The sequence below is a fragment of the Protomyctophum parallelum genome, assembly GCF_964188405.1.
Source record: "Protomyctophum parallelum genome assembly, chromosome: 18".
Lineage (NCBI taxonomy): Eukaryota > Metazoa > Chordata > Actinopteri > Myctophiformes > Myctophidae > Protomyctophum > Protomyctophum parallelum.
In genome coordinates, this window is record NC_139716.1 from 16,255,207 (window position 1) to 16,317,382 (window position 62,176).

Sequence of the window (62,176 nt, forward strand, 5' to 3'; positions counted from 1 at the left end):
TGTGTGTGTGTGTGTGTGTGTGTGCGTGTGCGTGCGCGCGTGTGCGTGTTTCAGGAGCTTCTGGAGAGTTCTAGTGAGCCGTTGTCGTTCATCGTGTTCGTTCCCGACTGGCGTGACCCCATGACCTCTGCCCTCAGCCGTATGGAGGCCAGTCGCTTCCTGAGACACAGTCTGACGGTGCCCGCCTTCCAGCACCAGTACCGCTCTGGGAGTCAGCACATCTGTAAAAGGTACTTTATTACTACCTCTGGGAGTCAGCACATCTGTAAAAGGTATTGTATTCTACCAGCACCAGTTGCTTCCGTCATACAGTCTGGAGCAACGGAGGCTCCGATCATGAGTAAAATATAAATGCTTCCGTCATACAGTCTGGAGCAACGGAGGCTCTGATCATGAGTAAAGTATAAATGCTTCTGTCATACAGTCTGGAGCAACGGAAGCTCGGATCATGAGTAAAATATATATGCTTCCGTCATACAGTCTGGAGCAACGGAAGCTCTGATCATGAGTCAAATATAAATGCTTCCGTCACACAGTCTGGAGCAACGGAAGCTCTGATCATGAGTCAAATATAAATGCTTTCGTCATACAGTCTGGAGCAACGGAGGCTCTGATCATGAGTCAAATATAAATGCTTCCGTCATACAGTCTGGAGCAACGGAAGCTCTGATCATGAGTCAAATATAAATGCTTTCGTCATACAGTCTGGAGCAACGGAGGCTCTGATCATGAGTAAAATATAATGCGGAAGTGGAGCCTCCTCCCCACTTCCGTTTCGTCTTAACAGTCACGCAAATTCATCCTAAAATAAATATAAATCATCTAAGCATATATAGGCTCGCTGCTTAGCAGAAATGGAAATGAAAACATAATCTCTAAAGATATTTAAAAATATATTTTCGTGAACGGAAATGGCAGCTTCCTTACTCTGATTTTCGAGAGGTGTAGATTCGGTGGAATAATTAGCCTGTCGCTAAGTCCCACCCAAGCCTGTTGTTGGCCAATACCACGTTAGCAACGGTTACTAGGTTAGGATCCTGGTCAAGCTCTCAATGCTGGTCAAAATGGTTAAGCAGTGTCAATAAATATATTTGCTGTACAGCATGTGTGGACCTCAGAAAGAGGGTTTGTTTTCTTACCTTGTTATGAGCAAACTAGTCCATTCCATGAATTATTTCGCTCTGTTGTGCCGTTTAATAGTATCTATAAAAATAGGCTCTCATCGACTTCCATTGTAACGGGGAAACAGCTCTCAAAATCAGTCAGTTAGCACATAAGCGAACACAACAAAAGCTGATTATTCTGACAGTTTATGACATCAGGAAAACTCATGCCGTTTTATTTCTCGTCTTTTGATAGATTCATAAAGTAACTTATATTGGTTGGAGATATACAGTGAAGTGGTTCTGGTGTTCCTCGTTTGTAAACAAGTCGCCATGCTGTTTGAGATGCACCCAGCTGCAGTCCCAGACATTTCTCCTAAAGCATCAACCCTCAAACACGTCCAAAATTGTGTATGGTGTTTGCGACAAGTGGACGAGATGAAGTCCATTTGTTTACATCCAACGGTCTGGATGGTAAGCCTGGGACCGAGGCTACTTCAGGAGTGTGTGTACAGATTTGGACCAATCAGATCGTTTTGTAGGCAAACCGGAACTTCTTTCCACACAAACTTGTCAGTGTTGCCAAGTCTGCTTATTTCCCGCTACTTTTGGCTTAAGGCTAATAATTAGTACTGTAATACATTACCAAAACATTAATTATCATAGACATAGGCCTACATAGTATTTATAATGATAAATGCATACAATACTTTTTATTAGGATTATATAATTGGTCATAATATTGTGTTTGTTTTGGCTTGTTTTCCTTGATTTGGCTTTAAGAGTTGTTTTTGGAGGTGGTTTGGCTTATATCTCTCACACAATGTGGCAACACTGAAGTCAAAACAAAAACAAGACAACGTTGACATTTTCTATGAAAAATCAAAACGCATGAGCTTTCCCTGATGTCCTAAACGGTCAGAATCAGCTTAGTGTTCTAAAAGAGTGACTTTGAGAGCTGTTTCCCCGTTACAATGGAAGTCAATGAGAGCCTATTTTTATAGATACTATTAAACGGCACAACGGAGCGAAATAATTCATGGAATGGACTAGTTTGCTTATAACAAGGTAAGAAAACAGACCCTCTTTCTGAGGTCCACACATGCTGTACAGCAAATATATGTATTGACACTGCTTAACCATTTTGACCAGGATCCTAACCTAGTAACCGACGCTAACGTGGTATTGGCCAACAACAGGCTTGGGGGTGGGACTTAGCGACAGGCTAATTGTCTTGCTTACGTGAGACGATAGAGGTCTGGAAATTGGGTTAAATATTCCGGAAACTGTTATTATCGCGTGGACCTGAATGAATTGTTTAAATGTGTGCGTCTGTGTGTGTGTGTGTGTCTGTCTCCGTGTGTGTGTGTGTGTGTCTGTCCGTGTGCGTGCGTGTGTGTCTGTCTCCGTGTGTGTGTGTGTGTGTGTGTGTGTCTCCGTGTGTGTGTGTCTGTCTCTGCGTGTGCGTGCCCACAGAGAGGACATGCACTACCAGGCGGTGCACGGCACCGTGGTCCTGTTCCTCCAGAACTCCGGCGGGTTCTCCCGCTGGGAGCCGAGCGCCGAGCGCATCGCCGAGCTGCTGGCGTCCTACCGGACCGCCGCGGCCGCCGCCGCCGCAGCCAATCCCACCGCTGCTGCTCCTCCTCCGGGCTCCGCCCCCACGCCCGGCTCCGCCCCTCCCCCTAGCCCCTCCTCGCTAACGTCTCCTCCTCCTCCTGCCGCCGCCGCCGGCTCCACCAATCCGCTCGCTTCGTCGTCGTCGTCGCCGTCATTGGACAGAGACTCTGGCGGCGCCGCCCCTCCCTCCTCCAGGACGCCGGGCGTTGTGGACCCGCCCCCCTCCTCCGGTAACCATGACAACAACAACAATGCAGACAGCAGTCTGACCACGCCCACCACGCAGGAGAAAGAAGTGGTCGCCGCCGTTTAGACACTTCTATGAATATTCATGAGACTGAGACCGCCGTTTAGACACTTCTATGAATATTCATGAGACTGAGACCGCCGTTTAGACACTTCTATGAATATTCATGAGACTGTTTAGACACTTCTATGAATATTCATGAGACTGTTTAGACACTTCTATGAATATTCATGAGACTGAGACTGTTTGTTCATTTCTGTAGGACACACACACACAGGTAGGTGTCTGTCTGACTGACTGACTGACTGACAGGTAGGTGTCTGTCTGTCTGACAGGTAGGTGTCTGTCTCTCTGTCGCACAGACAGACAGGTAGGTGTCTGTCTCTCTGTCTGAGTGACTGACAGGTAGGTGTCTGTCTCTCTGTAGCACAGACAGACAAACAGACAGGTAGGTGTCTGTCTCTCTGTAGCACAGACAGACAGGTGTCTGTCTCTCTGTAGCACAGACAGACAGGTAGGTGTCTGTCTCTCTGTAGCACAGACAGACAGGTGTCTGTCTCTGTAGCACAGACAGACAGGTACTGTAGGTGTCTGTCTCTCTGTAGCACAGACAGACAGCTAGGTGTCTGTCTCTGTAGGTGTCTGTCTCTCTGTAGCACAGACAGACAGACTGTCTGTCTCAAACAACGCAGAGAAGTGACTCCCAACCTGGTGGCCGTAGCGGGTATTCCATAGTGGGGCTCAAAAATTGACACGTAAAATATTTTATTGACAACATTAACATTAATGAAACAAAAAGTCAAGGTATATAACGGCTATCGTTGTATGAAGAAATGGGGCATTAAATTGTGGGGAAAAAAAGAGGAGGTGGGTACATGGTTTCTGCCCTAAAGTCACGATATACTCTAAGATGATTGTGGGGCAAAAAGTCAAAGACAGTGTCTTCATTCTATTTTAAAGACTAAATGTTATTAGATAAAAATAAAAAAAAAGAACGTGATTTGACATTTTAGTGTTATTATTACAACCACCGGAGTCAGTTGTGATTGGCTCTCGCATCAGAGGGGTACAGTCGTGATTGGCTGATCGACGAATCGATGGCAGCTATAATTGTTTGCGAAGCGACGTGGAGGAGGACCAATCGGTGTCCCTGAACATGATTACTATCACAATACACGACTTTACCCTTTTAACGAAAAGACCTTTTAACTCGGAAATATCCTCTTTACCCCATTTTGGACTGGGGTCGATATTTCAGAAAAAAACCATGTTTCTATGTCAGTGGTGCTCAACCTTTTTCATGTCAAGGACCCCCAGAATTATCTCTATTGGGCCACGGGACACCCATCTCAAAATACGTAGTTCCAGGGACCCCCCCCCCCCCCCCCCCCCAGAAGCCAATATTTTAGTTAAAAATGTTTGCTCGGAAATATATATTCAAAGATTTGCACCACCAAGAGGGGTCCCCGCCCAAAATGTGTTAAGAGCATATATGAGACAACAGGACAGTAATTGTAGTTACTACGGATTGCCACACGAGGGCAGAACCACCGTACAGTGGGGTTCTGGAGGAAAAAGTATAGACTTCTTCAAACAGCAACAGAGTTCAGTCAAACATTCGGTCCAAAAGAGATGGCACCAAAAACAAAGTTTTTGTGTTCTTGTTTCCATAAGTTCCTAGAAATGAAGTGTCTTTGATATGTAACCCTGGAGCCAGGGCCATCCATACCCTGATTGGTGGGTAGATAGGAGGGGTCATACACCGATTGGTTGATCCGAATGACAGGTGGCGGGGATAGGATCATATTCTGATTGGTTGGATCAGACGGGGGGGCGGGGTGGGGGCCGGGGGTCATATTCTGATTGGTGGATCAGTCTCGTCACCAGCATCCTCTGTACATAAAGCTATCAATTGTATTTACGCTCTAAAAGAAAAACAAAACAAATTAATTGTTTTAACTGTTCCCTCTTGTGTTTTTATTTAATTTAACGTAATTTTTTTTTCCTTAAAAAAAAAAAAAGATAACATGTATTATACAACATAGAATTGATTTACAACTAAACCAAAGGTTCAGTTAGCCGCGATTTGCAACATTTGATTTAGATTTATGTTTTTATAATGTGATAAAGCTACAGTTACAATACCCTCCATTGACATCTGATCTCATTGATCCACTTTGCGATCTGCTTGTCTTAAACGACGTTAAACTCACCAACATTGCAGCTGTAGGGCAAGCTTGAATTATCCTCTTTCGAACTGCAAAGTGTTTGTTTCATGAAAAATGTTATGAGCTACTTTCTGTCAATAAATTCTGTGCAGGTGATTCTTTTTGTGTTGGTAGTTTGGTAGCGCTCGTCAAAGTCACTGAACGGCCCTGCGTACCACCTGCTTTGAATGTCCACATAATAGGCAGCAGCGTGACCCGTTAGTAAAAACAAGTGCTTCCAAACTCCAACACTTAGAGAAAGAATATTACGGTACAGAATGTCTTGACAGAAAGTAGCTCATAACATCTCTGTCTACGGTGGATTTTTATGAAACAAACGTGTTGCAGTCTGAAAGAGGATAATTCAAGCTTGGCCTAGAGCTGCAATGTTGGTGAGTTGAACGTCGTTTAAAACAAGCAGATCGCAAACGCAATTTGGATGAGTGGGGAGTCAATGGAGGGTATTGCAACTCTAGATTCATGCCATTATTAAAAAAATATCTAGTGTTGCAAATGTGCGGCTAAGGTCCAGTAAGACCTTCTGTCTTCTATGTAAGTAGACGTGTCTGCATCGGGTAACCAGCAAAATACTCTGACTTTATTTTTATAATTCTTTTGGTTTCAGTTTTATTTTGTCATTGGTTTGTTTTTTGTTTTCTTTTGTAAATGAGCTGTTTTTCCATGTTTTATTTTTGATTTGTATTGTTTTTGCATGATCTGAAGATATAAAAAAAGAAAAAAAACCTGTATTTAAATTTAAAAAAAAGAGCTGTTTCTGAGCGTTCATCGGTAGCGGAGCTGCAACCCAAACATCACAACACAAGGTTTCATTGTTCAGTTCATTGTTCAGTTACAGGACATTAACGCATGTTTTCATTTCGTTGGACATGATTTATTTTTTATTTTCTTCCTGCAGAGTTCAAATAAAAACTGTTATGATCCGAGATGTCATTGAAAATAAATAGCTGTGAAATGACCCTTTAAAAAAAAACTCATGTTGATTTTTGTTGATCTCCCCCCCCCCCCCCCCCTAATGATGATGTCACTGTTAAATGGATCCCTGGGCTAATTAATCTGAACATCAAAGCAAAATGTATTTACTTTTTATTAACATTTTTATTTGCACAATCCATAAGACTGGACCACACAATTCAATTCAATTTCAATTCAAAGGGCTTTATTGGCATGAGAAAACATACGTTTACATTGCCAAAGCAGAAAGAACAGTACAACAATACAGCAATACAATCAAAACAAAAACAAAAATTATGTACTTTGTCAGATTCTTCAATAGATCAACTTCTATGTACCAAGATCACTCGATGCAGGTATAGTGCAGGCATATACACAATGATTAGTCTTTACGGTGGTTGTGTTCCGTTTGATATCCTTCTCCTATCACAGCAACTCACAAATCTTGCTGCTGTGTTTGCACATTGTTGTACTTCGCCCAGCAGATATGGGAGTTTTTTGTCATTGGTCATGTTTTCAAAATCTCCGTGTGTGGTTGTAATCTGTGGGAAGTATGTGTCTCTGATGTCTTGGTACAATGGACAGATGGTTAGGAAGTGTAGCTCGGTTTCCACTTCATTTAGTGTGCAGTGGGTGCATAGTCTGTCTTCCCTCGGGATACAGGTCTGCCTATGACGGCCTTTCTCGATCGCGAGACTGTGCTCACTGAGTCTGTACCTAGTTAAGATTTTTCTTTGTTTTGGGTCGGTCACAGTGCTCAGGTATTCTGCCACTGTGTATTCTCTGTTTAGGGCCAGATGGCATTCTAGTTTACTCTGCTTTTGTGTTGCCACTTTCCAGTGTGTCAGATAGTTTTCCTTTTGCTGTTTTATAATTTGGTTTAGTCCAATGGGTTTTCTATCTCGTGGCTCTGTTTGTGTTTGTGCCCGGAGTTCCAGGGCACACACACATGATATCAACTTGTGACAGGAGTTTTCCCTATTGAGTGAAAGATACACTTTTTCTAAGAAACCTTCAGAAAATATTGAAGTTTTTTTTTTTTTTTTGGTTATAGTTGTAGAGTGCAACTATAATGGCAGTGGTTTTCAAAGAAAAAAACGGGACTAACTTTTTCGAACAGAGCTGGGAGTCGATGGGTATGATGCTCATTCCACAGACAAACAGTTAGATTAGTGTAAAACTGAACAGTTCCGAGAGAGAACAGTAGGAGCAAGAGGAGAGGAAGTGAGGGATGAGAGATACGGCGCAGACGCGATGAGGTGGGTTTGGTCAGTGTTTGTTTGTCTCACACACACACAAACGCACACAAACATGTTTAAACTAGAAAATTCGCAATTTAAAAAAATTGCAGAGTGTGGTTGCCGCAGTGGCTTACATATGCCCCTCCCACTAGTATTGCCAGCCAATTACAATTTCAAGTCACGCCTTAGATCATGCGTAAGTAATTCGGAGGGGATTTAACCCCCGAAATTCATGTTTTTGCGACAAACGGTTTTTAGAACTTTTAGAACTTGGTTGATTGAACCACCCCGGACATGTGATTGAAATGTGGGATGGATTGGACATTCCGTTCGTGATTTATGGCATTTTTTGTGATATAGGCCCCTCCTACTAACTTCGGAAGAGGATTACGGCCGAACGATACGCACTTTCAAAATTCTGCAGTTTAGTTTTAATTGGTTGGGTCCAGAGATCACGTGTGCCGATTTCTGTGAGATTTGGACAAAATCTGTAGGAGGAAAAGCAAAAAGTGTGTTTTGGACAAAATTCAAAATGGCGGAAAATCTATCATGGCGGAAATGGGCGTGGCCTATATGGGGAGATGCGTCATGACCCAAGGAATCCAGGGAAAGAATAATTTTGATTTTACGACCTACGGTTCAAGAGTTATAAGCCAAAAGGTAAAGTGGGCTGTTATAGCGCCACCATGAGGCCGACCGATAAAATTTTAGGGTTAAATAATTTTAAGGATAATGTTGAAATATCCCTAAAAGTTTTGTAACTATAGTGATTACAGTCTCCGAGGAACAAATACTTGAATGTGAATTTTTGCCTTTTCCCATTCATGTCAATGGGGAAATTTAATTCACTAATAAATTCATATCAATTAAACTATACAACATTTCTCTTAACAAAATACAAGCACACGATTCCCGATTTTTCCGGTCAATTTGACATATGGCTCAAGTGCATACAGCGTACAGTGTGGGAGGTATAAAGCGTCAAAATAAAGACTACTCCAGTGAAAAAATAACTAGAAAGAGGCAATTCTGGGAAATTGCAAAGTGTGGTTGCCCACATCGCACCCGTCGAAAATGGAATTGCTTTTGTCTCTGCGTTGATGAAACCACCCTCGACCTGTGATTCAAATTTGGGATGGATCGGACATTCCGTGCGTGAATTGTGGCGTTTTTTGTAAAATAGGCCCCTCCCACTAACTTTGGAAGACGTTTACGGCCGAACGATACAGAAGATCTAAATTCTGTCTGTGCTGTTTTAATGGGATAGGTCCCGAGATCATGTGTACCGATTTTTGTGAGATTTGGTCAAAATCTGTAGGAGGAGTAGCAAAAAGTGTGTTTTGAACAAAATTCAAAATGGCGGGAAATCTATCTAGACGCAAATGGGCGTGGCCTATATGGGGAGATGTGTCATGACCCAAGGAATCCAAGGAAAAAATATTTTTTATTTTACGAGCTACGGTTCAAGAGTTATACCCCAAAAGGTAAAGTTGGCTGTTATAGCGCCACCATGAGGCCGACCGATATACTTCTAAGGTAATTAATTTTAGTAATTATTATGAATCTCTCCTCCAAGTCTTGTATGTATAGCCCTTACGGTCTCAGAGGAAAAAATACTTGAAAGTGAGTTTTTGCATTTTCCCATTCATGTCTATGGGGAAATTTAATGCACTAATTAATTCATATCAATTAAACTATTCAACAAATGTCTTAGCAAAATACACGCACACGATTCCCGATGTAGCCCGTCGTTTTGACATATGGCTCGAGTGCGTGCGACAAAAACTGTGGGAGGTATAACGCGACAAAATAAAGTTTATCTATAATAAAAACAATAAAAATAATAAAAGGTCACAAAAACAATAGTATGGTTGCCTTCAGGCAACCACACTAACTAGAAAGAGGCAATTCTGGGAAATTGCAAAGTGTGGTTGCCCACATCGCACCCGTCGAAAATGGAATCGCTTTTGTCTCTGTGTTGATGAAACCACCCTCGACATGTGATTCAAATTTGGGATGGATCGGACATTCCGTGCGTGAATTGTGGCGTTTTTTGTAAAATAGGCCCCTCCCACTAACTTGGGAAGACGATTACGACCGGACTATACAGAAGATCGCTGTTTTAATCGGATAGGTTGGCTGATATAGGCCCCTCCCAGTAATTATACCAGCCAATTACAATGTCAAGTCATCCTTTGTGATCATGCATAAGTCATTCAAAGAGGATTTCCCCCCCCAAAAATCATGTTTTTGCAACAAACGGGTATAGGCCCCTCCCAGTAATTTTGCCAGCCAATTACAATGTCAAGTCACCCTTTGTGATCATGCGTAAGTCATTCAAAGGGGATTTCCCCCCCAAAATCGTGTTTTTGCAACAAACGGGTAATTGTTTTTGCAATTGTAGCGCCCCCTATGGATGGAAATGGAATTGCTTTTGGCTCTGTGTTGATTAGGCCATCCTCAACATGTGATTCAAATTTGGGGAGGATTGGACTTTCCGTTCGTGATTTGTGCAATCTTTTGTAAAATAGGCCCCTCCCACTAACTTTGGAAGCTGATTACGGACGAATGATATGGAATATGGAATTTCTGACTGTGCTGTTTTCATCGGATAGGTCCCGAGATCATGTGTACCGATTTCTGTGAGATTTGGACAAAATCTGTAGGAGGAGGAGCAAAAAGTGTGTTTTGAAGAAAATGCTAATTTGCTGCAAATTCGTTCTAGACGGAAATGGGCGTGGCCTATATGGGGAGATGCGTCATGACCCAAGGAATCCATGGAAAAAAACATTTTGATTTTACGACCTACGGTTCAAGAGTTATACCCAAAAATGTAAAGTTGGCTGTTATAGCGCCACCATGAGGCCGACCGATATACTTCTAAGGTAATTAATTTTAGTAATTATTATGAATCTCTCCTCCAATTCTTGTAAGTATAGCCCTTACGGTCTCAGAGGAAAAAGTATTTGAAAGTGAGTTTTTGCATTTCCCCATTCATGTCTATGGGGAAATTTAATGCACTAATGAATTCATATCAATTAAACTATCCAACAAATGTCTTAGCAAAATACGAGCACACGATTCCCGATGTAGCCCGTCGTTTTGACATATGGCTCGAGTGCGTGCGACAAAAATTGTGGGAGGTATAACGCGACAAAATAAAGTTTATCTATAATAAAAACAAAAAGAATAATAAAAGGTCACAAAAACAATAGTATGGTTGCCTTCAGGCAACCACACTAAAAAGTATAAAGTGTCACAGTTACAAGAGTCTGGTTGCCCATTCGGGCAACCACACTAACTAGAAAATTCGCAATTTAAAAAAATTGCAGAGTGTGGTTGCCGCAGTGGCTTACATATGCCCCTCCCACTAGTATTGCCAGCCAATTATTTCACATGTTTCAAGTGATTAAAGGATGGATGGCTTTGCTGGCATTTAATGTGAATCACCACCAGCCCAGGTGAAATGTATGCATAGTTCTTGTGAGGCTGGAATCTATTTTACAGTATGGCTCTAGATGCGGAACATAGAAATGTTATGTCAGATTTTCACATTCAGAACCGTGTTAATCAGACCAGTGTGTGTCCATGTGGAAACCTCGTATGAATCTGATCTCAGGTCAGAATGGGTTAATCAGACCAGTGTGTGTCCATGTGGAAACCTCGTATGAATCTGATCTCAGGTCAGAATGGGTTAAATACTACTGAAGTTTCACTAGTAAGTTTGGGTAAGAAACTGTTTTTTTTTTGTTTTTTTTTATCAGCTTGCAGAGACTTTTTGTCTAATCACGTGGTCTGGTTCTTTATTTTCTTTACTTTATACGATAAAGCGTCCAGTACAGGAGTTATGTACAATTTGTCAATTTGCAGGTATTTAGAACAAAATTATAGACTCAAAATCTATACATGCTGCAAGTGCTCCGTCTTCCAATAAATAAGGTTTATCAAGTAGAAATACATGTTTGGTTATGGTGACATACATTTTGTGCATTGTACATTTACATGACATTGGCAGTTATAAATAAAATTGATATAAATTAACATGTTTTGAGTACTGAGTTATTTCACCGAGCTGGTCAGTTCAGGTGAAGAAGTTTAAATGGTTTAATGTTTGAAATTATGTTAATTAATTTATTATTAGCCAAATTTGTTTGATACATATCAAGTAGTGTCTAATGGGGGTCTAATGGGGGCTCAACAAATGTGGATTTGGGAACAACTGCAGACTGCAGTACAGTATTAAGTTATTAACAGATCCCTGATTGATCTAAAACGAATCCACAAATCACCAACAACACAGCAATAAGGCATTAAAACGTTTCCTTTGGAAAGTCAGAAAGTGACGTGCAAAATAAAAAATAAAATCTGCCAATTTATACACACTATGTTACACGTATACCGACGGTAGGATACCGTGTCTTTTAGGGGCGTTTCTGTGGTCAAGATAGGGCTTTTTTTGGTACTGTAGCCTACCTGTGGCTCCGTCTTTTGAGCTAATTTAGAACTTCCTGTCTGAGAGCTAGCTAATTTAAGACATCCGGTTGCTTTCAGAATAAAATAAGGTTATTTAATTAATAATTATTACATTACATTATTAGTATTATTATTACATTACAGTTATTGTAAAGACACACATTATGTTTCTGTGTAAAAATAAGTAATTAAATAACATCAAAAAGTTATCTAAATGGATAAATGCTATTCACTGGAGTGAATATTCTATTATATTCTAAAAACGACTTATAAATCCTAAAGCCTTGTCTATACTTCACTGTGCAACGGTCCTATGCTGGACAATAGCAGATATGCAAACTCACAGCACATCTCATTCAAGACACTGAACTTGCAGATCTGCCATTTTTGAACACACTATAAAGTTAACCATTTATCATGCTGCTCTACGTGGCACTGCATTCTGTGACATTAAACCAAATGGCATTTTCCACTCTATGACACTACTGTTCTACATTTTTGTCTAATAAAATAGGCTATTAATTGAATCAATCAAACTGCATTAACTAACAGAGATACTACTAACCAAGCTATCCATGTCAACATGCTCTATAGGAGTCTCAATAACAGGTATAAGTAACGTTTAATGTTTAGTAATTTTAATGTAGCAGAAGAGGCCATTCATTGAACAGAGTTTTGCACAATTTTAACATCCCAGATCGATTGAAATATGAATCTACTGTGCTGTGCTACACCATGATATATTAAGAGTACAATAACATTCCATTGTGAATAAAAACGTATTAACCACAGTGTAATGCTAAAGGTTTCATCACAGGGCTGTCTGCTTCATGTAATATCATTAAAAGTGTTGTTGGTGACAGTTATATGAGTTGGAAGCATTAAGACCCATTTTAACCCTCAATGGCTTCCTTTCTGACAAATAACGTTATTGTAAAAAAAAAAAAGATTCACGCGTTCATATGTAGCTATTTTGCATTAGAAGCGGATGGGACCAAGGGACCCGGATGTAACGTAGGGGCAATATGACTACAATATGACTACAATAGATTCGCGGTTAAATCTCGCGGGCGTGGCCTCACACCGGAAGGAAGTGCCGCCGCCCTCAAATACGGAAGAGACGCGTGGAGGTAGGTTTGGTCAGTGTTTGTTTGGAAGTGCCACGTCACCATCGGTCTTCGGAGCAAGTAAGTGATAAATGTTATTTAATACTTAACGCTGTTGTTGTTTGTGTGTTCAAACGTCTATCACTTGAAGTTACTTGTTATGATGTTTATATATGATGTTTGTACGAAACTGTAAAACAGTGTTTCAGTAGCCGAATGGTTAGTGTCGAAGGTTTATAAACAACTATGCCCGGCCTCAATGTTTACTAACCGTCGACAGTACCCACTCGACTACCGAAACACGGCTTTAAAGAGTAGTATTTACATATCTAAACACAACAAGTAACTTCAAAAGTGATAACATGTTTGAGCCACGGACCACCATTTCACATTAATAGACTCTCACAATGGTGGTCAGTGGCTCAAATGGGTCTGAGAGACTAGATGGCCTCAAATGTTGGTCCGTGGCTCAAACGCTGAATAAATAATCGACTAGAGGTGAGAAGAGTATTGTCTGGTAGGTAAAAGGACAAACATTCTGTGAAAATTGGCACGAAGCAACAAACATTCTTTGAAATTGGTGGGAAACGATCCCGGGCACTCATGTTAACAAAGCTCAGTCACTAACCACTATCGCTATGCTACAATCAGCATTATAAAATCCAAGGATCAAAAGTAGCAATCTTCTACATTCTCTAATTGTGTAGTTTTTTGGAAATTAAGCAGATGCTTAACAACAATTGAACTATTGAGAGTGTAAAGATCTACTATTGGGGTCAATTTGGTTACCTAAATTAAATTGCTCTGTATTGTGACAGTAATCATTGCTATAGAGTGTGTGTTCAGTAACAGTGTTAAATAGCTCTATAGTGTGACAGTAATCATTGCTATAGTGTGTGTTCAGTAACAGTGTTAAATAGCTCTATAGTGTGACAGTAATCATTGCTATAGTGTGTGTTCAGTAACAGTGTTAAATAGCTCTATAGTGTGACAGTAATCATTGCTATAGTGTGTGTTCAGTAACAGTGTTAAATAGCTCTATAGTGTGACAGTAATCATTGCTATAGTGTGTGTTCAGTAACAGTGTTAAATAGCTCTATAGTGTGACAGTAATCATTGCTATAGTGTGTGTTCAGTAACAGTGTTAAATAGCTCTATATTGTGACAAAATCATTGCTATAGTGTTTGTTCAGTAACAGAGGTCTCCCGGTCTCTCCAGTTTTTTGTTAAACACAGTCCCATAGTAACGGTACCTCTCATTCAGTCCCATTCACTCCCATTCACTTTTATTCACTCCCATTCAGTCACATAGTAACAGTACACCCCATTCAGTCCCATTCACTCTCATCGTATCAGTCCCATAGTAACAGTACCTCCCATTCACTCCCATTCACTCAAATAGTATCAGTCCCATAGTAACAATACCTCCCATTCACTCCCATCCACTCCCATGCACTCCCATAGTATCAGTCCCATAGTAACAGTACCTCCCTTTCACTCCCATTCACTCCCATAGTATCAGTAACTCCCATTATCTTGCAACACAGCAGCCAAGTATATGCAGAACACATATACACGCATTTGACACAAACAACAAGACAATTTACATACATAAAGACATGAAGACAAGAGCAATATCCACCGCTTAGATTATCCTGTGGCTACTACAACTCCTGATTAAACCCTTTTCTATTTATTAAAGAGCTGGAGAGACAGGAATATTCCTGTTACTGAACACACACTATAGCAATTATTACTGTCACAATAACTTTGTACTTTTGCTACTGATGTTTGTGTGCAACATTTGAGCTGGTGTCAAGTCACCTTAATTCAAGTGATAGATTATATACAGGGGCATGCCATATGGTCTACCTGCACAGCCTTTGTGATTACTGGTAGATCACGATGTACCTTTTGGGCACCCCTGCAATACAGGATTCCTGTCCAGAATAGTTTTTTATTAAATATAGAGGGTTTAAGTGTAGGGTTTGTCATGTTGGTGTTCTCTATAACTTTTCGTCCTGGGCATGACGTTAAACTGTCCAGTGTAACTCCAAGTTACATGGGGTGGGTATGGTTTGAGAGTTTGTGATGCTCAGTTCTTTTTTTGCGTCTCGGTTCCTCAGGTGGAAGCTGCATAGTTGGGTTTTTGATGGGTTGGGTTTCAAGTGGCTGGTCGTTTGTTTAGATATTGAAAAGGAGGGGGGCGAGCGCGCTACCTTGTGGGAGGCCGTTCTTTTCGGCTTTCCATTTACTCCTCTGGTCATTTAACTGAACATAGAAGCGCCTGTTGTTGAGGAGGCTTTTCCTGACCATTGTGCGGTGTTGGACAGTGTCGTAGGCAGCAGAGAGATCTCTGAATGCTGCTCCAGTTATTTGTTTCCCCTCAAACCCATCCTCAATGTGTTGGGTGAGGTTGAGCTCTGTCCAGCACAGGAGCGGCTGGGACGGAAACCAGCTTGGTCTTTAGTCAGCTTGGTATCTATGAGTGGCAACAAGGCGTTGGAGTAGCAGCTTCTCATATAGCCTTGTAGGTGATGCAGAGGGAAATGGGTCGGTAGCTCTTTGTGGATAATGGGTCTATGCCAGGTTTAGGGATTGCAACCACGTTGGCCTTTTCCCAGACAGAAGGGATGGTTTTCTGTGCTATGCATGTGTTCAGCATCCCCACAAGCCAGGTCCTTGCGATAGGTCCCAGGTGCTGTATCATTTCTGCCAGTATGCCATCAATCCCTGCTGCTTTTCCGGGTTTCAACTTTCCCATTGCAGTTTCACGTTCTTCTAAGTCGAAGGGTTTGGTTTGAGGGCTGGCTGATTGTGGTTGGTCTGATACCACTGTGCGATGGTATTCTATGTGGGTCGGTGGCGGTGTTGGTTACAACTGGCCACCAGTTGTGACCAAGACCGCCACCGACCCACAGGAGAATACCATCGCACAGTGGTATCAGACCAACCACAATCAGCCAGCCCTCAAACCAAACCCTTCGACCTAGAAGAACTTGAAACTGCAATGGGAAAGTTGAAACCCGGAAAAGCAGCATATCCTATTAATAATAATATCCGTTTAGAAGTCGTCCATGCGGAGCTACGACGATGACGAGGAGGAAGACGAAGATTCGGACATATTTGGAGAGTCGGACAAAGAGGATGATGATGATGAAGAGGACGACCAGAAGGTGATATGGACCATAGAGAAGCGTCTACTTAGATATCTGTGTGTTTACGCTATAGCCACGATAGTTCAGAGACTGCTAGAATATTATGCACTGTTGATTTTGGCAGCAAATTCAGATTTTAGTTTAGTCATAGTCTTTGGAATAAAGCTTCATTTCGTTTTTGTCATATTTTTGTCATCTGAAATGCTTTAGTGTTATGTCTAGTTTTAGTCGACTAAATATATTGTTGATTTAGTCGACGAAAATGTATTTTAGCGGGCCTTGATCTCGTCGTAATGACTGAAAATAGCCGATCTACAAGCTCACAACGCGCCACGCTGCGAGTCGCGTTGTGAGCTTGTAGATCTGCTATTTTCAGCATGCAACCAAGTGTAAAATTACTTGTCTTTTACTTACACTGGATCTCTTGTCCACTAGTCCCTTCCTAACATTTTAGTCTAGTTTTTATTTGTTGAAGAAAATGTAAATATATTTAGTCTCAGTTTCAGTCATTATAGCTTAGTTTTCATTTTGTTTGTACATTTAGTTTTCGTCAGTGGAGAAAGGATAGTCGAGGAAAATAATTTGTCATAGTATTAGTCGACGAAATCAACACTGTGCGATAGTTCATATATATATATATATATATATATATATTATGATTAAGTAACACAAATATTAACGTGTCGTGTGGTGTTGTGTGTCGTTGCGTCCAGTCTCTGTGTCACATCCAGAACACAGCAGCACATCAGGCCACGTTCGCGGACGAGCTGGCGGCTCGGATCAAAGGAGATCCTCCCGTCTGCAAGGCGGAGGCCGATCGCACATGTACGTACTCACATGTACTCACGACTGCTTACTCTTTCAGCTTATTATTTACCAACTGCCACTCAAATGTATTATTATTATTTACTTTTTAGTTCCTCACTCATTTCATCTTAGGTGCACTTCACCCATTTCCAAACTCAATCTTAATTATCATGCTCATTGGTGGTCTTTGGAGCACAGTCCAGAAACCTGTCTACCAGTGATATCATGATGGGGATTCCATTACTCTCTGAATCTCATTGGTGGGCTCTGGACAGTCCAGAAACCTGTCTACCAGTGACGTCATCGTTTGGGATTCCAACCCTATAGAAAGTGCAGTCTTTCTCTTCCTGGAAAGTTAGCATGCTGAAATATAAGCCATTCTTCTAATATTAAAAATATCTAAAAAATAATGAGTTTGATACCTTGTTTGTCACTGGTAGGCAGGTTTCTTCAACCCACCAATGACTGAGACAGAACACAGTGAGTAGACCGAAAAGCTGGCAGCTTATAATGAGCATTAGTGAGGAGCAATTAAATGAAGATGGTTTGAAAATGGAATGAAGTGGAGCTATGGTTGGTCTCATGTGTAATTGTGTATGTGTGTGCGGCGTGTGCGCTGTGCATGCGTTGTGTGCATGCTCATGCCTTCTGTTCGTGTCATGTCTCCAAAGCGTTGACGGCAAAGAAGAAAAGTAAAAGCAAGAAAGATCAAAAGCCATCGAGAGCAGCGGGTAGGATCACGTTATTCACATTCATGTTTTGTCACATGCATTTTTCTTTCTGTTGTGTTTCTGTTTCAACAATGCAAACTGGTTGTGTAGTAAATCTCATTCTGTCAGTCATGCATTGTGTGATTAAAAGAAAACTTTGTTTGTGTTACACAGTTAAAGATCTATAATCTGACAGTAATCATTTCTCACAGAGTGTTTGTTCCTTGTCTCTCCAGCTCTTTAATAAACAGAAAAAAAAAAAGAAAAAAAAAATGTTCAGGCTGAGACACCAATTTCATCCAATCAGGACATGCCACCTATTCATCAGCTTCATTTATATACCGGTAATATTGTTCCAATAATTCCAATTCGGCTGCTCATTTTTGGTTTTGTTTCATCACTTCCAATTCCATTTATCCTGTATGGGTTCTCTCTGCCTATTGAATGAGATTGATATCCCATACCTGAAAAGGAATGTTCTGTTTACTGAAGAGCTGAAGATTCAAAATACGTGAGGGGAGGACATTTTGGGAATAATGACTAAACTGGGGAGAAAAAAGTGGTAAAAAGCAACAACAAAAAAGGAAAATAGAGCTATGTAACACTTATTTTAATGACTTACACCCTATTTGTTTTATACATGGTAGCAGCAGCAGAGGATGCCAACGATGACATGTTCAAGCCACCCAAGATGGAGGACGAGGACTTTTCTCCCTTTGGAGGAAGAGGAGGCCTCTTCAGTGGAGGGAGAGGCCTGTTCGATGACGACGATGAGGTGCGCTGACTTACTTACAGTAGATAATAACAATGTATTCCCCAGTTACATCATGGATTATGGATTGTATGACTGCTGCTTTGCTGTTTTCACTGTCTAGGGCGATCTCTTCTCTGACGCACCGAAACCTGCCCGGCCTGAAGAAAAGAACCAAAGCAGCATGCCCACCACAGGTAGGACACTCCAGTCTACAGTGTGTGAGGGAGAGTCTCATAGTTAAGACTCTAGTCTACAGTGTGTGAGGGAGAGTCTCATAGTTAAGACTCTAGTCTACAGTGTGTGAGGGAGAGTCTCATAGTTAAGACTCTAGTCTACAGTGTGTGAGGGAGAGTCTCATAGTTAAGACTCTAGTCTACAGTGTGTGAGGGAGAGTCTCATAGTTAAGACTCTAGTCTACAGTGTGTGAGGGAGAGTCTCATAGTTAAGACTCTAGTCTACAGTGTGTGAGGGAGAGTCTCATAGTTAAGACTCTAGTCTACAGTGTGTGAGGGAGAGTCTCATAGTTAAGACTCTAGTCTACAGTGTGTGAGGGAGAGTCCAGGACACTCTAGTCTACAGTGTGTGAGGGAGAGTCCAGGACAAGTTTCATAGTTAAGCGATATTACACGAGAGGGTGTTCTCTAGTTTATCGTCATAAATGCACGCCTGCGATGCTGCAGAAAAGGCAGCACAGAAGTGCATTAATGATGATAAAGAACACCCTTGAGTGTAAATATTGCAATTTTACAAGAAACTTGCTAGCCTAGCAACCCAGCCTATCCAATAATTAAGCCAGATTTTAGCCTTATTGCCTTATTGACTTATTCGTATTTATTTAAGCCTATAGTAATAACATTTCTGACTTTCTTTTCAGAAAAAAGTGCCATATATATATATATATATATATATATATATATATATATATATATTATAGGAGGGGGCGGAATCTAACCTGAGTATTGAGTTCACGAGTCCCCCCCCCTCCTGCATCTGGTCTCTCTCAAGCAGAAACGATGAACAGGAAGCAGCGGGACAAACATCTGATATGTCCATAATAATAATAATTCGAGTTGTAGTCTTGTACGGTTGTATTTACATTTGCGCTGTGGCACAGCTTCAATACGTCATCAGTCTCGCGTTGATAAAGAGTCAAGGGATTTGCATGTCTTAATGACTGTTGGTAGGGCGTTCCACATTATGGTGGCATAGGAGCGAAATTAATTTAGTCCCTTGTTTGTGCCGAATCTGGATTGCACATGGTTTGTTAAACTCCCTCTGGTGTTGTGGGTGTGGACTTCGTTGACATTAAGGAAGTATTTAGACAGGTACATGGGTATCTTGGTGGTGTATCGAATCTTGTGGACCAGACCCATTGCAAGATGCTGTACTCTGTCGTCAACCCACACTAAAGTGTGGCTACACTCTAGGCTGCGGTAGACCGGCGATGAGATGTTTCCGTCCGCGGATGTAAGAAAAGGGAAAAATAACCTTCTAAACACTGGCTTTTGGCTCATTTTGAGCATACAAAGGAGTAATAAGCGGATCCGTATGTACAGTTACAGTAGGCTGTCTAACATGTGAGTAAAAGCAAAAATATATATATTATTATTTTTAATTACCGGATTAAATTACATTAAATAAAGACAGGTTTTTACATTCTGGCACAGGCGGGGGGTGGGGTGGGGGGGTGGAGAATAAAACGGAATCCCACGTTCCTGGCATTAATACGGTTAACCACGTGAACCCAGCATTCATATTCTGAGGGAAACATTAGACAAAAAGTAACGCGTTGTGAGCTTTGTGAACTTATTCACAAATTATTATTTTGGTGGGGAAAAAGCGGTCCAAGTGCAGAGACCAGCTCGGGTTCAGTTTACTCAATACACCAACAAAGAAAACAATGTCTTCCTTGTAGAAAACCGCCTCTTCGCTTCCAAGGAGGAGGAGGAGTCGGCGGAGAGCCAAGAGAATGGAACTCCAGGCAAACCCAGGACGCCCTCGGCCCCCAGACCCGTCTCAGGTGGAGGTGGGGGAGGGCTGTTTGACGACGACGAAGGGGAGGATGACTTTTTCAGTGGGAAGAAAAGCACGAAAACGCCCAACACTGGTAAGTGTGATGATGGCCGTTGCTTCAGTTTGCCTCGATTCTTGTCAGCGGTGGACAGTACCTACGTGCATTTAATTGAGAACTATACTCCTTTTTTCATTATCTTTTTCTTTACTTTCACTGCACTACAGCATGTTTCAAAGACACATATGGTACTTTTGACTCCACTAGATTTGTAGGAAGGGACACCCGGGACCCAAACGTACAAAAATACATCATAAATTAACCCCCTGCGCTAACACCCCTGAAGTACAAATTTGAAAGAGCAACTCTGACTTGTTGAGTTGTATTTGACCCGAGTACTGGGGTTGAACAGGCATGTGAACAACTGCATCACAACATGCAACATTTATTATGGTGAAAGAAATCATAAATAGCCCCGTTTCCATCACTGTACTCAAAGGCAGCATTCAAGAGAACTGTCTTTTCCCAACGGCATTAACGTTGCATGCGTCTCCAGTAAAGACATTGATTACCAGACACGGAGTTGAGACTGAGAGCGGCGTCACGCACCAAACTGATCTACAAGCTCACAACACAGAGAGAAATGTTAAATAGAAGTCCCTGTGTTGAGTGTGTGTGTGTGGCTTTGTTCAGCTGGCCAGGACAGACCAAAAGCCAAGAAGACCGTGGACCTTTTCGGCGGAGATGAAGACGAGGATGAGGAGGACGAAGGTGACATATTCAGTGAGAAGTCGAGCGCCCCGCCCCCTCAGAGCACCGTGGCCCTGCCCCCTCCGGCCCAGAGCACCGTGGTGGGGGAGGAGCAGCCCAAAGCTCCCGAGAAGAAGGTGCATGCACTCACTCACTCACTCACTCACTCTCACTCACTCACTCTCACTCACTCACTCGTTCACTCACTCACTCACATACATACGTACACACGACTTTGACTTTGACTTACATGCGGGAGACCCAAGTTCGAATCCCGGGCGTGTGTGTATATATATTTATATACACACAGTGCTGTAGTCTAGGTTTTTTCAGACGGCATACCATAATTATTCCCTACGCGGCATGCGCACTCCGCATGTATAGAACCGTACGCTCGCGCATGGTCAATGGATGGAATGATTTGCAGACCAGATTGCACACCTCTGCTTGTGAGGACATTTTGCCAGCCGGTCCGTGGTAACAGTGTTGTTTTTGGCAGCACATTTTTATTTTAGTTGTAGTCTCTTGAATGGTTTTGACACATTTTAGTCACATGGAATGTATTAGTGTTAGTCTAGTTTTAGTCGACTAAATGTGATGAGATTTTAGTTGACTAAATCTACAAGTGATTTAGTCGACTAAAATGTGTTTTGGCGGGCCTTGATGCCGTCGTAATGACTGATTTTACACTCGTAATGCTGCGACGCGTTGCTTGTAGATGAGCTTGTAGATTTGCTATTTTCAGCATGCAACTAATTGTAAAATGACTTATACTGGATCTCTTGTTCACTAGTCCCTTCCTAACATTTTAGTCTAGTTGACGAAATTGTCAGTATATTTAGTCTTAGTTTTCACCATAGCTTAGTTTTAATTTAGTTTCCATTTAGTTTTCGTCAGTGGAAAAAGGTAGTCGACGAACATTTTTAACGACCCCAAGCACACAGCTAAGATAACGAAGGATTGGTTTTAGGACAACTCTGTGAAAGTCCTTGAGTGGCCCAGCCAGAGCCCAGACATCAACCCCATTGAGCATCTCTGGAAGGACCTGAAAATAGCTGTGTAGCGATGCTCCCCGTCTAACCTGACAGAGCTTGAGAGGATCTGCAGAGAAAGGGGGAAAATACCCCAAATTCAAGTGTGCCAAGCTTGTAGCATCATTCCCAAAAAGGCTGTAATTGCTTCCAAAGGTGCCTCAACTTAGTATAAGTCAAGAGTGTGAATACTTATGTACATGTGTTTTTCCAGCTTCTTATTTTTAATAAATTAACAAAATATGTGAGAAAACTTTACACTTCATCATTGTGTGTAGATTGATGAGGAAAAAAACGAATTGAATTCATTTTGAAATGAGGCTGTAACAAAACAAAATGTGGTAAAAGTGAAGGGGTGTGAATACTTTCCGAAGGCACTGTATATATACATTTTGGCCATTGATTTGACAATAGCCTATCTAATAAATAAATCTGCCATTTTCATTATGATTCTTATAAATTTAAAAACTTGTGAAACAGGACATTGTGTTTAGAGTACAGCCACCTGTTCCACACCTCCATGGTTGTAGTTCTAAATGGATCTAAGCTCTATGGTTGGATCCATTTAGAACTAATCTTTTTCACAAAGATGCCACTAAATCCGTTACACCTCTGCAGTTCCAATGAAGCAGCAAGACGATGGATGAATGAACAGAATTTGCGTTAGAAAAATCTTTATTATGCAAAACAACATCCATTAAAATTGTATAATATGTTCACACTAAAAAAGTTCCAAAGCTAAAGGCAGCCCATCCAGGTACAAAGATTCAGTGCGAGGTGGAAGGGGGTCCAGGTAATATTACATAATGGCACAGCTCGCCTCTGCAGATGAATCCTAGAAAAATACAACACATTAGACACATGGACGTATCGATTTAAAACTACGACTGGTATGTTACTCAAAAATACTGACTAAAACTAAATAAACACCAACATGGACTGATTGACAAGCAATGACCATTAAAATAGCAGAGAAGAGCAGATACGATCCGGATTTGTTTTTAACATAGATTAGGTTAGATAGACTACAAATGATTCCCGAGCGTGTCGCGGCTGCGGCTCACTGCGCCAAGAGAGATGGTTTTCTGAGCTCAAGTGCACCCTAAAAACATGAACTTAACATTTAGTAGATTTTCTGTAGTTTTCTGGCTCAAACAAGTGCTCTGATTTGCCTGTGGCGTCTGGTAAAACTCCACAAATCCCATATATATATATGACATAGGGATTTGCCAGCTGATGTCACTGTTGAGGCATGTTTGCCTCTTCATTGCAGCTCAAAAGGGTTCAGAAAACTACAGAAATCCATTGAGACCCCCTTTCCACTGGTTGGTTCCCGATGGGAACCGGTTCAGTTCTTTTTGGTTCTTAGTCCATGAGCCAGAGCTCCAAAATTGGTGGGAAAAACTAGTCTTATATTAAATTGTTTATACTAGGATCAATACAAGTAAATTAATACATGATAACACTTCCACAATAGTAGCTTTTTCATATTTTCTATTATTTTGCATATTTTCCTACATAATGCCTCATTTGCATATTTAAAAACATTTAATTTGTAATAAGTACTCAATTGGGGAAGTTCCATGGTGATAATCTAGGTATGGTTTTACCCACTCAATTCTTAATTAATGTTCCAATTTTGGAGAGCAGGCTCTCGTAGTCTTCCAGCTGTCGGAGCATCTTGGCCTGCATGCCCTGCATGCCCTGCATGTCCTGTTCCTTCTGGGCCAGCCTCTGGCTCCACAGCTCCCTCTCTCTGTCCAGGATCCGCTCCAAGTCCTGGACCCGGGCCCTCCAGGGCCGCTTTTTGCACATAGAAGAATGGATGAGTTGCATTTCAAACGTCAAAATAAATAATAAATCCATGTCCAAAAAGGAGTAGGATGAAGTATTAAACTCCTACCCCCCTTTTGCCAATGCAAGTGAGTTTAATGTTGTTGAAGGTCATTTAAATGCAGTCAGATAGGACTTTTCTGTTTGAATGTATTGGCTGTCAAGGCCAGAAAGTAGTTTTGCCAATCGGTAGGCGTTCCCACATAACGTCCGGGTACGATGATGTCACGTGCATACCTTCTGTCATCACACATTTTAAAATGCCCACACTTTGACCTGAGAGCTACTTTCAAAATGACTGTCTCAACAAGATCCTACCTTTACCTACTGAAAAAAGATTATACCATTGCTGAAAATAGTTTAAATATGGAATATTATATTCCATATTTAAACTACTGTATATATACTGGTGTTACATATAAGTCAAATGCACTTGGAATAGGTAGTTTTGTATTTATCTGTAATGCTACTGGCGTTTGTGCACAGCAACACTCGAAAAAAAAACATTGCTTTGTGGGTTTGAGCTGACAGGCCCTTTTTGATCAATGAATCAAGTCACCTTAATTCAAGTGTCAGATACTTTTTTAGGGGCATGTCATGTGATCTACCTGCATAGCCCTTGTGATCTACAGTTTCTAAATTATTGTGCAGTTTTGAAAAATTGAAATACTTTGGCTGAGCTTCTAAGTCTAATGTAGCATGCACTAGTACGATGTTTTGAACTTTTGCATACAAATGTCCCAGATTTACAACTATTCCCGTCTATCCTGGTTTAGGCTACCAACCTCTTTCTGGTAGAGCTGCAGCTGTGCACTGAGGGTCTCCATGCAGACCATGGTTGTGGTCAACTCATCCTGGGTGGCGTTGACGGCATCGCCCTTCCTCAACGCAGTCTGCTGGGCGTTCTCCAGCTGCGGTACGCAGAGGGTTGGAAGCAAACATACAGCATATATACACATCAATGATTGCTTCTGAAACACTCAAAACTAAAATACATTTGTGTGCGTGACAAGATGGGATTCATATCATTGAGCATTTTAGCTGGGAAACAGACATGATACAGTCAGTCTTCCTTTACACAGACTCTCTGGCCTAGGTTTCACTTCTTAATGCGGCGTTCACAATAGTGGCGACAACACAACAACCAACGCCTTTTCAGCTACATTGTCTCCAAGTTTAACCCCGTTTAAGGCCCCATTTACACTGGCAGCCTGAATCAGAACTGTGCCACCTCCAGACTGGAATCCGTTTAAATAAGTCCACTCTAAACACAAGTCACATGGAATCAGATTTTTACAAATGCGACTCGAGCCACATTCAGAGGTGGTTTCAAATCAGATTAAAAAACTAATATCAGGAGATCCATCTCAGTCTGAACGCAGTAACCTGATCTAAATCGGATTCCATGTGACTCATTTGTGTTTAGACTTATTTAAATAAATGGGATTCCAATCTAGATGTGACACAGATCTGATTCAGGCTGCAACACAAAGTTCTGTGATCCGATCTAGTCACTTGCAAATGCAGTGTGAACGGTCGGGCCAAAAGATCAGCGTTGCACAAGCCACAATGTGTAAATGAAAAACTGGAGTACTGAACAAAGTCAAAGCCAGCTGAACTTATTTGTAGCCACTAGTCTTAAGTCAAAATATAAAGTGCCGGGCATCAGTTTGAAGCTTCTCGTCACCGACTTCCATTGAAAACAGCTCGTAGCGCGGTGCTTTGTCGCCACTAGTGTGAACACGGCGTCACGTTGACTACCTCTTTTACTGCCGTCACCGCCATCTTGCCTCGGCTGACTGCACTGCCTTGTGCTCTAATGTTTTCCTGCACAAAATGCCTGCTGCATGTGGCTCCTTGACACGAGAGCTTAGAAAGATAATTGTTAAAGTAACAAACTGAAAACATTCGAAAGAGAGTTGGTTAAAAGAATCTGGAAGAAAAGTGTGATGCGTGTTTGTATGCAAGGCCAAGGCCATGTCATCTCGCGTCGTTCCAACAAGTAAGCACAGCCATGTATGTGTACACCTCGTGGAAATCTGCAGTAGCCTTCACATCCTGAGCCGACAGGCACTTAACTCTAACAATGTGTGGGGGGCGGGCAAACACTGTCGTCTTAAAGTGAGCGTGTATGCTGGCCCCTGGAGCTGGGGTTTATGCTAACAGCTAGCGGTAGAGATAGAGTTAAAGGACAACTTTTTTTTTGTTCCACCAAGGTTCATGTTCTAGGTTGTATAGAGAAAGTATTTAGAGTGTTTTTATTCATTTGCTGCTTTCGTTTTAGCAATATTTGACAAAATGTTGGCGTTTTCTTTATCATTTACTTTAGTCCTACTAGACCCCAGGAAATTACATGTGGCCACAAAACATGGGATCTACTGAATGTGAAGGGGGATACTAGCGAGATACCATACTGTGTTGTAGGCTCAATATGTCAGTTTGTCACCTCCAACCTAAAACATGAACCAGTTTGAAAAACAAACAAAGTTGTCCTTTAACGTTGCTGTGTGTACCTTGGCATTGGCAGTTACAGTATTGTGTATGTGCCTGTGCGTGTGCGTTTCTGTGCACGTGTGTGCGTGCGTGCCTCTCGTACCTTGGCATTGAAGTTGCGTTCCAGCTCCTCTTTGTACTGACCGATCTGTACATCGTGCTCCTGGCGGAGCTGCTGCATGGCCTCGGCTAGCTTGGTGTCAAACTCTGCACGCCTTCCTGAATCCACCTCCACCAGGCGGCTTTCATGCTTACGCCGGATCTCGTGAATCTCCTGCACGCGCACAATAGAAATAATCAGATGATGCTGCAATGGCCCGTCCTACCACAAGTGGCCTGGCTCACTCCTCATGCATTGAAGGAGGAAGCATGAGCCCAGTTCAGGGCTCTCCCCAGGTTGGCAGAGGGAGAGTAGCTCCCAGGATTACAGCACTACAATTGGCACCGGGTGAAAAACAAAAATGGGTTACAAACATCGTGGGACAGAAATTTAAATAGGAACGGCCCTACCAACTGCTGCTTGACAATACAACCATCCCATCTGTAATATGGAGATAACTTGCAGAACGCATGCGTGCGTCACAGCTCCAACTCCCAGGTCCGACATAGCGGCCATGCCCGGCGAAACTGCCCTCTCGCACGGCAGGAAACTAATTACACACTGGATAGAATCTCTGACAGCTAGTTTGTAAACGATACATACAGTTTGAGGTAAATATGTCATGATGTTGCGGAATCTGTATTGTTTTTATACCTGCAACAGCTAGTTTTACATTGACGCATTTTCGAGTCTATGCAGACGTCAGAATGATGTCAGAACAGTCCAGAGAGGACAACAGTCGACCGACTCGACCATGATCAATGATCAATGTAATACAGGTGAAAGACAGGCGTACCTCCTTGCCGATGTTTCTCTCGAAGTCGAGCGACTCCTTCATGGTCTGCATCTGGTTCTCAATGTCCACCCGCCTCAGCATCTCAGAGTTCATCTGGGTCTTGGTGTCCGCCAACACTGCAGCCAACTAACACACGTAACACAATACAATTAGTCATTTATTTATTACCAAGCATCTTTAAAAATGTTAGCAATGGGTTCAGGTTTTATTTAGGTCCATTTTTATTAGGAAGAAAACCTGGACTGGATCCGTGAAACAGTGGATCCAGATCTTAAATTGTAATATAAACAGGAAATTAACATTTAAAAAGAAAAACTAAAATAAAACATGAGTTTTGGTGATGCTCTATATTGTCTGAATCATCTTAGTTTGGGTTTTTTTTTTTTATGTACTAAAAGAGTGTGGGGGGTTAAGAGCTAATGAAAGTTGCAGGTATGGTATGTGCGATATAAAGTGAGATTATCATAATGACAGTAATCCTTAATCATATGCAAGGGCTTTTGGAGAGAAACGAGACAGACACCAGTCACTTTAGACTAGAGTACTGCTGGTGTGTGTGTGTGTGTGTGTGTGTGTGTGTGTGTGTGTGTGTGTGTGTGTGCTCGTCAGTTAATGTCAAGGCAATTATGTGCACTGTCAAATAGGTCTACATCTATTTAAAGGTAGCACATACTTGTAGACATATCACCCTGTGCTCATACTGTGCACAAATTACATAAATCTTTGCGTTTGAACACAAAATGCATTTTGAGAACGCACAAATTTTGCAGCCCCCCACACACAATCATTCTACAGTTGTGGCCCCCGGCCAAATCTAAGTTGAATACCCCTGATGTAAGTCAATGAGGAGCATATTTTGAATTATCAATTTCTAATCAATGGAGCAATTTTTTTTTAAACTTTCTTCCACATTTGGAGTTGCATCATGGCAAGGCATGTACACAACTCAACCTCTGCTAAAGTGCTCTTACCCTTTAACAGCACTGGGGAAAGTTGGTAAAAAGACATGCATTACATACATGTTTCTGCTGAGCTTGGAGTTCATCAACGTCAGTGGTCAACCTCTTGGTCTTCGCTAGCTGGGTGCTGTAGTCTGCGTCCTTCTGGATGAACGCTTCCTCCAGATTCCTCCACTGAGTCAGAGCATGAGCCAGGTCGCTCTCCTTTTTCTGGTTCCTGAGAAAAAAGAAAATCTTGTAAAATCGGCTATTTTTGGCGAAGAGACTTTGGCCTCTGACCGGAGTTGAAGTGGTTAGCACCATTTGTATAAATCACACCAATGTGCTTTTTTTGTTGCAAACCGTTATTTAATTTTAAACAGTTTTTTTTTCCTCCACATTAATGATACGTAACGTTGTTCACCATGTTTAGTTCATGGAACATTGAAAGTTACTAATGTTGTGTGGAGAGGAAGTCTGGAGCTGTTGCCCCCGCAAGCAGACTTTGGATAAGCAGTAAGATGGATTCAATGGATGGATTGATGGAACGTGCCATTCGCAAACGGTTAATACATTCGTAGAATCGGTCACCTGGCTCTGAGCTTGGTGAGCTCCTCTGACAGGTTTCCGACCTCCATCTGCATCCGGGCCCGGTCGTTTGCCGTCTCGTCCAGGGACTTGCGAACGTCGGCCAGCTCCGTCTCATAGAGCCGCCGCACGGTGCTCAGCTCCCGGGTCTTCGACTCCTCGTTCTCGTCGAGGAGCAGCGCCATGGACGACCTGACATGCAAAAACAAACTAGTCACTCCAGGCTACTGTACAAGGTTCAAGGTTATCTTTATTGTCCCTTGCGGGAAATTGGTTTGCAGCCAGATTATAGTAAAAAATACACAAAACAACAACATTCAATACAATCTAAGAACAGGGCACTAGAGACAGAGAATTCATGACAGTCATGACATACTGCTTGGACTCACCCCTACAACACACTTACTAGCACATTTTGATAGGTTGAGATGGATTTAAGGGCCTATACTGTACTGTACATACTCCAGTTTTAGGTGATAAGGTGACCACTGAAACGGTAGTTTTAGTAAAAACAGAGCGATGTGTATAGAATCCCTACTCTCCTTCAAAACGGCTCTCAAAGAGCCCTTATGGGTGGTTGCAATTCAAAACTAGCCCCTGTAGAAATAAAAGTAAATGATTTCCAACAGTTTGTGTTGTTTTTGCATAGTACTGTATATTTGTCATTAAATGTTCTGATGAATTGAATATGAAGGACCACAATGGAAACAAGCCTAGTGCTTTCTTAGGTTTTAATCATCTTAGCAGACTTGAACTTTCCTGTGCCCGTTTCTGCAAACTGTTAGTAAAGTTTTCAATAGGGATGTCCTGATCACATGTAATTTGCTCCCGATCCAGATACTTATGCCATATCACAATATCCAAAATCACAATATCCAGTCTAATATCATGATATGGATGTATAATATTGATACTACGGATGTCCCGATCACGTTTTTTTTGGGTGATCGCCCCCCGCTCACGTGATCGGAACAACCCTAGTTTTCAATCAATCTCACCTCTGGCTCTCCAGCTCGATGGAGCGCTGGATGTAGTTGGCGAGGCGGTCGTTGAGGTGCTGCAGCTCCTCCTTCTCCTGGACTCGGGAGAGACGAGCCAGGCTGACCCCGGTGCCGGTGGCGGACGGGGAGGACGCACGGCCACCGGAGGACCGGGGAGCGGAGCGTGAAGAGCGGCCGCTGGAGGTGAACGGGGTGGAGGTGGAGGAGGGCGAGGAGGCCATGATGAGATGGCGATGGTGCTACACCTGCAAGCAGTGCAACCACAAAACACTTTAGAACGTGTTAAAAACCAGTGGTGGAAAAACTCATGTCTTACTTACGAGGGGAGGGGAGGTATATATATATATATATATATATATAGTCCTTAGTATGAATAGCCTACTGCAATGTAAAAAGTACAATATATTGGCACTAAAATGTACCACAAGTATTAAGTAGCCTACTCATTATGAGGAATGTCCCATTTCTGTTTCAGAAGTTTTCAAATGTATAGAAATCTTTTGAAAATGGTAGATCTACTTAAGCACAATGTGCCACATCACAACACTGAGCTTGTAGATCGGCTATTTTCAAATGGCGAAATAATTTAACTCTTGATGGTTAATGAGCTTCATTTCACGCTTTCGAGACTCAATTAAAGACCTATAATGGTCCATTTGGTTACCAAACTCCATTTAGCTGGGGACCACCTAAAACCCCCTCACGGACCACTGGACTGACCAATGGTTGAGAACTTTTACAGTCCATGGTTGAGAACCACTCTGCTATGGACCACCAGAGCTATATGATGCTACAGCTTGGCTTGCTACATGCCTACACCGGCAGCGGTTCACTTCACACACAAAATGCAGGTTAGAACGTCAGAATTGTGTTCAAAATAAACGTAAACTAATAACGCTGAGTTTCTGCTTAATATCAAACCCAAAACGACATGCCAGTGCTCTAGTCCGCCTCTAGCCTTGGTGATATGATAAAAGACACTCAAATAACGCATTATAGGTGCATTTTTATCGAGTTTTTACTTTCGTAACTGCGGTAGTGTTGGCCTGCACCGCCAGTGCTTCGTGCACAGTCACCAGTACAGCCCGTTGATTCTCCGTGTATGTACAAAAACATATGATTATGTGCTTAACCGGTTCCCCCAAATGATAACTCGGCCGTCGGAGTCTTTATGCAATGTATTAGTCCATATTATTTAATATGTATGAGTTTTAATCTCGTTTGTGGCCGAACAAAGTTTATTCCCCCTCATTTACTTCCCGTTTACATTGCGTGTAATTCCGGGCTTCACCGGAAGCGCCCCCTCGAGTTACCGCCGCCCATTGAAGACTATATGGGGAGCGTCCGACAGAATCCGACACAGACGTGATTAAAACACTTTTCATATTGGGAAAATACAGACTAATACGTTGCACAAAGACTCCGAAGCGCGGGTTAACAATTCGGGGCAACCGGTTTGATATTATAACAAGTTAATGGGTATTCATTTGTTGCAACAGCAAATCTGGAGCAGCAGAATCGACTCTTAACAGAGCGCGTTTACAAACACGACCCCAACCAATCGAAGCCCCTTTACGCAAACAAAACCCGTATATATAAAAATTATGTGGAATGTAATGTACTCACAGAAACAGTTGTAGGCTACAGAAACGCTGTGGTATTATTATTGTAGCGGCCGGTTTGGGAGTTGGGACCACAGGACACTCAGCTCAGCTGATACAGATAGAGGAGCAGAATCACGTCACCAACACGAGACTGCATTTAAAGGGCGACACAGGTGCGTGGAGGAGATTGACTGATTGATTGATTTTATTTCACAGTATATGTAGAATGGGCAGTGTGGTGGAAAAAAGTATTCACATGTTTTACTTAAAAGGATCCCTGGCTAATAAGACAAATAAGCCAAATATTATACGTGCCCGTGGCCCGTGCCCTCTACAACAAAAACATTATAAATTAAAACACCTTCAATATTTTATTTATTTCATAAATAGAGAATCTTTCACTCAATAGGAACTGCTCCTACTCCAAGTTGACGATGTCATATGCCCACACGGCCCATACTTCAATCAATCAATCAAATTACGATGGGAGCCGTTCCTATTGAGTGAAAGATTCTCTAATTATTAAAGAAATAAAATATTTAAGGTGTTTTTATTTCTTTATTTTTAGTTATAGAGGGCAAGTATAATGCTTTAAGGCATATTTGTCTTATTAGCCAGGGATCCTTTTAAGTAGGATCAATACTGCAATATGTAGATGTGCACATTTTGGCTCTGAGATGTAGGCCTAGTGGAGCAGAAGTAAAATAATTGGAAATTGGAAATACTCAAAGTACAAATACGTACAAAGCATTGCACATCAGCCAGTCTGGCTTCAGTGGCTTGCAATAATGTGATGCAAATCTCACGTTAATATAGTTACTATAGCTACTTTGATTATTATTGCAAAGCGTACATTAACCACTTAATTCAGCCCTTTTAGCGATTTGAAAACAGCAGCTCTTTTAGCCTTGTTTATACTTCACTGTGCAACGGTCCTATGCTGGAAAATAGCAGATATGCAAACTCACAGCACTGAACTTGCAGATCTGCCATTTTTTGCCATCCAAATGCATTATATGGTTAAATGGGCCCTAAGAGATGCAGAAATGAATTAAAAAATTGCAGAGTGTGGTTGCCGCAGTGGCTTACATATGCCCCTCCCACTAGTATTGCCAGCCAATTACAATTTCAAGTCACGCCTTAGATCATGCATAAGTAATTCGGAGGGGATTTAACCCCCGAAATTCATGTTTTTGCGACAAACGGTTACATTTCTCGCATTTGCGGCGCCCCCTATGGATGAAAATGGAATTGGAATTTTAGAACTTGGTTGATTGAACCACCCCGGACCTGTGATTGAAATTTGGGATGGATTGGACATTCCGTTCGTGATTTATGGCATTTTTTGTGATATAGGCCCCTCCTACTAACTTCGGAAGACGATTACGGCCGAACGATACGCACTTTCAAAATTCTGCGGCTCAGTTTTAATTGGATGGGTCCAGAGATCACGTGTGCCGATTTCTGTGAGATTTGAACGAAATCTGTAGGAGGAAAAGCAAAAAGTGTGTTTTGGACAAAATTCAAAATGGCGGAAAATCTATCATGGCGGAAATGGGCGTGGCCTATATGGGGAGATGCGTCATGACCCAAGGAATCCAGGGAAAAAATAAATTTGATTTTACGACCTACGGTTCAAGAGTTATAAGCCAAAAGGTAAAGTGGGCTGTTATAGCGCCACCATGAGGCCGACCGATAAAATTTTAGGGTTAAATAATTTTAGGGATAATGTTGAATTATCCCTAAAAGTTTTGTAACTATAGTGATTACAGTCTCCGACGAACAAATACTTTTATGTGAATTTTTGCCTTTTCCCATTCATGTCAATGGGGAAATTTAATTCACTAATAAATTCATATCAATTAAACTATACAACATTTCTCTTAACAAAATACAAGCACACGATTCCCGATTTTTCCGGTCAATTTGACATATGGCTCAAGTGCGTACAGCGTACAGTGTGGGAGGTATAAAGCGTCAAAATAAAGACTACTAATAAAGACCACACTAACAAACTAGAAAATTCGCAATTTAAAAAAATTGCAGAGTGTGGTTGCCGCAGTGGCTTACATATGCCCCTCCCACTAGTATTGCCAGCCAATTACAATTTCAAGTCACACCTTAGATCATGCGTAAGTCATTCGGAGGGGATTTAACCCCCGAAATTCATGTTTTTGCGACAAACGGTTACATTTCTCGCATTTGCGGCGCCCCCTATGGATGAAAATGGAATTGGAATTTTAGAACTTGGTTGATTGAACCACCCCGGACCTGTGATTGAAATTTGGGATGGATTGGACATTCCGTTCGTGATTTATGGCATTTTTTGTGATATAGGCCCCTCCTACTAACTTCGGAAGACGATTACGGCCGAACGATACGCACTTTCAAAATTCTGCGGCTCAGTTTTAATTGGATGGGTCCAGAGATCACGTGTGCCGATTTCTGTGAGATTTGAACGAAATCTGTAGGAGGAAAAGCAAAAAGTGTGTTTTGGACAAAATTCAAAATGGCGGAAAATCTATCATGGCGGAAATGGGCGTGGCCTATATGGGGAGATGCGTCATGACCCAAGGAATCCAGGGAAAAAATAAATTTGATTTTACGACCTACGGTTCAAGAGTTATAAGCCAAAAGGTAAAGTGGGCTGTTATAGCGCCACCATGAGGCCGACCGATAAAATTTTAGGGTTAAATAATTTTAGGGATAATGTTGAATTATCCCTAAAAGTTTTGTAACTATAGTGATTACAGTCTCCGACGAACAAATACTTTTATGTGAATTTTTGCCTTTTCCCATTCATGTCAATGGGGAAATTTAATTCACTAATAAATTCATATCAATTAAACTATACAACATTTCTCTTAACAAAATACAAGCACACGATTCCCGATTTTTCCGGTCAATTTGACATATGGCTCAAGTGCGTACAGCGTACAGTGTGGGAGGTATAAAGCGTCAAAATAAAGACTACTAATAAAGACCACACTAACAAACTAGAAAATTCGCAATTTAAAAAAATTGCAGAGTGTGGTTGCCGCAGTGGCTTACATATGCCCCTCCCACTAGTATTGCCAGCCAATTACAATTTCAAGTCACACCTTAGATCATGCGTAAGTCATTCGGAGGGGATTTAACCCCCGAAATTCATGTTTTTGCGACAAACGGTTACATTTCTCGCATTTGCGGCGCCCCCTATGGATGAAAATGGAATTGGAATTTTAGAACTTGGTTGATTGAACCACCCCGGACCTGTGATTGAAATTTGGGATGGATTGGACATTCCGTTCGTGATTTATGGCATTTTTTGTGATATAGGCCCCTCCTACTAACTTCGGAAGACGATTACGGCCGAACGATACGCACTTTCAAAATTCTGCGGCTCAGTTTTAATTGGATGGGTCCAGAGATCACGTGTGCCGATTTCTGTGAGATTTGAACGAAATCTGTAGGAGGAAAAGCAAAAAGTGTGTTTTGGACAAAATTCAAAATGGCGGAAAATCTATCATGGCGGAAATGGGCGTGGCCTATATGGGGAGATGCGTCATGACCCAAGGAATCCAGGGAAAAAATAAATTTGATTTTACGACCTACGGTTCAAGAGTTATAAGCCAAAAGGTAAAGTGGGCTGTTATAGCGCCACCATGAGGCCGACCGATAAAATTTTAGGGTTAAATAATTTTAGGGATAATGTTGAATTATCCCTAAAAGTTTTGTAACTATAGTGATTACAGTCTCCGACGAACAAATACTTTTATGTGAATTTTTGCCTTTTCCCATTCATGTCAATGGGGAAATTTAATTCACTAATAAATTCATATCAATTAAACTATACAACATTTCTCTTAACAAAATACAAGCACACGATTCCCGATTTTTCCGGTCAATTTGACATATGGCTCAAGTGCGTACAGCGTACAGTGTGGGAGGTATAAAGCGTCAAAATAAAGACTACTAATAAAGACCACACTAACAAACTAGAAAATTCGCAATTTAAAAAAATTGCAGAGTGTGGTTGCCGCAGTGGCTTACATATGCCCCTCCCACTAGTATTGCCAGCCAATTACAATTTCAAGTCACACCTTAGATCATGCGTAAGTCATTCGGAGGGGATTTAACCCCCGAAATTCATGTTTTTGCGACAAACGGTTACATTTCTCGCATTTGCGGCGCCCCCTATGGATGAAAATGGAATTGGAATTTTAGAACTTGGTTGATTGAACCACCCCGGACCTGTGATTGAAATTTGGGATGGATTGGACATTCCGTTCGTGATTTATGGCATTTTTTGTGATATAGGCCCCTCCTACTAACTTCGGAAGACGATTACGGCCGAACGATACGCACTTTCAAAATTCTGCGGCTCAGTTTTAATTGGATGGGTCCAGAGATCACGTGTGCCGATTTCTGTGAGATTTGAACGAAATCTGTAGGAGGAAAAGCAAAAAGTGTGTTTTGGACAAAATTCAAAATGGCGGAAAATCTATCATGGCGGAAATGGGCGTGGCCTATATGGGGAGATGCGTCATGACCCAAGGAATCCAGGGAAAAAATAAATTTGATTTTACGACCTACGGTTCAAGAGTTATAAGCCAAAAGGTAAAGTGGGCTGTTATAGCGCCACCATGAGGCCGACCGATAAAATTTTAGGGTTAAATAATTTTAGGGATAATGTTGAATTATCCCTAAAAGTTTTGTAACTATAGTGATTACAGTCTCCGACGAACAAATACTTTTATGTGAATTTTTGCCTTTTCCCATTCATGTCAATGGGGAAATTTAATTCACTAATAAATTCATATCAATTAAACTATACAACATTTCTCTTAACAAAATACAAGCACACGATTCCCGATTTTTCCGGTCAATTTGACATATGGCTCAAGTGCGTACAGCGTACAGTGTGGGAGGTATAAAGCGTCAAAATAAAGACTACTAATAAAGACCACACTAACAAACTAGAAAATTCGCAATTTAAAAAAATTGCAGAGTGTGGTTGCCGCAGTGGCTTACATATGCCCCTCCCACTAGTATTGCCAGCCAATTACAATTTCAAGTCACACCTTAGATCATGCGTAAGTCATTCGGAGGGGATTTAACCCCCGAAATTCATGTTTTTGCGACAAACGGTTACATTTCTCGCATTTGCGGCGCCCCCTATGGATGAAAATGGAATTGCTTTTAGAACTTGGTTGATTGAACCACCCCGGACATGTGATTGAAATTTGGGATGGATTGGACATTCCGTTCATGATTTATGGCATTTTTGTGATATAGGCCCCTCCTACTAACTTCGGAAGACGATTACGGCCGAACGATACGCACTTTCAAAATTCTGCGGCTCAGTTTTAATTGGATGGGTCCAGAGATCACGTGTGCCGATTTCTGTGAGATTTGAACGAAATCTGTAGGAGGAAAAGCAAAAAGTGTGTTTTGGACAAAATTCAAAATGGCGGAAAATCTATCATGGCGGAAATGGGCGTGGGGACTATATGGGGAGATGCGTCATGACCCAAGGAATCCAGGGAAAAAATAATTTTGATTTTACGACCTACGGTTCAAGAGTTATAAGCCAAAAGGTAAAGTGGGCTGTTATAGCGCCACCATGAGGCCGACCTATAAAATTATAATTTTAATTAATTTTAGTGATAATTAAGAAATATCCCTAACAGTTTTGTAACTATAGTGATTACAGTCTCCGAGGAACAAATACTTTTATGTGAATTTTTGCCTTTTCCCATTCATGTCAATGGGGAAATTTAATTCACTAATAAATTCATATCAATTAAACTATACAACATTTCTCTTAACAAAATACACGCACACGATTCCCGATTTTTCCGGTCAATTTGACATATGGCTCAAGTGCGTACAGCGTACAGTGTGGGAGGTATAAAGCGTCAAAATAAAGACTACTCCAGTGAAAAAAAAATAATAATAATAATAATAAAGTGTCACAGTTACAAGAGTCTGGTTGCCCATTCGGGCAACCACACTAATAACACTAGAAAGAGGCAATTCCGGGAAATTGCAAAGTGTGGTTGCCCACATCGCACCCGTCGAAAATGGAATCGCTTTTGGCTCTGCGTTGATTAAGCCACCCTCGACATGTGATTCAGATTCGGGATGGATCGGACATTCCGTGCGTGAATTGTGGCGTGTTTTGTAAAGTAGGCCCCTCCCACTAACTTCGGAAGACGATTACGGCCGAACGATACAGAAGATCTAAATTGTGACTGTGCTGTTTTAATCGGATAGGTCCGGAGATCATGTGTACCGATTCTTGTGAAATTTGGACAAAATCTGTAGGAGGAGGAGCAAAAAGTGTGTTTTGAACAAAATTCAAAATGGCGGGAAATCTATCTAGACGCAAATGGGCGGGGCCTATATGGGGAGATGCGTCATGACCCAAGGAATCCAGGGAAAAAATATTTTTGATTTTACGACCTACGGTTCAAGAGTTATACCCCAAAAGGTAAAGTTGGCTGTTATAGCGCCACCATGAGGCAGAACGTTATACTTCTAAGGTAATTAATTTTAGTAATTATTATGAATCTCTCCTCCAAGTCTTGTAAGTATAGCCCTTACGGTCTCAGAGGAAAAAATACTTGAAAGTGAGTTTTTGCATTTTCCCATTCATGTCTATGGGGAAATTTAATGCACTAATTAATTCATATCAATTAAACTATCCAACAAATGTCTTATCCCAATACACGCACACGATTCCCGATGTAGCCCGTCGTTTTGACATATGGCTCGAGTGCGCGCGACAAAAACTGTGGGAGGTATAACGGGACAAAATAAAGTTTATCTATAATAATAACATTATTAATAATAACTAGAAAGCAGTTCCTGTAGAAACTGCGTGGGCTCGCGTAAAATGCTTTGTATAAAGTTATTGCCGTGTCAAGTTTGAAACTCGGGGACCGGAGTAATGGTGTTACCATTGGTGTTCTAAATCTATAATCAAAATTTCGGGACTGTAGCATATTGTAAAGAAAAGTAGAAAATGCATTAAAGCTGAAGTAAAAGTTAAAAAAAGTATGAAAATGTGTAAAAACTATAGTTTAAGCAGAATAAAGTATGTGGAAGTTGTAGAAGTGTTTTTAAAGTTTTTCTTTAAATGTAAAAAAAAAAAAGAAAAATCTAAAAAATTGAAGTTTTTTCTTTTTAAGTAAAAAAGAAAAAAAAAATATTTTTAAGTTTTCATTTTTTTAATTTTTTTCATTTTTTTCATTTTTTTCATTTTTTTTAATTTTTTTCATTTTTTTTCAATTTTTTCATTTTTTTTAATTTGTTTAATTTGTTTTAATTTTTTTTTAATTTTTTTTAATTTCTTTAATTTTTTTTTAAGTTTTTTTATTTTTTTTATTTTTTTTAATTTTTTTTAATTTTTTTATTTTTTTTAATTTTTTTTTTTAATTTTTTTTTATAAACGTGTGTGTGTGTGCGTGCGTGCGTGCGTGCGTGCGTGCGTGCGTGCGTGCACTTGCGAGAGCTGTGTAAAGGCCAGCCAATAGGAAGACAGGGTGTGTGTGTGCGTGCGTGCATGTGTAAAGCTGTGTAAAGGCCATCCAATTGCACAAATAGCAGACCTACAAGCCCACAAGGTATCGCAGAGCAACTCATTGAGATCTTGTAACTTTAATTTCAGCCCTGTAATTAAGCCCTTATATGTCTCAGCTGTGGAAGTGTAAAAGACAAACAAGTGGCGCGCAACTTGATCTCTTATTTTACAATGGTTCTGAATGGGGGGAAACTATGCCCGAACAAATTGCTCTATCGCAAAAAGTAAAAGTCGAATGCAAATAATTTTTTCGCTGTGAGTGGCCTGAGATATTGAGGTACACCATGTGCGATTGTGGTGTTGGTACGATCGAAAATGTGGTTATAAGAGCGAGTTAAGAATTGTCATCGCGATAATTTCCTCGTAAGGATTTTACAATGGAGGTCAATGAGCAGATTGACTGTATTTGTGTCACTTAAAAGGCCGTAGTTCACATTCTGTATGTCTCTGTGTTTTGGTGGTCACATTGTGTGAAAGAGGACATGTGTGGCTACAAAATGACCAAAGGACATGCGTGTAAAGTGAATATTTTGGCCGGGACGGCAATTTGTTTGGTAAATTTTCAAGGAAAGATTTTCACTTCCCGCACTCTAGTGAAAGAAGCCCTGCACTCTAACTTGGCACTAATTAGGCGAAACGGCCTGCGATTGAACTGCGATTTCGGAAAAAACTTTTAACGTATTCGAATACGGTTTGAACCACGAAAAAGTCCAGAGTCGTGTGAGCTTTCTAAAGTTTAAATCACGTTTCTACGACAAAGTATGCCAGAGTAATGAGGCTGCAAAAGTGAGGTTGATTTAGAGATAAATCCCATACATTGTCAATGGGAGGAAAAAACTATAAATAAAGTTAAATATTTTAAAAAGTATAAACTTTTTCAAAACAACTTTTTCACCAATGAAAGTTCAAAGATAGATGAACATTATAAAGTTTGAATGAAGTTTCAAAGTGAAAGTATGACGGAGTAATAAGAGCTCAAAAAAGTTAACTGTGAAAAATGGGACCTTTCTTCCATCGACTCTCATTATAAAGAATGTAAAAAAAAGTTAAAAAGTTAAAAAGTATAAAAAGTATAAAACTTTGTAAAAATAAAAATACAAGCACACATCACTGCAAAGAGCTGAACAGTTTGAAGTTTGAATTAAATTTCTAGCATAAAGTATGCGGAAGTAGTTAGGTGCCAAAAAAAAGGGTGGAATAAAGAATAACGAATAAATATAGGCTGGCAATATCTATTGTGTGCTCGCTGTGGCGAGCCCACAATAAAAGGTCACAAAAACAATAGTATGGTTGCCTTCAGGCAACCACACTAACTAGAAAGAGGCAATTCTGGGAAATTGCAAAGTGTGGTTGCCCACATCGCACCCGTCGAAAATGGAATCGCTTTTGGCTCTGCGTTGATGAATCCACCCTCGACATGTGATTCAGATTTGGGATGGATCGGACATTCCGTGCGTGAATTGTGGCGTTTTTTGTAAAATAGGCCCCTCCCACTAACTTGGGAAGACGATTACGACCGAACGATACAGAAGATCTAAATTCTGACTGTGCTGTTTTAATCGGATAGGTTGGCTGATATAGGCCCCTCCCAGTAATTATACCAGCCAATTACAATGTCAAGTCATCCTTTGTGATCATGCATAAGTCATTCAAAGAGGATTTCCCCCCCAAAATCATGTTTTTCCAACAAAGGGGTATAGGCCCCTCCCAGTAATTTTGCCAGCCAATTACAATGTCAAGTCACCCTTTGTGATCATGCGTAAGTCATTCAAAGGGGATTTCCCCCCCAAAATCGTGTTTTTGCAACAAACGGGTCATTGTTTTTGCAATTGTAGCGCCCCCTATGGATTGAAATGGAATTGCTTTTGGCTCTGTGTTGATTAGGCCATCCTAAACATGTGATTCAAATTTGGGGAGGATTGGACTTTCCGCTCGTGATTTGTGCATTTTTTTGTAAAATAGGCCCCTCCCACTAACTTTGGAAGCTGATTACGGACGAACGATATGGAATATCGAAATTCTGACTGTGCTGTTTTCATCGGATAGGTCCCGAGATCATGTGTACCGATTTCTGTGAGATTTGGACAAAATCTGTAGGAGGAGGAGCAAAAAGTGTGTTTTGAAGAAAAGGCTAATTTGCTGCAAATTCGTTCTAGACGGAAATGGGCGTGGCCTATATGGGGAGATGCGTCATGACCCAAGGAATCCAGGGAAAAAAATATTTTGATTTTACGACCTACGGTTCAAGAGTTATACCCAAAAATGTAAAGTTGGCTGTTATAGCGCCACCATGAGGCCGACCGATATACTTCTAAGGTAATTAATTTTAGTAATTATTATGAATCTCTCCTCCAAGTCTTGTAAGTATAGCCCTTACGGTCTCAGAGGAAAGAATACTTGAAAGTGAGTTTTTGCATTTTCCCATTCATGTCTATGGGGAAATTTAATGCACTAATTAATTTATATCAATTAAACTATCCAACAAATGTCTTATCCCAATACACGCACACGATTCCCGATGTAGCCCGTCGTTTTGACATATGGCTCAAGTGCGTGCGACAAAAACTGTGGGAGGTATAATGCGGCAAAATAAAGTTTATCTATAATAAAAAGAAGAACTAGAAAGAGGCAATTCTGGGAAATTGCAAAGTGTGGTTGCCCACATCGCACCCGTCGAAAATGGAATCGCTTTTGTCTCTGCGTTGATGAAACCACCCTCGACATGTGATTCAAATTTGGGATGGATCGGACATTCCGTGCGTGAATTGTGGCTTTTTTTGTAAAATAGGCCCCTCCCACTAACTTGGGAAGACGATTACGACCGAACGATACAGAAGATCTAAATTCTGACTGTGCTGTTGAAATCGGATAGGTTGGCTGATATAGGCCCCTCCCAGTAATTATACCAGCCAATTACAATGTCAAGTCATCCTTTGTGATCATGCATAAGTCATTCAAAGAGGATTTCCCCCCCAAAATCATGTTTTTGCAACAAAGGGGTATAGGCCCCTCCCAGTAATTTTGCCAGCCAATTACAATGTCAAGTCACCCTTTGTGATCATGCGTAAGTCATTCAAAGGGGATTCCCCCCCCCAAATCGTGTTTTTGCAACAAACGGGTAATTGTTTTTGCAATTGTAGCGCCCCCTATGGATGGAAATGGAATTGCTTTTGGCTCTGTGTTGATTAGTCCATCCTAAACATGTGATTCAAATTTGGGGAGGATTGGACTTTCCGTTCGTGATTTGTGCATTTTTTTGTAAAATAGGCCCCTCCCACTAACTTTGGAAGCTGATTACGGACGAACGATATGGAATATCGAAATTCTGACTGTGCTGTTTTCATCGGATAGATCCCGAGATCATGTGTACCGATTTCTGTGAGATTTGGACAAAATCTGTAGGAGGAGGAGCAAAAAGTGTGTTTTGAAGAAAATGCTAATTTGCTGCAAATTCGTTCTAGACGGAAATGGGCGTGGCCTATATGGGGAGATGCGTCATGACCCAAGAAATCCAGGGAAAAAAACATTTTGATTTTACGACCTACGGTTCAAGAGTTATACCCCAAAACGTAAAGTTGGCTGTTATAGCGCCACCATGAGGCCGACCGATATACTTCTAAGGTAATTAATTTTAGTAATTATTATGAATCTCTCCTCCAAGTCTTGTATGTATAGCCCTTACGGTCTCAGAGGAAAAAATACTTGAAAGTGAGTCTTTGCATTTTCCCATTCATGTCTATGGGGCAATTTAATGCACTAATTAATTCATATCAATTAAACTATTCAACAAATGTCTTAGCAAAATACACGCACACGATTCCCGATGTAGCCCGTCGTTTTGACATATGGCTCGAGTGCGTGCGACAAAAACTGTGGGAGGTATAACGCGACAAAATAAAGTTTATCTATAAGAAGAATAAAAGGTCACTAAAACAATAGTATGGTTGCCTTCAGGCAACCACACTAATAATAATAAAAGGTCACAAAAACAATAGTATGGTTGCCTTCAGGCAACCACACTAACTAGAAAGAGGCAATTCTGGGAAATTGCAAAGTGTGGTTGCCCACATCGCACCCGTCGAAAATGGAATCGCTTTTGTCTCTGCGTTGATGAAACCACCCTCGACATGTGATTCAAATTTGGGATGGATCGGACATTCCGTGCGTGAATTGTGGCTTTTTTTGTAAAATAGGCCCCTCCCACTAACTTGGGAAGACGATTACGACCGAACGATACAGAAGATCTAAATTCTGACTGTGCTGTTGAAATCGGATAGGTTGGCTGATATAGGCCCCTCCCAGTAATTATACCAGCCAATTACAATGTCAAGTCATCCTTTGTGATCATGCATAAGTCATTCAAAGGGGATTTCCCCCCCCCAAATCGTGTTTTTGCAACAAACGGGTAATTGTTTTTGCAATTGTAGCGCCCCCTATGGATGGAAATGGAATTGCTTTTGGCTCTGTGTTGATTAGTCCATCCTAAACATGTGATTCAAATTTGGGGAGGATTGGACTTTCCGTTCGTGATTTGTGAATTTTTTTGTAAAATAGGCCCCTCCCACTAACTTTGGAAGCTGATTACGGACGAACGATATGGAATATCGAAATTCTGACTGTGCTGTTTTCATCGGATAGATCCCGAGATCATGTGTACCGATTTCTGTGAGATTTGGACAAAATCTGTAGGAGGAGGAGCAAAAAGTGTGTTTTGAAGAAAATGCTAATTTGCTGCAAATTCGTTCTAGACGGAAATGGGCGTGGCCTATATGGGGAGATGCGTCATGACCCAAGAAATCCAGGGAAAAAAACATTTTGATTTTACGACCTACGGTTCAAGAGTTATACCCCAAAACGTAAAGTTGGCTGTTATAGCGCCACCATGACTGTGGGAGGTATAACGCGACAAAATAAAGTTTATCTATAAGAAGAATAAAAGGTCACTAAAACAATAAACAATAGTATGGTTGCCTTCAGGCAACCACACTAATAAAGTGTCACAGTTACAAGAGTCTGGTTGCCCATTCGGGCAACCACACTAATTACTCATGATGACATGAGCAAATCACATTAGGGTTCACTCGTCAAACATGGAAAGAACAATACGTTCAGTGTAAAAAACTTAATGTCATTTGTAAAAAAAAAAAAAAAAAAGTGGAGAGCCGTGAGAGAACGGCCTTACCCAAGGAACGCATGACCCCCCAGAAAGAGAATCAAGAGAACGCTCAGAGCGCAACTGGGAGAAAAGAACGGAAAAAAGGAAAACCTACAGCGGCGGCGCTGCCTCGACAGCTGCATTCCATGCTGCGAGTTTCAGAGATGATTCAAAAGCATATTCTGTAATGGTAATCACAAATCCAAGAACTGTACTGAACTGACTGTTGAACTAAGAAGAGAAACACTGAGGAAACAAGGCAGGTGTTTTGTATGTCTGGTAGGCAGGCATGTCGCGCGTAATTGTAGAACGCAGGGCATTCACTGTGAAGAGTGCGGGCGCAGACACCACAAAACAGTTTGCAATCAAACAGCCAGTCAATATACAGCGCATGATAGACGCGCCGACCACGGCAACGACAGACAGGCTGACCACAGTGTTGCAGTCGCAGATGCAGTTAGTAGTGTAGCAAGCAACTCTGACAATAGTAACAGTATTACTGCAGACAGCTACCATTTGGATAGATGCACCAACGCAAAGCCAAGTATCCAGGTGCCTATTAGATGGGGGTAGCAACCGCAGTTTCATTAAAGAGGATATTTCCAGAGCACTTAACCTGCCAGTTATAGGTTGAATATGTATGTGTTTGGTTCCAAAACACCCCAGAGAATTATACCTGCAGGAAAGTGAAGGCTCGTTTGAGAAATATTAAGAACAATCAAAACATTGATGTCCATTTATTGGAAACACCCAAGTTGTGCTCTTCTATGATTAAAGCGCCAAACGGAAAGATATGAGGGACTGAAAGCAAAAGGAATGCCCATATACAGATAGACGGTAGACCCATCATAGGGATGGATGCAGTGGAATTAGGAGTCCTAATTGGCGGAGACCAATATTGGAAATGGTCACAGGAAAAATGGAGAGACTGAATGAAGGACTAGTTGCACTGGAAAGTGTATTTGGATGGCTGGTGCAAGGAGAAGTCACCACGCTAAATATCATAACTGAAGTTGTGGACATTGAAGACTTGAAGTGATGCACATCAGCGTCGGAGAGGAACAGGCACTGTCAGGTCAGTTACGCAACTTTTGGGAAAAATCCCTTGGAATCCAAATGAAAGAAATGCATTGTTAGAAGGAAGACATGTCAGTGTATCCAAAGCCGTGCATATCCACGGATACACACACACACACACACACACACACACACACACACACACACACACACACACACACACACACACACACACACACACACACACACACACACACACACACACACACACACACACACACACACAAGCCAAACAAACATGTTTAAATTACTCATGATGACATGACGCAAATTGTGATGTGCATTGTAGCTTGCTTCTGAACTAATGATGCCTCTTTTTTTTTATCAAATCAGATTCGGGGATGACATCAGAGTGGTGCCCTGCAAGAGAAGCCTTGCATGGTGACCTGGAGCCCCCTGCAGCACCCTCCAATGTATATTTTTATGACCAAATCATAATTTTGTATGATTTATTTTTTATATGGGGCAATCAATAAATGTTTATTCTCCAAAGAAACATCTCTGATGTCTTCTTTTCTGACACATATTTGGATATTATTTTATTCAGAAAGATAAAATAGATTGTGTAATTTAAATAATAGGCTACATCACTGGTTCCCAAACATTTCTGTGTATGTGTAAATAAAATTGTTGCTATTATATTTTTATTATTGTATTATTTATTATTGTATTATTATTATATTGTATTATTATTGTATTATTTATGTACATATATATACATGATGTACATATATTCTGAGGAGAAATGAGGAAGGAGAAATCGCATCCACGTCCTCGGGAAATACAGTGACAAGACAACAGTCCGTCAAACTGCCTAAACTGACCAGTTCACTGGAGATGTGAGTCAATGGCAAAGCTTTTGGAGTCAATTTGAGACAGCAATAGACAAAAACACGAGTCTCAGTAAGTCTGATAAATTCACATATTTAAAGTCACACGGCACAGCGGCTATGTAGTCGCGGGATTGGCTTTATCGGACCAGAATTATGACAAATTGACAATGCCATTCAAATGCTTACCAGTCGTTTTGGGTGCAAAGATAATAATTAATGCCCACATGAACAAACTGTTAAATCTGACTCCAGTTAAAAGGGCCACAGATGTGATTGCATTACGCAAACTGTATGAATATGATGACATTGAGATACAAGTAAAAATGGTAAATGGTGCATTTATATCGCGCCTTTATCCAAGGCGCTTTACATAGATTGTGCATTACATTCACCCATTTACACACACATTCATACACCGATTGCGGCGGAAGCCATGCAAGGTATGAACCAGCACATCGGGAGCAATTTGGGGTTCAGTGTCTTGCCCAAGGACACTTCGACATGGGACGACCTGCTCTACCTCCTGAGCCACAGCCGCCGTGTAAGAAGCCATATCTAGTTTAATTTTAAATATTCATCTTTAGGGCCCCAAATCTCACCGTGTTGTTTTTGTGCAAAAAGGATGTTCGTCCCTGGGTGGATTCGAACCACCAACCTTTCGGTTAACAGCCGAACGCGCTAACCGGTTGCGCCACAGAGACTTTGGTGCTGGAACATGACGTGAGTGACCTTTAAAAACTACATGATCCTCTATGCGTCGGGCGTCATCGCGTCGTGTTCGTAACGTAACCAGGGTCGCCATGTCAGCTTATGCTAAGCGACTTAGGGCTCGTTTTCTGAAAGGTTAGCTTTATATCATTGGTAGTTAATTCTGTTACGGCTGGGTTGCGGGTTTTTTTGCCTTGTTTCTAAAGTCTCGTTTAATTATTATTTAAACCAGTGGTTTTCAAATATTTACATGTCAACCTAACTAGCCTAACCGGCCTAACCTCAGTAAAACTATAACCACCGCAGTACCAGATTTCCAAATATTCCATAATATTTTTCTCCTCAAGATGTTTTGAAAATAGCAAATCAACAAGCTACGAGCTTGTAGATCTGCTGCTTCAAATTAAATAGCACAAGTGAGTGAGTCGCTGCTTTTTGGCTTGTTTTCATAGACCTTGGTTTTCATAGATCTGGTTTCTTATTTCTCTCACAAACTCTGGCAACACTGCAACCCGGTAGTGAGAGTGGAGGAGGAGCGTGTCGAAGAAGGAAGGAACCAGTGTTGTTATCACTTTATTTTAGCGTGTTTTCATTCATAAAATAATATTATAATAATGTCTCGTAACAAAATGAAGGAGGAATACTACCGTTCGTTCACCGTGGCGGATCCACGCACACACGAGAAGGGACACACGGAGTACAGGGTCACTGCACGGGTCTGTGCTTTTATCCTGTGTTTAGCAATTATATTAATATATAGTCCAGTGGATTTCTACCTTTTTCATATGAAGGTCCATTATTTATTCAGCATTTGAGCCACGGACCACCATTGATGACATTTAGCCTCTCGGCAACAATTCCATGCTGTAGAAGGAGATAGGAGGAGATAGGAGATAGGCAAACCTTGACCACAATAACAGTTCTTTTACATTCTCTAATTGTGTAGACTGTAGAGTATTTGAAAATTAATTAATGCATATGTTTAACAATACTTTTTTAACTACTGAGAGTGTAAAATTAAACCATGGACACCTTGGCTATACGGGTCCATTTGGTTTTATCTTTGTCTATAAGTTCGGCACAAACAAGGGACTAAATAAATTTCATGCCACCAAAATGTGGAACGCCCTACCAACTGTCATTAAGACATGTGAATCCCTTAATTGACTCCTTCAAAACCGCTCTCAAAGGGCAATTCGAAACTGGCCCCAGTAAAATCGAATCCCCCACCCATAAATGTTATGACGAATTGAACATGGTGGACCCTATTGCAAACAAGTGTAAAGCTTTATGGGTGCTTGAAATGTACTGTAATTCTCCAAAACTGTTGATAAATTCTTCAATAAATCAATGTGTATGATGATTTGAAAATGCTGGACCCTAGTATTGTAAACAAGTTTGATGCTTTATGGTGTTGTCCACTCACAGTTAACAGTTTTTGTATTGAGTTGTGCTTCAAGCTGTTAATAAATGCGTCAATCAATCAAGGGTCCATTTGGTTACGAACTCTCGGTTGTTGCAAATCAAATTACAGTATTAAAAAATGTACTTGAGTATAAGTACACAATAATTGGCATCAACTTCAAGATATGAGAGTAGTAAAAGACTAAAAGTAAAATGTCCCATTTAAAATGTATGAAAATCCTTTGAAAGTAGCCAAATTAGCCTATACAGTATGGCTGAAGTGGTTAATGTACGTTTGTAATAATAATCAAAATCTGTTATTTAGATAGCATGTTGTTTAGACAGTTGCTAGGTTCCTTCTTTAGCTGCTATCATATCTATCTATAAATGCACCAATTGAAGTCGGTCTGTCTGTCTGTACGTACGTCTGAAATCCACGTAACTCGAGAACCATTCACCCCACCAACTTAAAATTCGACACACGCGTTCCACACCCCCACAGGGAGTGCAGTGCCCGGTGTCGAGTCAGTCGGACCCAAGGTTGTCCAGAACCGCTCCGGACTGGGCCCCTGCCCCAGTGTCCATATATGGAGCTGGCCTTTTCTGACATCATTCTGACGTCTGCATAGACTCCATATTTGGGCATGCCTGACAAAGAACTCCATATATGGGCATAAAAGGACACAGACATAATATCTGGGTGGGGCATGCATTTCCAACTTGCATCATTCCAAGTAGGCCAGTGCCCAACGGGCACCGTACTGTAGAGGCTCCAACGGGCACCGCTCTAGTAGATTATAATGTACAGAATGTTATAGCATGTTGTTTAGACATATGCTACTTTCATTGTTTACCCGCTATCCTATATGGGGCTTAGGGTCCCATTGGCCGTGGGGCTTACTGTCCCATTGGCCGTTTAATGCTAGTCTCCCATTGGCTTAGAGGCCAGGCCAATCATGAATATCTCACCACTACATCGCTACTAGTACTACTACTCTGATAAAAAACCCCACAGATTAGCAGTTTCTAATGAATGTTGTGTTGTGGTGCAGTTTGTGTCCAAGCGCCACCCGGAGGACGTGAAGGAGGTTGCGGTGTGGAGGAGGTTCTCTGAGCTGAAGAAACTTCACGGAGAGTTGAGCTACACACACCGCAACCTGTTCAGGAGAGAAGAACAATTCCCCCACTTCCCACGGGCTCAGGTCTTTGGTACGGTGCACACACACACACAAACACACACACACACACTGCAATATTTTTTTTGAGTGGTGCAACCACTTCAAGGAACAGCAATGTCCCAATGTCCATGTGTACAAAAGTGGCGCTGTTGTGCTAGAAACAGAGAGAGAGATAGTGTTGCACTGTTGCCTGCTAATTACAGAGAGAGAGAGAGAGAGAGAGAGAGAGGGGGGAGGGGGAGAGAGAGGTGTCTGCTAATTCCCTCACACAGTAACTCTGTCATTTTCTCAACCGTTTCGGACGTGGGACGGCTCGCCGGAACCGGATTGCACCACTCAGTTCACACAGGTGTGATTTTGCTTTCCAAATAATTGACAAGAAAGCGGAAAGCTTACAACAGGAAGCTTACAACACTTGTAGATCTGATATTTCTGCCTTTTGTTTCTAAAATAATTACGATTAGGCGATAATGTAATAATTGGGACGTGTCTATGATTGTCATGCCGTGTTGGCATTTTTGTAACCGAAAACCAATGAGCCACACAACATAAGCGACATAGTCTGTGAGTCAGAGGTAAACTGCGCCACCTAGTGGCTCTAATGCTTTAGTCAATGTGCTGTGACGTTTGTGTGAGGGTAGGTACCCTCACACAAACATGCAGTAATCCAGGGGCCTGTTTCACGAAACTTGGATTAACTAATCCAGGATTTAGGCCAAAACCAGGCTTTTTCAATCCTGGTCTTTACAGCCTGGTTTATTCCGTTCCACTAAAGCCAAGCGAGGCTCAGAATTGGCGGATTTGGCGAGCCGGGATCAGCAAGCCTGGCTTAATAGACATGACAGTCTGGCTTTTTGTCTCTAGACCCATTATGTGGATCACAGATTTACTGATCCTTTTTCTTCATGGGGTATTAAGGCAGTTTGCATCCTTAATTGTTGCATTACAGCCCCCTTCTGTATTATCTCATTATCTTTACGAATCTATTCAAGACTTACTGATACAAGGATTTAAGCTTCTAAAATAAATACTGCTGCTGTAATTAAAGAGAGAACATACTCTCAATAGTGGATAGACTGAATGATTAACTACCCCAAAAATATAGTTTACATTTTACCACTACTATTAACTTAAAACAGAATTCTTAATATTGTAAGCATAATAATATTGTCGCATTGTGATATTTGGCCATAACTCCCTCCTCTGAGGGAGCTACCTTTGGGGAAGGGGGTTGTTGTCCAGACAGGGGTCAGACTGGTGAGGTCATGGGTTCATGTAGCATGCCAAAGTTTGTGCTATTGCCATTGAGAATGCATTGGGCGTTTAAGTTAAATAACTCAGAAACTACAAAACATTTCAAAGTAAAAAGTTCCAGCATGTGTCTCCACAGTAAGCTGAATTTTACAAAGTGTGAATGGAGTTTCTAGGTGAAAGTAATTTTTTGAATTGCCACTATCTGCCTATAAATGTCTCAAATTTGAAAGCACTATATTTCTAAAACTATGAAACATTTCAAAGATTCCTTTTCAGGCACATATGTCCACCGTAGGATGAACCTAAATAGGTTTGAATGGGGTTTCTAGGTGTAAGTATGTAGGACTAGTAGTGGGTGAAACGTTACAATGGTAATATGTTGTAAAACAATGAGTAATGGTAATATTTAGTGGTTTTCACTTTTACAAAAAAATAAAAAAATAATATAATATAATAATTCTTCTTAACCGTGCACTTGCACGACAGCAAACCTATTCATGGGGAACATTCACCTGCTGATCTACAAGCTCACAAGCTGTCATGATGTTGTGCAGCCTATATATTTTGGTTATTTGATTTTATATAGTGCTTAAATTAGTCCTTTAATGCAGACCGATACAAATAAGGCAACATAAACACATAATAATTGAATAAATCTGGAAAACATCATTGGTTTGTGATCAGTTTGACTGCTTAATGAACAGTAAAGACAGGATCAGGATTAGGTTAAACCTGGCTGTTAGCCTGGTCCGGAGCAGGCTAAATCCAAAGCATTTGTTTCCATGGTAACTAATGTAGCATCACTTTCATGAAACCGAATCAAGCCTCAACATATCCAGGTTAACTGGTTAAATTAATCTGGCAAGATTAACCAGCTTTCATGAAACCGGTTAATCGCTGATCCAGGATATATTAAACCAGGATATGTGTTAAATCCTGGCTTAATCTCTAATCCAAGTTTCGTGAAACAGGCCCCTGGTCTCTATAGACCAATTATTTGTTTAAAAACATTGAGACTGGTCGCATGGGTGACTGTTTCATGTAATCAATTCCCAACAGATCTCCAAACCTGTTGTTTTGGGGGAGCGCTGGTTTCAGTTCATTCAACCTCCTCTTGTGTGTTGACTAGTGAGGTGCACCCTAGGAGACATTTATACTTCATTGTGCAACAGTATTGCACGCAGAGAACAGCTGATATACAAGCTCACATTGCATCGCGGATGCGACTGTTGTGAGCGTAGAGGTCTGCGTGCGCGACATAATCGAGGGACAAATAATTAGAAAGAAGAAAAACAACTAATTATTTGTTTGGTTTGGTTTATTGTCATATAGTTTCAGTTCAGTTTCAGTTTCATAGTTTTCAGTCTCATAGCTTAAGTTGTAGGTCTGCTATTTTTGAAAAATTGTGAAAATGTGTTGCAAATCTTTGAATATATATTATTTCACAGCAAACGTTTTTAACTCAAATCTTTGCTTCTGAGGGGTTCCTGGAATAACATATATTCAGATGGGTTCGGTGGCCAATTACATATACTTTTTGGGGTCCTTGACATGAAATATTGAGCACCACTGACATAGAAACATAAGGTATTTCAGAAAACTGTTACATTTCAGGCCTAAATGGGTAAAACATCTATCTCTCTCTCTCCCCATCAGGTAGGTTTGAGGAGACAGTGATTGAGGAGAGGAGAAAGGCAGCAGAGAGCATGTTGACGTTCAGCACCAACATCCCTGCTCTGTACAACAGTCCCCAACTCAAAGACTTCTTTAGAGTGAGACAGACACACACACACACACACACACACACACACACACACGTATTCTTAGGGCGATGTCATGTGATCTACCTGCACAGCCTTCGTGATCTACTGGTAGATGGCGATCTACTTTTGGGCACCCCTGCAATATTATGAACCTATTCCTCCTTGGACCCCCTACTTACTAGAACCACCTCATGGACCCCTGTGGGTACCTGCACCCCACTTTGAGAACCACTGCCTTACACCATTGAGCCAGTGTTGTTTTCGTCAAATAAAAATAAGACGAAAAATGTTCGTCAACTAGCTTTTTCCATTGACAAACTACATAAAAACTAAATAAAAACTAAGCCATGATGACTAAAACTATGACTAAATATACTGACAATTTCGTCAACAAATACTACTAGACTAAAATGTTAGGAAGGGACTAGTGGACAAGAGATCCAGTATAAGTCATTTTACACAAATCAGCCATTACGACAGCATCAACGGCCGCCAAAATAACTTTTTGTCGACTAAATCAACTGTAGATTTAGTCGACTAAAATCCTATGATATTTAGTCACATTCCAGGTGACTAAAATGTGACTGAAACTAAATTAAAACTATGGAAGAGACTATGACTAAAACTAAAATAAAAACAACACTGCATTGAGCCAGCTCTGTCTCTCTCTCTGTCTCCCCCCCCCCCCCCCCCCCCCCCCCCCTTAGGGCGGAGAGGTGACCCGACCCCTGGACCCCTCCTCTATGCCCCCCTCCTCGTCCCCCCTGCCCCCCCCTCTCATCCCGTTGCCGCGGCGCCGGGCGTCGGACTGCGAGCCCGTGGAGGAGCAGGCGGGCACCGAGGCCCCCGCCCTGCCCCAGGACCTGGGCTCCTCCTCCCACCTGCAGGGGGAGGGGCTGGAGCTAGGCCAGCCCGAGGTGGCAGCCGAGGCCTACCACGAGATGGAGGTAGCACCATCCACAATACTATCACCATTCTTTTTAGGGTCGGCGGTGGCTCAGGGGTAGAGTGACCGGTTCGAAACCCGGGCTCCCCCAGAGTTAGTGTCAAATTATACAACAGGGCGTTTCGAGGAAGCAATCTGATTGGTTGAAGCAGCCTTCTAGCCGTGGTTCAAACGAGCACCACTCCACACCTAATCAAAACAAAGGATTCGGATGCTCTGTTTTCCCAAACTCGGTGCCTAGGCTAGCTAGTTTCTTGGGACATTTGGGGTCGTAGTGACTATCTGCCATTAAAAAAATATGTTTTTTCAGCGATTTTCTTAGTTTTAAGGGTAACTGTTAAACCACAATCACATTAAACCACACCCTCGAGTGTAATATTGCTTAAGTGTCCTTGAGCAAGACACTGAACCCCTAATTGCTCTTGATGTGCAGGTTGGTGCCTTGCATGGTTTCCTCCGCCATTGGTGTATGAATGTGTGTGTGAATGGGTGAATGTAAAGCTATATAAATGCACCATTTACCATTTACGATATCTGTAACTGGGTAGACTAGCCTACTACTACCGGTACTAACTAATCAATATCACGATATTGTGAGGACGATACAATATATATTGCGTCGATATACTGTATATCACGATAACGATATGTCGTCCCACCCCTATTTATCACCATATCGCCCACCCCTAGATGGAATACTCGCCCACCCAGGAGGAAGAGGAGGAGGAGGAGGAGGATGAGCTGAGCCACGCCTCTCTGAATGATGAAGGTGCATACAGTATTAATTAACGCATTAAACAATTCAGGACGGGAACCCATTTTGGTGTTTTAAGCATTATGTTCTACTTTAGCTATTGAAAAATAGCAGATCTACAAGCTCATGGCGTGACACAGAGTGCCACACTACGAGCTTGTAGTTGTAGGTCTGCTATTTGTTTGTTATCGTGAAAAATGTGGCCCAAATCCTTGACTGTATATTCTTTCAGAGCGAACGTTTTTAACTCAAATCTTTGCTTCTGGGGTGGGGGGGGGGGGGTCCCTGGAACAACATACTTTCAGATGGGGGACGTTGGTGGCCAATTACATATAATTCTGGTCCTTGACATGAAATAGTTTGAGAACCACTGACATGGAAACATGTTTTTTTCAGAAAACTGTTTTTTTAATGGGCCTCAGGTCTAAATGGGTTGAACAAGGAACACTACCATCCCTATTCTAGGGGCGAACATAACCATCTACTGGGGAAAAGAACACAAGGCCAAAATAGCCCCATCTACCAGGCTTTTAATGTTCGTGCACGGTAAAGGTTTACAACTCTTCTCTTATCATGGGCCATTATTTATTCAGCATTTGAGCCACAGACCACCATTTGATGACATTTAGCCCAACTAAAGAACATTTTGTCCACAATTCCATGCTGTATTGCACCATTAGGAGAGATAACAACACAATAACCGTAATGTAGCATGAAAGTTAAAGGCATATTTCACTAGCTGCCCCACCCCCTTCCTATACAAACCCACAGATCTGTCTGGGGTGTTCACATAAGTAGTAGATGATAAAATGACCAAAAGTTTAAAATGTTACACTCTCAAGAGTAAAAGATCTAATAAGGGTCCATTTGGTTAGCAACTCTCCTCTCCATCATTTAGCTGGGGACCACCTGTAACCCCCTCAAGGACCACTGGTCCAGGGGTTGACACTACGGGCTGTATTTTGCGTGTCTTAAGTACCAGGTCTTATTCCCTAACTTGAGTAAACTAAAGACCTGGAGGCGTGATCAATGCCATTTGGCTATTCTGAGTGGCCAAAGAGCATTGATCACGCCTACAGGTCTTTAGTTTACTCAAGTTAGGGAATAAGACCTGGTACTTAAGACACGCTAAATACAGCCCATATGTTCTACTTCCCAAAGCTCATGCCCACTTGCCCCGAAAAGTGTCTTCTGTGTGCATTTCCAATGGGGGGGGGGGTTGTGTCATAAAACCATGTGACTCCCATTGGAAATGCATTGAGGTGGCCATGACACACGGAAGACACAGGACACAAGTGTGTCGTTCAAACCGTTAGTGTCGACGCCTGACTTAGCCGTGGAAACCACAGGTGTTTTGTATTTCACTAAAGTTTAGTAAAACTCTTATTGGTTTAGTGACTAAACCAATAAGAGTGCGGGCTCATAGGTTGGTGAACCAATAGGAAGTTGGCGTTGGTGTCCAGCACTAGTTAGTTTGTTTCCGCCCCTCTAATGCCCAGAAAAACACACAGGGCTCTTTCAGGCTATACACCTGACCGTGTGGAACACGGGTTGAAAACACACAGGGCTCTTTCAGGCTATACACCTGACAGTGTGGACCACGGGTTGAAAACGGCCACTGCACCATTCACCGTTACTACTCTTTCATAGACGCACCACTAGGCCCCTCCTCCCCTGACCCGCCCTGCTGTACCAGAGCAGCCCACCAATCGCAGGAGTCCCGGGAGGAATTTGATTCGCTGTTTGACTCCATGGGAGAGGGGCACGTGCCATCGCCGCCCCCGCCACCTCCGCTGTCTGACAACGACCTGGCCATCTTCGACCCCTGCTGCAAGCAAGGTGAAGTAACAAAGTACATTTACTCAAATATCTGTCATAGGAGGGAAGGGGGGGCTGCAAACAATATCTATCATATGGGGGGCGGGGGGCTGCAAACAATATCTATCATATGGGGGGCGGGGGGCTGCAAACAATATCTATCATATGGGGGTCGGGGGGCTGCAAACAATATCTATCATATGGGGGGCGGGGGGCTGCAAACAATATCTATCATATGGGGGTCGGGGGGCTGCAAACAATATCTATCATATGGGGGGCTGCAAACAATATCTATCATATGGGGGGCTGCAAACAATATCTATCATATGGGGGGCGGGGGGCTGCAAACAATATCTATCATATGGGGGGCTGCAAACAATATCTATCATATGGGGGGCGGCAAACAATATCTATCATATGGGGGGCGGGGGGCTGCAAACAATATCTATCATATGGGGGGCTGCAAACAATATCTATCATTAGCCGCGGCTTATAGTCCGGAAATTACGGTATTTATTTCACCCAGGTGAAGGAGGAGTCCTGGCTCTGTCCTCTTATCGTCTATCCTCTGTCAGTAAAATCTAGAGTAGGTTAAAACCCAAACTGGGTGGGAACCCCTTTTGGTGTTCTAAGCATTACGTTATACTTTAGCTTTTTGAAAAATCGTGAAAATGTAGCGCCTTGAAATGAAATAGTTCGAGAACCACTGACACAGAAACAAAGGTTTTTGAGAAAACTGTCAGGATTTAGAAGACAATTGTCTTTTACTTAAGTACATTTTGAACACAAAATTCCCCCAAAAATATGTCTCTCCTGAGGGTGTGTGGTTTTGTTTCTGTGTCCCGTTATCAGATCAGGTGACTTCCCCCAACGACCACTCAGAGCTGTTCTCGCTGCCACTGGCCAATCAGGACACCGGGGAGGCGGGCTACTTGACGGAGGCGGCCAATGAACTCACGGCGGCCATTGAGAGAGAGAGGGAGGGCGAGTTCAGCTCGGCCATACTGCGCTACAGGACGGCTGTGGACATACTCATTACTGGAGTAAAAGGTACTCTGATTACATTACATTATGATACTAGGATACAGGACTGCTAGTAAATGGTACAAATAATAATTGCGACTGCAGGTCGCATTTACTACGAAATTGTGCATTTCCCGTCAGTTGTTTGTTTGGTTGGTTGGTCACCCCAGGCATGACCATATATAGTCATGCCTCGTGACATCACGTGACATCATCAGGGATGGAGATCCCTGATGTATGGAGATCCCTGATGTCATCAATATTAAGCCCATATAGATCCCTTATGTCATCAACCCTGTACACTCAAGACACTGCCCCTGCTGCCACCCTTAGATCTCCATATATGGAGCTGACCTGTTCTGACATTCCATATGTTGATCTGATCTCATCAAACCCTGTACACTCAAGACATGCTCCATATATGGTCAGTACAGAATTAATTCCATATGTTGATCTGACCCACCATGCCAAAGCGCCCGAGCTCGCCCAGTAGTCTGCCGTCACCCAGGCAGATGTGCGCACGCCCTCAGGCGTCTTACTGGTAATAAAACTAATACAAATTAAAAATGTATCTGCAAGCAGTGATAAGACGGTGTCAAGCACTCAAGCCATGAAAGAAAAGCTTTACTGTGTGCGTGTGTGTGTGTGTGTGTGTGTGTGTGTGTGTGTGTGTGTGTGTGTGTGTGCAACCTAGAGGGCCCAATTTGACCTTCGAAACGTACCCCACTGTATAGCACGTTGGATAGTAGTTAATGGTTCACTTTACTTCCAGTTTACTGACTATCAGTTACACCCCCCACCGACACACGCACGCACACACACACACACACACACACACACACACACACACACACACACACACACACACACACACACACAGCTATTCTAGGAAGAGGAACATTACTCTCTCTGTCTCTCGCGCACACACACCCACACACACAGAGAGAGAGAGCTGTTATGGTGTCAGTCAGAGGTAGCGTGGCCGAGCGGTCTAAGGCGCTGGATTAAGGCTCCAGTCTCTTCGGAGGCGCGGGTTCGAATCCCGCCGCTGCCACTGAGCATTTTCTCCTCCAGTGACAACCTTCTGTTGATTTTCTACTTTTTAAAGGTATTTTGTATTTGTATTCAAGTAAACATCGAACAAAAACACAAGGCGCTTTTTTCTTTTTGTCTTATTTTCATTATAGATTTTTGGAGGATCATGTATGTACAGTATGTCCGTCTACTTTCTCTTTCCTTTGTCCTTTTAGCCAGAATATAAATAATTTGGCGGCAGTAACATTAGCGTTTTCTCTCAGTCAGTTGATTCTTCATATCCATATGAGTGAAACGGCCGGGATGATTTAATTGTCTATTTTTCAAAAGACAGTCCTTATTTGAGGCGATCTAAAATCCCCCTGGGGATTACAATGCAAATAAAAAAGTACACCTAGCACCCTCTAGAGATATTGTCGTCAGATTTACTTAGTCCATGGGTCTTCAACAGGGGGTCCACAGAGTTACCACGGGGGGGGGGGGGGGGGGGGGGTTCCAAATAAGGGTCCTTGAAGCCCCTTGCGTTACTTGGACAGTTGTTCCACTCACTACCTTTTACCATATAAATTAATTCATTTGCCAAAAAATAACTGATCTATAAGTTCACAAAGACTGAGGGGACTCCTGTCCGTGCTCTCTCTCTCTCTCTCTCTCTCTCTCTCTCTCTCTCTCTCTCTATTGATATCAATTTCTTTATTTATTTTTGGCTTGGCCCTTCCTTCTTTAGTGATCCTAGACGGGTTCGTGCATCCTCACTGCCGTCCACCTCCCATTATACAGGCTGACTAGAAAGCTGAATAACTCGAAATCTACGGAGCTCTCCATGATTCTGGATAAAATGAGCGATGTTCTGAGGTCTTTGCTGATTATGTGGTGATCCCGATCGGAACATTGGCGGTTTCTAGCGCAAGGATGGCTTCATTTTAGCTCGCTAGCATTGACGCTATTTATTTAGCATCTAAGATGGCCGCCCCAAACAGGATGTGAATCCAGCGTGTGTCACATTACAACCGGCTTGGCAGTCTGCGGTTGGCTCTGCGTCCACCAGGTGGCAGTAGATGGGTTAACACACACACTCTATCTCTCTCTCTCTCTCTCTGTCTCTCTACCAGGTGACAGTGATCCAGGTCGTAGAGAGTTGGTGAAACGACGGACAGCTCAATATCTGAAACACGCTGAGATGCTCGTGGACACACACGCCTCTCCCACGCACACACACACACACACGCAACAACACCCGTAGTCACACACGCATGCACACTCACACGCACACACACACACGCCTCTCCCACACACACGCACGCACACACGCAACAACACCCGTAGACACATGCACGCACACACACACGCACGCACATACACACACACCTCTCTCTCGCACACGCACACACTCACTCTGTCTCGGACCATTTAGGGACTCGGGACTCTTCCCCCCACCGAGTCCACTCAGATCACGAGTCACTACATTGCAATGAAATAATTGTATTATATCCATGTTATGAGGAGCAGAGAGCTGTCTGGCGCTTATAGACAGCTAGCTTGTTAAGTAACGGAGCGCAGCTGACACGCCTGCCTGCTCTCGCAGTGTTTTATGTATTTGATTTGATTTGATTTATTTGATATATTCATGATACAATTCATAAATGAGCAGTACAGAATTATCAGGATTGCACAACAAGTCAGAGGACCTAATTCACAATAATTTACAACAGATACTATACTATAACTAACTTGCCCATCAGCTAATTCTTCAACATGCTATATATTTTTTAATGTTCAAAGACTGGGCAAATTTAATTTCCCTTGGGATTTTGTTCCAATCCTCCACCCCTGTATATTTAAATGAGCTTCTACCTACCCTATTTTTAAGGTTTGGTGGTTTAAGACCACCTACACTAGCCCTTGTGTTAAAACTATGGGACTGGTTAACATACGGGAAGTAACCTTTAAAATATTTTGGGTATTGTTCTTTTAAAATGTTATAGGCCATAATGAGTCTCAGTTGTTGTACAAAGTTCTGGTCTGGACTACGTCTTGACTTGAACTCGCTCTCCCCTCAGACTGGGTCTTGACTCGGACTCCCTGGACTTGACTACAACACGAGCTAGGGATGCCCTAGTGTTTCTTTTCTCCCGATCCGATTCTGATCATTTGATTTTTAATATCTGCCGATACCGATTTTGCCCAATCCGATATTCCGATACAAGTGCACAGTTGCACACATGTTAGTTAACAGTTAAGACTGTCCATTGTGCCAATAGATGGTGTGGGCTCACATGAGATTGCCTTGATGTTAAGAGTGGCATTAGGAGGTGTATTTCTTAACTAGGGTATGATGTAAATTTTGGGACACATCCTCAGTAGTGTGCCTTTGAATCAGCGGGTGTTTCGGCCTTCCAACACTATACACCCTCATCAAAGGTGGCCAGCTAAAGGGTGATCAAGCCTTAGCTTGTGTCCCATGCCCAATCATTGAGATTTGCCTCCCAAGCACACACACTGGAAATTATTTTAATGATCTGAGATTATTCAATATTATCATAGCCTTAATTGAACGATTAGTAATACACTACTCTGTCTGTCTGTCTGTCTGTCTGTCTGTCTGTCTGTCTGTCTGTGTGTCTCTCTCTCTCTCTCTCTCTCTCTCTCTCTCACGCCTTTTAGTTGAGATTTGTGGTGAATGTTGTTTTGGTTTTTTTTAAGTGTTAAATAGCTCTATACTGTTGTGTTGTGAAAACGATCCGTGGTGCTCAGAGGACAAAGGTGACCTCCGAACCCCATCTCAAAATATTTCGGGACCTCCAGAAGCAAAGATTAGTTAAAAATGTTTGCTTTAATATTGCACAACGCCGATGTGCAAGCTGACAACGTGGCGTATAAATCGCCACGTTGGGAGCTTGTAGATCAGCTATTTTCACTAGTTTGGGTCACAGGGAGACACCAAGTTTCTCTTTTGGGTCACGGGCTAGGGTTTGAGATCCACTGATCTATAGCAATGATTGTGATTAATATCACAAATAGAGCTATTTAACAAACAACATCACTTCACAACAAACTTTAACAAACTATTTTGAATATATGTTGAGATCCATTCCTCTGCCTTCCTTTTGACAAAATGTTTCATGTTGTGTTTTAAACTGTTTATCATTTGCACAACAATTTGCCATGTTATGTTTTGTAAGTAAATACCATTTAAGTTAATATTATGATGGCTATCTTGAGTGTTTCATTTGGTTTCAGAACTTGTGTTGACAACCAGTGGTGTGAAGTAAGTACATTTACTCAAGTACTGTACTTAAAGATGTACTTTTTCTTAAACCATTTAGACCTGAGAACAGATTCTACTAATGTCTTCTAAATCCTGACAGAAATCCCCCAAAAATATATGAAATTGGCCGTCGACCCCCATCTGAAAATCTGTTGTTCCAGGGACCCCCCCCCAGAAGCAAAGATATGTGAGTTAAAAACGGTCGCTCTGAATATATATTCAAAGATTTGTGCCGCATTTTCACGATTTTTCAATAGCAGATCTACAAGCTCGTAAAGCAGCACTTGGTGCTGCGCTATGAGCTTGTAGATCTGCTAGTTTCAATAGCTAAAGTATAACATAATCCTTAAAACACCAAAAGGGGTTCCCGCCCAGAATGGGTTAACAACTTCATTAACAACTACATTTTGGCCATTTGGAAATAGCCGATCTACAAGCTCACAAATGTGTCGCGATGCGACGCATTGTGAGCTTGTAGATCGGCTATTTTCAAAAGATTTTCATGCATTTGAAAACTTGACATGGGACATTCTGTTTGTGGTACTTGTGGTACTTTAAGTACATATTGAGGCCAATACTTTTGTACTTTTACTCAAGTACATTTTGAATTCCAGACTTTTACTTAATGGAGTATTATTATATTGCAGTATTGATACTTCTTAAGTACAAAATGTGAGTACTTTTTCCACCACTGCATGTCATGGTACGGGGCAAAGCAGTGGCGCTGCCACAGAGCGAAAGCCCATTCATGTTTCCCATGATAGAGATTTCCTAAAATATATATTTGAGAATTATTTTAATCCTGCAAACCAAGCCATCCTGGTGATTCAATTCCATGAGGTATTTCTTT

At 41.7% G+C, this 62,176-nt stretch overlaps 3 protein-coding genes and 1 pseudogene across 4 annotated transcripts in view; 3 read left to right on the forward strand and 1 right to left on the reverse strand.

Moving 5' to 3' along the window:
• The window catches only part of pcif1 (phosphorylated CTD interacting factor 1), a 24,026-nt gene extending 17,877 nt beyond the window's left edge, over nucleotides 1-6,149 (forward strand). Inside the window, exons 15-16 of the mRNA XM_083788665.1 lie at nucleotides 55-230; nucleotides 2,580-6,149. Of these exons, the coding sequence (XP_083644791.1) occupies nucleotides 55-230; nucleotides 2,580-3,036 (633 nt within the window). The 3' untranslated portion in view covers nucleotides 3,037-6,149. The remainder of the gene's footprint in view (nucleotides 1-54; nucleotides 231-2,579) is intronic.
• A 9,892-nt stretch (nucleotides 6,150-16,041) lies between these two features.
• LOC310875994 (uncharacterized protein) lies at nucleotides 16,042-22,817 on the forward strand (the record flags this gene model as incomplete). Its single annotated transcript, XM_083789443.1, has 8 exons — nucleotides 16,042-16,145; nucleotides 16,841-16,952; nucleotides 17,606-17,665; nucleotides 18,292-18,419; nucleotides 18,520-18,592; nucleotides 20,314-20,505; nucleotides 21,103-21,296; nucleotides 22,809-22,817. The coding sequence occupies exons 1-8, from the start codon at nucleotides 16,047-16,049 to the stop codon at nucleotides 22,815-22,817; spliced, it is 867 nt and encodes a 288-aa protein (XP_083645569.1). The 5' UTR covers nucleotides 16,042-16,046.
• A 987-nt stretch (nucleotides 22,818-23,804) lies between these two features.
• LOC310875995 (lamin-B3-like) lies at nucleotides 23,805-30,160 on the reverse strand (annotated as a pseudogene). The gene is made up of 7 exons: nucleotides 29,937-30,160; nucleotides 28,942-29,130; nucleotides 28,432-28,588; nucleotides 27,413-27,538; nucleotides 26,620-26,790; nucleotides 24,805-24,934; nucleotides 23,805-23,993 (listed from the first exon to the last, which is right to left on the reverse strand). The product of its transcript is annotated as a lamin-B3-like (transcript).
• Nucleotides 30,161-47,408: 17,248 nt separating this feature from the next.
• On the forward strand, nucleotides 47,409-60,555 carry snx15 (sorting nexin 15). The gene is made up of 8 exons (XM_083788670.1): nucleotides 47,409-47,599; nucleotides 49,340-49,496; nucleotides 52,376-52,491; nucleotides 53,190-53,429; nucleotides 54,119-54,197; nucleotides 55,833-56,021; nucleotides 56,853-57,050; nucleotides 59,171-60,555. Exons 1-8 carry the CDS (start codon nucleotides 47,498-47,500, stop codon nucleotides 59,299-59,301), a joined length of 1,212 nt encoding a protein of 403 aa, XP_083644796.1. The 5' UTR covers nucleotides 47,409-47,497; the 3' UTR covers nucleotides 59,302-60,555.
• Nucleotides 60,556-62,176: the final 1,621 nt, after the last annotated feature.

What these genes read in the sequence shown, in the direction of transcription:
- snx15 (XM_083788670.1), top strand. Translation starts at nt 47,498, where the DNA reads ATGTCTCGTAACAAAATGAAGGAGGAATACTACCGTTCGTTCACCGTG. An exon ending in CCCACGGGCTCAGGTCTTTG is followed by an intron (nt 49,497 to 52,375) that starts GTACGGTGCACA and finishes TCTCCCCATCAG; the next exon opens with GTAGGTTTGAGGAGACAGTG. An exon ending in AACTCAAAGACTTCTTTAGA is followed by an intron (nt 52,492 to 53,189) that starts GTGAGACAGACA and finishes CCCCCCCCTTAG; the next exon opens with GGCGGAGAGGTGACCCGACC.